At 34.0% G+C, this 63502-nt stretch overlaps 11 protein-coding genes across 11 annotated transcripts; 5 read left to right on the forward strand and 6 right to left on the reverse strand.

Moving 5' to 3' along the window:
- Window positions 1-602: 602 nt before the first annotated feature.
- On the forward strand, window positions 603-1454 carry LOC133668801 (uncharacterized). The gene has a single exon (XM_062088809.1). The coding sequence runs from the start codon at window positions 694-696 to the stop codon at window positions 1192-1194; it is 501 nt and encodes a 166-aa protein (XP_061944793.1). The 5' UTR covers window positions 603-693; the 3' UTR covers window positions 1195-1454.
- Window positions 1455-3829: 2375 nt separating this feature from the next.
- Window positions 3830-4961, reverse strand: LOC133667833 (cation/H(+) antiporter 15-like). Its single transcript, XM_062087508.1, has one exon. The coding sequence runs from the start codon at window positions 4928-4930 to the stop codon at window positions 3983-3985; it is 948 nt and encodes a 315-aa protein (XP_061943492.1). The 5' UTR covers window positions 4931-4961; the 3' UTR covers window positions 3830-3982.
- A 146-nt stretch (window positions 4962-5107) lies between these two features.
- Window positions 5108-6514, reverse strand: LOC133668627 (cation/H(+) antiporter 18-like). Its single transcript, XM_062088580.1, has 2 exons — window positions 6311-6514; window positions 5108-6205 (listed from the first exon to the last, which is right to left on the reverse strand). Exons 1-2 carry the CDS (start codon window positions 6512-6514, stop codon window positions 5108-5110), a joined length of 1302 nt encoding a protein of 433 aa, XP_061944564.1.
- Window positions 6515-11110: 4596 nt separating this feature from the next.
- On the reverse strand, window positions 11111-13992 carry LOC133668628 (cation/H(+) antiporter 15-like). The gene is made up of 3 exons (XM_062088581.1): window positions 13732-13992; window positions 12600-13615; window positions 11111-12376 (listed from the first exon to the last, which is right to left on the reverse strand). Exons 1-3 carry the CDS (start codon window positions 13990-13992, stop codon window positions 11176-11178), a joined length of 2478 nt encoding a protein of 825 aa, XP_061944565.1. The 3' UTR covers window positions 11111-11175.
- A 7968-nt stretch (window positions 13993-21960) lies between these two features.
- On the reverse strand, window positions 21961-24837 carry LOC133668722 (probable WRKY transcription factor 25). The gene is made up of 5 exons (XM_062088669.1): window positions 24316-24837; window positions 23948-24136; window positions 23207-23853; window positions 22922-23083; window positions 21961-22683 (listed from the first exon to the last, which is right to left on the reverse strand). The coding sequence occupies exons 1-5, from the start codon at window positions 24673-24675 to the stop codon at window positions 22242-22244; spliced, it is 1800 nt and encodes a 599-aa protein (XP_061944653.1). The 5' UTR covers window positions 24676-24837; the 3' UTR covers window positions 21961-22241.
- Window positions 24838-30625: 5788 nt separating this feature from the next.
- LOC133668030 (F-box/LRR-repeat protein 3-like) lies at window positions 30626-35477 on the reverse strand. Its single transcript, XM_062087767.1, has 9 exons — window positions 34665-35477; window positions 33637-33762; window positions 33281-33385; window positions 32803-33196; window positions 32598-32727; window positions 32094-32388; window positions 31764-32015; window positions 31303-31404; window positions 30626-31005 (listed from the first exon to the last, which is right to left on the reverse strand). The coding sequence occupies exons 1-8, from the start codon at window positions 35304-35306 to the stop codon at window positions 31345-31347; spliced, it is 2004 nt and encodes a 667-aa protein (XP_061943751.1). The 5' UTR covers window positions 35307-35477; the 3' UTR covers window positions 30626-31005; window positions 31303-31344.
- A 4371-nt stretch (window positions 35478-39848) lies between these two features.
- Window positions 39849-43190, reverse strand: LOC133668010 (U2 small nuclear ribonucleoprotein B'' 2-like). Its single transcript, XM_062087740.1, has 5 exons — window positions 43003-43190; window positions 42470-42642; window positions 41571-41667; window positions 40682-40761; window positions 39849-40334 (listed from the first exon to the last, which is right to left on the reverse strand). The coding sequence occupies exons 1-5, from the start codon at window positions 43073-43075 to the stop codon at window positions 40056-40058; spliced, it is 702 nt and encodes a 233-aa protein (XP_061943724.1). The 5' UTR covers window positions 43076-43190; the 3' UTR covers window positions 39849-40055.
- Window positions 43191-45415: 2225 nt separating this feature from the next.
- Window positions 45416-46449, forward strand: LOC133668827 (fasciclin-like arabinogalactan protein 12). The gene has a single exon (XM_062088842.1). The coding sequence runs from the start codon at window positions 45521-45523 to the stop codon at window positions 46310-46312; it is 792 nt and encodes a 263-aa protein (XP_061944826.1). The 5' UTR covers window positions 45416-45520; the 3' UTR covers window positions 46313-46449.
- Window positions 46450-49309: 2860 nt separating this feature from the next.
- Window positions 49310-50340, forward strand: LOC133668846 (fasciclin-like arabinogalactan protein 12). The gene has a single exon (XM_062088864.1). The coding sequence runs from the start codon at window positions 49380-49382 to the stop codon at window positions 50169-50171; it is 792 nt and encodes a 263-aa protein (XP_061944848.1). The 5' UTR covers window positions 49310-49379; the 3' UTR covers window positions 50172-50340.
- A 2592-nt stretch (window positions 50341-52932) lies between these two features.
- On the forward strand, window positions 52933-53941 carry LOC133668826 (fasciclin-like arabinogalactan protein 12). Its single transcript, XM_062088841.1, has one exon. It carries the CDS (start codon window positions 53039-53041, stop codon window positions 53828-53830), a length of 792 nt encoding a protein of 263 aa, XP_061944825.1. The 5' UTR covers window positions 52933-53038; the 3' UTR covers window positions 53831-53941.
- A 1862-nt stretch (window positions 53942-55803) lies between these two features.
- Window positions 55804-59498, forward strand: LOC133668293 (probable leucine-rich repeat receptor-like protein kinase At1g35710). Its single transcript, XM_062088069.1, has 2 exons — window positions 55804-58895; window positions 59034-59498. The coding sequence occupies exons 1-2, from the start codon at window positions 55853-55855 to the stop codon at window positions 59408-59410; spliced, it is 3420 nt and encodes a 1139-aa protein (XP_061944053.1). The 5' UTR covers window positions 55804-55852; the 3' UTR covers window positions 59411-59498.
- Window positions 59499-63502: the final 4004 nt, after the last annotated feature.

A 63502-nucleotide genomic window follows, 5' to 3' on the forward strand; every position in this document is an offset into this window, starting at 1 on the left:
TCAATGACCCAATTAGTTTGGATCTATGAAGCAGGGAAATAAATAAATAAAAAAGGTCAAGGAACATGGAAAATAGAGATTTTGATTTTGATGTGTATTAAATTAGGTATAATAATATCAAGAAAATATTTTAATAGATAGGTGAGATTTTAAAATATAATTTATATTATTATTTAATGATAATTTAACTCAAGTGAGCTCATTGTTTAAACTTATGTTCTCATTTTCGTTTGGTATTTAAAGGACAAAAAGATCGAGATTATAACTTTGAATGACCTTCAAATTGAATAATTATTTTCCTTATCACTTGAATCAATCTCGTAAAAACAACGAGAACAGATGCAATGTTCTTACGTGAAAGTGAGTTTAAAGATATAATTAAAACAAGTAATTAATGAAAACTTAACTAAACCCATATAGAAGAAAGGGCTATGACCATTGGAACTCTCAACTACTTAATTAGCAATATATATTAACTAAAAGATCACTCATTTTAGGTCACTTTCTTCATTGTCAATCCAAAATAAAATAATGCACATTCTACTTTGTTTTTTATGGGTAGTACGTACGGTTGTTCCTATAAAACCTTGTCCTCCCTTGATCACATTCTTGACAAAGAAAGAAGAAGAAAAATAGGCACAAAAAAGAGTTCCAAACTCCACACGCCACAAAAGAGAGTTCATTTCCATAGAAATGGGCAATAGCTTAAGGTGTTGTTTGGCTTGTGTTCTTCCTTGTGGAGCCCTAGACTTGATCCGTGTAGTTCATTTGAATGGCCACGTAGAAGAAATTACAGGTCCAATCACAGCTGCTGAGGTCCTTAAGGCAAACCCAAATCATGTTCTAAGCAAACCTTCTTCTCAAAGTGTTGTTCGAAAAATCTTGATTCTCTCCCCGGAATCCGAGCTCAAAAGAGGCAGCATATATTTCTTGATTCCGTCTTCTTCATTGCCTGGCGAGAAGAAAAAAGGTGGTAATACTTGTAGCCACAAGAGCAAGTCTTCATCAAAGAAAAGCAAAAAATATTGCAACATTAATAAGGATGTACAAGATTGTGATCGTCACCTAAACGACTTGGTCTCGGAAAAGAAACCCTCTCGTCGTGATCGCCGGACCAGTCGTGTCAGAGTATGGCGGCCTCATTTACAAAGCATCTCCGAGGACTATCAAGTTTTGTCCGGTTCTGGGATTTGACGTTCTCCAGAGGAGGCAAGAGGGTGCAATTATTTGCAACGGGGACGTTTTTTGATGAACGTGGTGGGGTTAATGGTTTTTTCTTTTTCCTCTTTTTTGTGTATAAATTTTATATTTTGATTTTAGTTTTCCTTCTTCGATCTGCGTATAATAATGGCAGATTGAGGATTTCAATATTCATCGGATCACGATCCGTTTGTTTTAATCTTCAAGTAAATTATTTGATGAAGAAAGAAAAAAAAATGTTTGTGATGATGAAATATTTCGCATTTACATCCACAATTCCCAAGTAAATACATCTTTTTATTCACAAAAAAATACATGTTTCTTAAATTTCTCAACTTTGTTTTTTTTTTAATATATGATCTGAAATAACTTGGTGGGATTTATTATCCTGACAAAGAGCTAGATTGATTAATTACTCTTTGATGATTCGTAGCTAGAAGAGATTGTTCCATAGTCTTTCATCGATTTGAGTTCCAAAACAAGAAACTAAACACAAGGGAAATGATTCAAACCCATTGATGGAGAGCAAGACAATTTTGGAGGAGTTAAAATCCATTGCTCAAATTGATTCTTATAGATCACAAATGACAAATCTAAGCAAGTTATGAATGATCCTTAATTTAGATATACTCCATCGATCATGTTATAATCAACTACTATATATATATGCTTGTCATGATTCTTTTCTTACAACTTAGGCATCCAAAACACCTTTAATTATGCATTAATCTCGTTTAACATGTTTAAGGTTATGGGCACTTCCTCAAAGATTAACATGAAATGTCACGGCCACTTCAATGATTAACATAAAGCTAGATGTTTAGTTTCAACTTAGTTTTTGTCCTATTGTACGTGTCATACAATTGACTTCAATAATCTTACAGCTAATAAAGCATTTATCAAGGAAGATTCAAGGGCCTTAATTGCATTGATGCACGCTGTAGTGGAGACCATCATCATATATATATATATATATATATATATATATATGAATAAACTATGATTTTGCTGGAGTCAAAATGTGTTGGCTAATGTAAGGCATTTAAGCCAGCCAATAGAGGGAATATTAGACAACAATTTCTAAAAAGCCAGTAGATTGCATCTCAAGCATAATGATTAATTACCAGCTCCTACGTGCACTTGTTTCTAAGTTACTGTACAATCGGGCATCCATTTGTAAAGCAGAAGACAAGTTTACTATATATGAATTTAATATTTATATTTCAAGTCGACAATTAATTTTTCAAAGAGTTATTGATTTAATCTTTCCCAAATAAATTCACAGAGTAATTGATTCCATTATTTTCAAACAAGTTCATAGAGAATCAATTTATTCATAGGGTGGAATATACTAAAGATTCCGTCGAACTTGTATAAGTAGCACTTTTTTCTAGGACATCTATGAGAAAATTCATGTTTGAATATATTGAAGTTTTAATTTTTATCACGAAGCTTGCTATTTGGGGTGCCCCTCTTCTTCTTAATTCTACAAATTAAGAGATAACTTAATTATATATATTTATCTATATAAAAATTTGAATGATTAGCTATTAAACCTGGCTGAGATTAGTGGATCAATTTGTCATCGCGTTGATCCAATTAAAACTTCAATAAGATGTAGTTTAATTTTTTTTAAAAAATTAATAATATTATTTTAATTTTTTTAAAAATATCTTTAAAAAATATTATTTTAAATTGATTAAGTTAATTTCCTTAACTTATAACCTAAGTTATTACCTATAAGGAGTTTTATAATAAATACTTAAATTACAAATTTCCATGAATCTTTTTCTTAAAAATATTGTAAGAAAGAGAAACAATATTAAGTTTGTTAGATAGAAGAACATAAACTCCAACTCCTAATAATAGTCATTGCGCACTGAGGGTCTTGGCCTGGCGGTGGGAGGGGCTTGTCTCCTCCTGCTGCTTCTGGGTTCGAGTTCTCATGTGCACGTCTGTCATCCCCACGGTGTCTTACATGTCCACTGGGTTTGCAGGGTGTTCAGTGGGCCGTGGGATTAGTCGTGGTGCGCGCAAACTGGCCCGGATACCCACGTAAATCAAAATAATAATAATAATAATAATAATAATAATAATAGTCATTGCATATGAATCCAGAAGAACTCAAACAGTGACAACTCCAAGCCACATAAAAATAAAGGGAAAAAAAGCTGGCAAATCCCCTAAGATGTTACATCGAATAACTCAATCCTCACATGGATTCCCTATTCCCACTCTCCATAAACATAAGACAAAACAATATATTATATATGTTTAGGCCTCCTAGCCTTAATTGATTTTTGTTCGATATATCATACACTGAATTATTCCACTCCCATTTTCATGAATCTTTTATTATCCAAAGTTATTTCTTGAGTTTGAATTTAATTGCTTAGTGCAACTCCAATCTTTTCAGTGAAATCATCAATAAACAAGAGTTAAGCAATGACACTCAATTTATTTCTTAATATTTAAATATTCCTGATTGCTAGCAAGAAGCAACATAACTCCTGAAAGAACAACTAACATTGAAAGGAAAATGAAAGAACCTAATATCAAATTTGATACTGAATATTAATTCCTAGTTCATATTTAGCAAATATACAACAACAATTAAATTTCTTTCCAAAACAAAATGTTCCTGTAGCTTGAAATATCAACTCATGTTCCTTCTTTATCTATATTTTCTAGCTATGGCATTCCACCATTTGTTAGAATCACCAATTAGTTATACAGTTTCTGCTGAACCTTCCAACAGGTTTTTTACACTATTAATCCTGTCTTAAGCTCTAGAAATTTGTTGTTGCACCACAAGCACAGAAACCTGACACTGGGAATCTGATGATGTTAGCATGTCTCCCATGAATCCCAGCTCTGGGAACTCACTCCATTCGGTAAGTCCCTCAAACAATGGTGAGCAGCTGCCATAGGATCTGCCCACCAAAATTAGATCAAATGAATTTTCGACAGATGTAACCAGCCTAATCAATTCTACGCAATCGTTTACGGATTCCTGTATGTACGAATGTTGCCTTTTTCCTGCGGATTGGATCTTGTATTCGGTGATAATATCATTGTCAAGCTCCATCTCATGAAAATCCTGGCTTGTTCTGGCTAGATCGATCAAATGGATCACGGTGAGAGCAACTTTAGAGTGTTTAGCCATTCGCAAACCGTATGCTAATGCTTCTCTATCATCACTTCCATGAGCAAAAAAGATTCCGATGTCGTATAAGTTATTGTTTTTGGAGGCACTTGAGGTGCCTCGATTGACCAAGATCCCTACGGAGCATGGAGCCTTCTCCAGAATGTGACGATTAACAGACCTGGCTTCTGCAATGTTTTCTATCCCGTGAAGTCTCCACTGCTTGTGAAATGGGATGATCACCAAGGATGTGCTCTTCTCTGCAGCAAGCCTACAAACTTCTTCGTGTATGGTGGAAAAGGGCGATATGGATGTGAATAAGTTGACAACAACATTACCATTGCACTCTTGCTCGTATAATCTGAAGGCATTGATGATATGACTAGAATCCTTAGCATGGAATTTCGCACTTTTTCCAGGCTCATGATGCACGAGGAGTGCGATTAAACTGCCCGTGAGCTGGAGCAGGTGGACTACATAACAGCACATGGGAGTCTTGGCTGTTGGATTGGTTACTTCAAGAAGTCTAATGACACAAGGGGTGGAATCTTGGTGATATATGCAGGCCAGAATGCGGAACTCCATGTGGAGACTAGTATGTTGGATCGTTCTTTTTTTGCAGGATGCATACTTTTTGGATGGATCGTAGAGTAATTTGATTATCGGTGTGAAGGTCCCTGACAAAAAAAGCATGTTGATGACCATGATACTATATATTTGAGTGTCAAGAAGCTGCAACAAGTAAATCAGAAACATGTTATTTTATGCACAATATGAGGCAGTCATTGATAAGAAGTAAGGGAATGCGCGCATATGCATAAAATTCAGTAGTAGAATAGGGTAAGATGAGAATAAGGTCATTACGGAGAGGAATTTGCCGTGCTGCATGAGCAGGACATCCGAAACGCCTTGACAACTCATTACAAGGCCTAATGAAAATGCTTCAACTGGAGGTATGTTGAAGTAGAGTGCAGGCAACATGCCACCTAAAAGTTTCCCAATGAAGCTGCTTACACCAAATATACTGACAACAGTAACTGTTTTCGAATGTATAGAAAGTATGTTAACACCAGCGACACTGAACACAAAATAGCTCGGCAGGAGAATGGAAGAAACAAATGATTCAATCTTGTTGACTAGTGCTGATCCTAATGGTGGACCATGTGGCACTGCCATGCCCAAAGCAACAGCCCCAAATAACACATGGTGCCCAAAAACTTCACTCAGGAATGCACATCCTAACAGCATGATAAAGATAGAGATAACATACGTCTCTTTGACCTGTTTTCCTTCTGATGTTTTCCCAGTCATCCAAGTCATTAAGGGCCTTAATAGAAAGAATATGATTATCACCAGCAATATTGCAAAGATTAAAATCAATGCAATCAAATCATGAGTTTCATCTCGATCTATGAGTAAGAAAAAAAAAGTCAGGGACCAACTACAAGTGCCACTGATCATTGATGAAGATATTGCTAACTGGCCGAGCTCCGAATTTATGAGCTTCAAATCAGCGACGAGGCAGACAATGACATGAAAGGTGGTAACAGATTGAAAAACTGCAATGTAAGGAACACAATCATGTAGATATGGTTCCATTTCCATATTTGTGGTTAAAATTTCAGCCACGATTAAGTTCAATGTTATCGGAAAAATGAAAGTAAAGAAGCCTATAACCACGGTTTTCCTTCCTGCTCTCTTTACCATTCCCAGGTCCAATTTTATTCCAAGCAAAAATAGATAAAGAATGCATCCAAAGAAGGCAAATGTTGAACTGACATTGATACTTTTCGCTGAATACACTTTTGACAAGAAGGAATTATTATCACCCCAGAGAGTTGGTCCCAGGGCGAATCCTACCTGATCATATCAAAGACATAAACTGAGTTATATACCTGAAGAAACCACATTACTAGAGGAAGGATTTTAGACTCTTTTTTGTAGGAAAAAAAAAAGAGACTTTACCAGCAGCATTGAAATGAAAGCACTTTCACCAAGTGGGGTGAGAATGTATTGTGTCAAGGCACTGAGTAAAGAAGATAAGCTGAGTTGTGCCAAAACCGTTGGAGTTGCATGGTCAAGTGGATTGTCACCATAAAATATCCCTCTTGATCTCTCACTAATAATTCCTTGGCACACTAACTTGAGATCAGTTTCTGATACATTCATTGTTATTCATACAATAAAAACAAGCTCTTGTTTTGTCCAGATAGCCTTGCCGGTAAAGAAGATAAGAGGGTGTGAAAGGATTGCAAGGAGCGAGGAAGATAGGCAAGCATACATGGTCCGCAGGGGTGTGAAGGGCTTGAAGAACTACATGGACAGGAGGATTGTGCGGATTCTTCTATATGCTTCTTGGTCAAAATGAATTTACAACTAGAGGAGGAAAAACAATTACCCTCCATTATATGGCCTACGTGCTAGTGACAAAAACGTGGCACAAAAAGATTTCTTGTTGATTAAATTCGTGTTGATTAACTTATCTGCATTTTTGGTTCAATACAGGGGAGTATGTATATCACAAGTTCAATAAATTTGATTTTTAGTAGGGCTTATATCTGATAAAATTGTATAGGTTTCTAAAGTTAGACCATAAGGTTCCTCGTATATAAAACACTATGAAGGTGTCTAAGGATCAATGGGAATTTATCAACAAATATGTCAAATTTCATGCATACCTATTGGTGGATTAGAGCAATCAAACGATTATTTCCATCATTAAAATAGATATTTATTGTTTAGATTAAATTATATATCACATTTAATTTCATATCCAGGTTGATCACTTCTCGCATTTAACTCATGGAATAAGAGACGAGCCAACCCGCTAAATTTATGATTTAAATCATGAGATTAGGATTCTTGATGGAAAAAAAATATAAAAATATCACAAAGCTAAAAAGAAAATAAGTAAAAAAAACACAATGTTAACCCGAGTTAACTTTTAAAATTTATTGCTCGGGGTACTAGATTGAATCTAGAAAAATTATGAAGCCCAAATCCTAACCAATTAACTGTTGAAGGATTAACTTGAAAAAAAAATATCAATTACACAAAATGATCCAAAACAACAACAAAAAAATCAATTAAAAGAATGAGATTCAAAATTAAAATACAAAATAAATTTTATTTTTGATTGAAGAATGAGATTGAAAAGAAAAAATTATTGAATAAAAAGATAAAAAAAATAATCAAAAGAATGAGGATAAAAAATGAAATAAATAAAAAATAATTAAAGGGTTAAATTGAAAAGATAAATCAATTCAACAAAAGATCAAAAAAATAATCAAAAGAATGAGGACCAAATTGAAAAAAAAATGGCAAATTAAGATTTAAAGATGGAATTAAAAGCAAATAAAACTTCTACAAAAAAACCAAAAACAAAAATTATGAATCAAAAGACTAAGTATTGGAGTTGAAATACCAACAATACAAAGAGCTTAGTTGTAATTTTATAGGAGGAGAAAGAAAATAAAGTGGAAAAAGGTGCACCAACGAGAAACCGGCCAATACCACCAACACACACTGTATCAGAAAATAAAAACAATGGCATTTCCAATGATATGGTGGAAAGATATTTTTGAATATTAGAAGGTGTTGCATATACCGCCCATAGGGTATGAACACTTTTCACACGTCGATAAGTGCACCATATACGCCCCAATTTTTTTTTTCTCTATTTATTTTTTATATTTGGTTAAATACCAAGTTTTCCCTCAATTGGCCTAATAATAACAAAAAAAAAACTATTGTAAAAAGATGAAAAAGCCCTTAAGGCCATTTTTAATTGTTTGGCTTCTAATGACATTTTGGTCATTTCACAGTGCTTTTATTTTTGTTTAATTTTATATATTTGGTCAAATATTAAATTTCCCCTCAGTTAACATGATAATAACTACAAAACTATTATGCAAAATATAAAAATACCCTTTGACGTCAGTTTTAATTTCTTTTTTACTTTTAAGGATATTTTGATCTTTTCACTATACAATTAAAATGGGAGAAAAAAAACTTGTTTGTCCCTATTCGATTTAGTGATTAACGGATCTTTTGAAAACAATTTAATGCCCTGGTAACTGATATTAAAGTTTTTGGTATGAGTGGTTGAATCATTAAAACATTGTTCCAATGAACAATGTTTTTACTCACATGCTACAATTAAAATTAGGGATGATGGTGGGCATCTATGGGTTAGGTTTTCTATATTAATACTCTACTCATTCCTCATCGAGTAAGAAATTTAAATTTTCATACCATATTCATTAAGTTTTGATTATCCATAGGAGTATTCATTATCCGACTATCATTTATTATTCAATCAAAAATAAAATAGAAAATATATATTTGAAGTGTGTGTGTATTGGATTCAAGAAAAAAAATATTCTACATGTATATCTATATAATACAAATATATATCCCATGTTAGGTTTGGATCGGGTGGGTTAGGTTTAGGTCGGGTTTTGAGTTTCAGGTCGAGTTTGAGATTATCTATATATTATTCATTATCCATTAGAAAAAATAACTATCCAAAAGAAACCACTCATTCGGGTAGTTTAAATTGGTATCCATTATATTCAAATGAAATTATCATCGCTATTATTAATCTACCTTTTATTCTTTAATCTTTTCAAATTAGTAACATTGGTGGCAGAAGTGAAAAGAAGTAGGTTGTTTAGTGCCAAAACTATCCCTCCTTTCTCTTCTATTCAATGGGTAACAAGATGGAGATCTTGTTGAGTGGTAGGAAAGTGAAAACAGAACTGGAAGTGAAAAGAAGAGTACGGTAAAGCTAGCAATATTGAAGCCTATATATACTTGGTACTAGTTGGATTATTGCAAAAGAGTAAAAGGATTAATGGTTTGTTTTTCAAAGGAAAACAAAGCAGGAGATTACTATCCCTGCTACAATGGCACACAAGAATTTAAGAATAGAAAAGAAACTAGAAAAGCTGTGCTTATAGGACATGCTGTTTGGCTGAGTCCCATCTTGAATTTCTTTCATTACATAGCTTGGCAAATTTCTAGCAAGATAAAGTTATGGTAAGAAAAGGGAAGGAAATGATTTTTTGGCAAAGAGCATTCATCCTCATCACCCTCTCGCAATTCATCAAGTTAAAGAACTACTTGCATAGTTTATCATAAATTCTTCATGTGAATCACAAGTTCAAACCATAAGTTCATAAAATTTGAACTTATCTCAACAAGAATTAACTAGTTTGGATGGCAAGGCCATTAGAGTCATTACATTGTTCATTTGGAAATAAAATTCCTATAAAGCTCCTGACCAAAGGTTTTTATTTTTAACTTTTTAAGGTTAATACAATAATTTTAATGTTATTAAGAAAATAAAAAAAATATTATTGCCACCAAACAAATAAAAAATAAGAAATTAAACTCATGAAAAAACCATTTTACCCCTCAATGCCAATTCATCTGATTTTCCAGTCAAGGATAAAAATCCACAATAATCCAAGGCGTACCTACAATACTTTTCCCGTAATAAATACTACAGTAATCTATCTGTATTTTGTTCTAATATAGGAGAAGGATTATAGTTCATGAGTTGTATCACAAGTTTAATAAATTTGATTCTAAGCAGAACTTGTATCAGATAAAATTGTCCAGGTTTCGGAAAACACTGTAAAGGTGTTCAAGGATCAATGGGGATTTATCAACAAATATGTCAAACTGCAAACAAGATTAGGATAAAAGAAAAGGAAAGAATGTTACGATTCTGATGACATTTTGTTATAACTGTATTTTTCACGATTGAAGTTCATTTCTTGTTTCCTTGATTCGCTTAAGTAAAATCTTCACTTTGTTAAATGAAAGATTGGTGGAAGCTGCTAATTTCTTGCATCTTATCAATTCAAAACAGAATCCTGAAGAGGTTAGCCGAGCTTTCGTTCGACAAAGGTGTGCTGTCACATTTCTCAGTTCATGATAATTGCGAACTCAGTTGTTGCTGCTGTACTGCTAAGATTGAAGCTTTAATGTTTATGTCACCTGATGCAAGAAAGTCACCAAATGGCCCTAGTTCTGGGAACTCAATCCACTCTGCTAGCCCTGAAGTCTGAAGAGAAGATATGCCGTGGCGTCTGCCAACTAAATAAGGTCATATTCACTCAGCACTGAAGTTACTATCGATGCTGCCTGGGATCCATCTTCAAAATCTTGTTGTCCAGTACCGTTATGATTAACATCCTACAACTCCTCAGAATCAAGTATTGTATCCCAATCTATATTTACTAATTGCTAGAAAATAATATATATTATATATTAAAATTTATTTTATTCAACAGTTTAAATTTTTAAATTGAATTAATTATTTTATATGATATCAGAGCCTTAATAACCAAATGGTTACGAGTTCGAATCCCATCATTATTCTTATTTATTTAATAAAAATTAAGCACAAATTAGTATGAATCTATACAAATTTCAAGTTTAAAAAACTTTTTGCTTGAAATAATATTAAAAAATAATATAAATTATATTTTAAAACTTTATGTAATCAATTAAATTTAAAAATTAGTTCATGTTATTTAGTTATTATCAACGAATGATCGGACAGGGCAATCCACGAATGATGAGACATATTGGATCAGCTGGTGGAGGAATATCCGCTATGGGACTTCACAAGCTCGTGCCATCAAAAGTCGGCTCTTTCGGAAACGAACCATGCACAGTCAAAACACAATGTTTTTTAGTCTTTTATTTTATAATGATTTCTGTTTTCCTAACTAGATACATTCATCTGTACTCTAAATCAGAGGGATTTAAAGCATAAAAAAAAAGGAAAAAAAGGAGGATATATTGCTAAAAAATAATCAAATCCTATAGACATTGCTATTAGGAACTCCTGCAACATCTTTTTCTTCTCTTCTTAGTAGTGATGAGTCCTCTGCGTCGCGCAAACCCCAAACTTTAGTCTGTTGTTGAACCACCAAAACAGAAGCTCTTAGCTTAGAATCTGTGACGGCTAGCATCTCTCCTATTGCCCCTAACTCTATATGTTCATTGCACTTCTCAAGGTTAGACATCAACTCTGACTCTCCATGTCGCTTCCCAACCATGACAAGGTCATAAGAATTCTCGATTGATTCAATCACAGCAAGAACACCTTCACTGTCCATAACTACCTTCTCTAGGTAAGAGACACGTTCATTCTCTTCGGCGTTTAACTCGTATTCATCTAATATTTCAGAGTCGAGCCTCTTGCTCCTTTCTGTACCACCAGCAATTTCGGCACCCTCAGAAGTTGATGTCGTAGTGAAATGTAAAAGTGTGACTGATACATGAGGATTCCCTGACATGCGCACAGCATAAGCTAGTGCTTCTCTGTCATCTGCACCACCGAAGAATAGCACAACAATTCGACAAGATAAAAGCTCCGCGAGAGATTTCCTAAAATTCCCACGATCGACGAGTACCCCAACTGAACAAGGAGCCTTGTCAAGCACATTCTTGTTCAGGTGCCTGAATACATGAAATGAGTTCACCATTTTCCCATTTATGCTCTGCTTGTAAAAAGGAATAATTATGAAAGATATTCTGTGCTCTAAGGCTACGGAGCACACATCATTGTGCATAGTTTCATAAGGCGAAATGCTTTTACAGCAATGCAGAGCAGCATGACTGCAATTTTCATGTTCGAATTTTTTAAATGCGTTGAAGATTCTTTCTGACTCAGTAGGGTTTTGAGAAGGTTTTTCGCGTGGAAGGTGTGTGATCAGTAGAGAGGAAGCACGTCCAACTAGCTTGATGAGGTGGAGGACATATATACCGATAGGGTTATCGTTGGTGTGGTTCGAGACATCAAGAAGGTTGATAATTGTCTGGACATTATCTTGGCTAAGAACACAAGCGAGAATCCGGAGTTCTTCGTTGCTTTGATGATGGCGTATAGTCCTTCTCCTGTAAGCCAGAAACCTCCTCGAAGGATCATAAAGAGCTTTCACAAGTGGTGAGATTACCCCTATTAAAACCACCACAGAGAGAATCATAATGGCGAAGCATTCATCGGTCATGCTGTCCTGCACATTAAGGCAACTATCTCTATTGATTAAGCAAATAGAAGTAACCCTCTTCTAGGTCTCCAGCAACAATATGCTTATAAGTTCTGTCAAACTAGTTTATCATATCATTTATGTTTTAACTATATCTCAGAAAAGTTCTGCCATCGGAAAGGGGAGATATGCAGTTAATTAGGAGTTCTAAAGCATTAAGACCAAGTCAAAAGGAAACATGTCACAGGTGGCTTACACTGTTTGTCTTCCAGTCATTCAACAGGACAAGTTCAACAATGCCTTTGGAGTTCATGAGAAGACCTAGAGCAAGGGCATCTCGAAATGGCATTCTGCAGAATAGAGGAGGTAGCATTGTGCCTATAATTTTTCCCAAGAAACCAACGAAAACAACCAATAGAATTACGACCACGGTCTTCCATTTCTGAACGGAAAAAACATTGGTCTTTAATCCACATAGGGTGAAAAAGATGGGCATAAGCAATGCGGATACAAAACAATCAAGCCTGTCCACTATTGCTGCTCCCAATGGTGGCCCATCTGGTATGACCAACCCCAGAAGGAAACTTGTTATAAGCGAATTTATTCCGATGACTTCACCAAGAAATCCGAAGCCCATTAATGCAACAAAAACCACATAGATATAAGCATCTTTCACAGGTTTACCTTCTGGAGTATTTCGAATTGCCCACAATGCTGCAGGACGGATTCCAAATAACAAAAGATAAACAAGGAATCCAACTGATAGAATAGAGCCAATTGCTGATTGCATTGATTTTTCTTTAGCTACATGTGCCACATAGAATATCGACATAAAGGACCAAAAGCACATGTCACATATCATTGATGAAGAACTAGCAAGTCTTCCAATATCAGAATTAAGTATCTTGAACTCAGCAAGAAAGATAGCAATAACTGGGAAGGCTGTAACAGACTGCATTAATACCACTAGCTGGAGCACATGGCACACAGTGTCATCCAGTGAGATAGAATGGCATAGGAGTAATCTGATAGATGAAGCCAAAGCAAATGGAATGAAGAAGCCTAGAATTCCTACGATCAGCGCTCGTTTACCTGATTTCCAAACGATGGAAGGATCTATCTTCACCCCAACCTGGAAGATAAACAGCATGATGCCAAACACTGACAAGGTCTCGAGTGTAATTCTTCCTTCTCGTGGGAAGATTTTGTTCATAAATGCCAAGTTGTGCCCGAGAATAGAAGGACCTAGAATTACCCCTCCCTGATGAATTCAAAACATCAAAAACATATGATCAGAGACAACCTCTCAAATCAGAGTGATATATCAAGAAATCATTAATTTGCATGAGAGGAGAACATGTAGAGAGAGGAACTTACAAGAATATGAGAAACAATGGAAGGCTGGCCAAGGGGCTTGAGAAAGATGTAAATGGAACGTGTGATGATAGAAATAAGAGAGAGTTGTAACAGCAAGAGAGGCAAAGTGTACTCTAAAGGGTCATCATGAAACCAGAGGCCTCTAGAGTTAATCATATCAACATGCTGACAGACAACATGAATCCCAACTCTAACTTCCTCATCGAAACGAAGTCTTGAAGGGTTCTGAAAATGCGTAGATGAATTATTTACCTGTGACATTGTTTTAATGGACAGAGAAGATGCCTAAGAGGCTGTTAGGCAAAGAAAATGTGAAGATGAAGCAGAATGAATAGAGGACATGGGAGATCTGAGAACCCATTTGACAGAAAAGAGAAATGGATGGTTGAGAGGGAGTCTTAGCATAAAGAAAGAAGAAATCAAGAATTTAGCTTTGGTGGTTCAGATTTCTTACTTCATTTACCTCCAACAAAAGTAAATGGGCAGTTGCCACTTGGTCTCTCCATGGCTCGTTGGTTCAATGCCAAATGGGAGCTAAAGAGATCAATGTGGATATTTGGTGAAGAAGAATTTAACAACCTGATCTGAGATCATGAAAACTTTGCTTCTTTCATACTGTTGATCATCAACAAAGTTTCTGCTGAAGATCTGGTGGTTTTCTTTGGTGCAGAAATTGTAGAAACCCTTGATAGCTATTAAACAAAGTTTCTCTACATGTAACTAGCACAAGGTAAATAACATTAATACGGCTACACCTAAAAACTCACCGTAGGTTTCAATTGGATCAATTATAACATCAAAAATAAAGAAGCTAAAAGATGCATTTAATAAGTGTATTCAAAGTATTTTGACCAAGGCTATATATTTAATAAATAACGATTAAATCTTAGTCAATTTAGTTTTATATATAAGAGGAGTCTCATTCATCTATTTTATGAGCTAATTAATTTTAGTAGTTAAAAGTTTATTTTTTCTAATACATATTTTTACTCTAACAAATATAATTTCTTATTCGATTATTGGATCGAGTTAAAATTTTACCAGAAGATTCTAAAGATCTGATTTTATGTTGGATTAAAATTTCAAGACAATCGAACATCGGTAAGGCCTTGTAATAAGATCTAGAAGCTGTTATACAGAAATTATATTAGTTTCCTAGTTAATTTAGATTTTTTTTCCTATTTTATTTAGTTAAGATATTTTTACCTAGTATAAATAGAGTATTTAGCTTGTAACGGATTTTAATTTCAGCAATTATTATTGTGTGTTATGAGAGATTTCTCTTACTTTGGTTCATAAAAGAACTTCTCTTCACTTATCAAAGAATTAATCAATCTTCGTGGTGTTTTTCTATACTTTTTGTTCACGTCTTTGTATTGGCATTGGGTGGGGATTTAATTATTATAGTTTTGGTGTCTCGGTACAGGTTATTGTTGTGTTAAACTTAATCACATGCTTGAATTTATTTATTTATTAAAAGGTTGATTTGACTGTGGGTTTCTAGATTTTTATATTCATGATGTTTACATCAAAAGTGTTTATTTATTATCTTAAGACAAAAGGAGATTAATTTAATGAGAAAATAGGAGATATGATTTATATATTCTCTTGAACCAAACACGCTTCTTTTTTTCTTTTATTTTTTTAATAAATTGAATGCTAATAAGAAGAAACAAAAATATTCAATTACAACCATCTAGGTGGTGGCCCAGTGGTAAGAGCTTGGGATCAAGATGTTTACTCTCTCTATGGTCTCAGGTTCGAACCCTGTAGTTGCTTATATGATGGCCACTGGAGGCTTACATGGTCATTAACTTCAGGGCCTGTGGGATTAGTCGAGGTGCGCCCAAACTGACCCGAACACCCACATTAAACTAAAAAAATTATTCAATTACACTATATCTGAAGCTCAATTTCCAAGCATTTCAATTCTAGGGTTATGCTTCATTCAAACAAAATTATAGGTTTATGGCAAAAACATTATTGAAATCTATTTATGCTAAGAACATATCACAATAACATTTCAAAATTGACACAACTTTAAATTGAATGTTGTATTCACAAGTATAACAATTCAAGAACACAGAAACTACGAATAAACTATCAGAACAGAGAACAAAATGCAGACTATTGCCCTACCAGTTACCACTACTGATGGACAAAACTCCACTTTCTCTGAGAGATCTAAAAAAGCTAGCTGCAAGCATCGATCTTAAATTTTCGGATACGTTTCCCCGGACAACATCTCTGCCATTGATTATAATGAAACTCATCAATAAAACAAATCGCACATGTCTCAACCAACTTCGAAATCAAATGAAATCCAGTCCCTTTAATAGAATCCCTCTCCTCCACCACATTTTCAACCACTCCGCGAAATCAAACCCTTCGGCCCTGTCCTGTCCAAATCTGCCATATAACTCCGATGACCACACCGGTTGAATCCTCACTGTTCCCCGACCTTTCTCTACTAATTTTCAATCAGCATCCCTACTAATCCCCAAAATCATTGTCTCTTTCCTCATCTGCACTGCACAAGGCCATAGTGTGATACCCTTTTTCAATCCATATTCATCGAAAAACACCTTATCAGCTTCAATCATATAGATTTTGAAACTCTTATTTTGTTTTTGATAACTACTTGGGAACCAACTATTTACACTCGAACCATTACTCGTAACACCAACGTCAACATAAACATGTTATCTTAAAACTAATATCAACATTCTCACTTAACATTCTTCATATTTCTCTTCAACGTAACCCATGGCTCCATCGGTCCTTTACCGACCAAAGCATCTGCGTTTTTTTTATAGTTCAGGTTCTAGCCTAGAATCCGAGCATTTGCTACCTATATTCCCTTTCCATGAGAAATTCCTTACTTTCATTAACACAACCTCTCTAATCATCATCATCAGCAACATTGAATCTACACTGTTGATTTTGCATGATTCGATTAATCATTAGTCCTTCACCGACAAAAGCCTCCGTATTTTTTGACAGTTCTGGTTTTAGCCCCGAAACCAAGTATTTACTACCTTCATTGCCACTCCATGAAAAGTTCTTTACTTTCATTAACACAGCCTCTCCAATCATCATCATCAACATTAAATTTACACCATTGATTTTGCATGATTCGATTAACCATAGATCGTTTACAGACCAAAGCCTCCGCATTTTTTGATTGTTCCCGTTTTAGCCTAAAAATGGAGCATTTACTACCTATATTGCCACTCCATGAAAATCCGCTACTTTTATTAACACAACCTCTCTAATCATCGTCATCAAGAAAAGAACAACATTGAATCTACACCGTTGATTTTGCGTGATTTGATTAACTTACAGATTTTAAGCAAATCAAACAGATATTGCAAGCTATACAAGTCTCTTGATTTTCTATGGATCACTGAAAACCCACCCGGATTCAAAGTCTGACAAAGCTCCAACCCGAATTCATCGGGTTGACCCGACCCATCCAGATTGTTACTGAGCTGGAAATCAAAAGTATCATCATCAAACGGTAGAGAATAATTCGATAAAATAAACGATGGAGATGATTTATTCATTTTTTTTAATTTTTTTTCAAATGATGATTTCTTCTCCAGTTACGGTTTTGATGTAGAAAGATGTTGAGAAAGGCGAGAAGTACGTAGACGTCGGCGATGAGGTGTTGAAAGACGGTACAACAGGAGGTGGCAGCAGCGGTGGCGGTGGATGGTGAAGTCCGGGTTTTGTGGAGGGCAAAAGCAAAAGTCATTAGAGATGCACGATGGGCCTTTGACTGCGAAAAAGCAAGCGAAACAGACGGGGAAGAAGATTATAATGGAGGCATGGTGAGATTTGAAGATATGAGAGGGTTTGAAGAGTAAACTGGGGACAAAGGGTGTTTTGGTGGGGTATAGAGGGACGGGTGGCAGTGTGTGAGTGGTAAAGTGGATGATGACGTGGTGTGACCGTTAAGGTGGTTAGTGGGAAACGTGGAGATTTTGATTTTTGATGGGCCTCATAGGACTTGGTTTGGTAATAGTTAGTGGGCCTGGATCTGTTTATATCGAGCTCTTATTTGAAGGTTTTTAAGCCTAAGTTATATATAATATCGGTATTATATTCTTATATATAATTTATCAATTTTTAATTATGTAATAGATATGTTGTTTGTTAGTAAAGAATTTTTATTTTAATACATGATTTCCACGGTTCAGTAACTAGAAAAATAATTTTTTTAGATTTTTTATCAATTAATACATCATGACGGGTTGATCTTGAACTAATTCAATTGGTCTGAATTAGCGGTTCAACCAATTGTTAACTAGTTTGGTCTAATTCAAATTAATTACGTAAATAATATGTACATTGGGTCCATAATGGTGTTTTTTTTTATATATAATAATAAATTTTCCTCAAGTGAACAATGATTGCGGTGTAAATGCATGTTAGAGGTGGGCAGCATATACGAGTCTTTTCACACGTAAACCAAGCGTGCATCATGGATTAATTGGAAAGTTGTTCTTACCATGCACGGAAAAGGACTTGAAAATACTCGAGACTTGTGGCGTACGATAAGTGATCGTGCACCACAGGCAGGGTGCCGTGATACATGTTATTATAAATTGACCAGAAGAAGGAAATGGATTGAGAAAGAGAGTCTTGGGTCAACCTCCATTGTGAAATTATGTAATGGATTTTACTCTGTACAAGATGGTCATGCATGCCAGCTAATCCAGGACTCTCCATGCTCTTCTTCCCTTTCCTCCTCTTTTCCTTCTCGTCAATGGGGGAGAAAGGAAGATACCAAGTTTATAAAAAATTAGAATTAAAGTCGAATAGATTCAAAAACCAACCTATAGAATCAATAGAAACCCTGAACGAAACAAATAAAATTACCAGTTTTAATATTTGATTTCCTAGACTAAATAAAAAAAAAATAAAAACACTATGAAAAGATAACTAGGAAAAATAAGCAAATACTATTCAATTTTTTTAAAGTAAAAACAGTATTATTTTGAGATAAAAAAATCAATAAATTTTTTTCAGTTCGCGGGATAATTTGAGTTTCTTTATCTTTAATTGACTATTTAGATCAACCGGTTCGAGGTAGACACATGATCAATCCGGATTTATATAATAGCTAAAATAAATTTCCAAATCCTTATCTTAAAAAGAGAAGAAAAAAGAGTAATTCTGAATGGTTTTATTTCAATTCAATTGCTACAAAAACTTGAGCAAGCAACCAAATCCAAAGCCCTTTTTGTTCGAGTTTCTATCAACTTTCCCATATAACAAAAAAAAAAAAAAACCCTACTCAATAAACTAGCAATTCTTTTTCAAGAAGCAAACTAGTAACATTTGTTTATTGTTTTCTTAAACTAGCACCCCTAACACAAACAAGTGTACCCATGTGTCTTCCTACTGGCAGCTACCTCTCCATATAATGTTGTTGGCGATCTTATCTAAGCAAATTTCCTTACAATTTCAAATGTGACAATTGAACAAGACTCGGGCTATCAAACAAAATATACAAAAGTACAAAACATAGGCAAACTTTAATAAAGAAAGAACCGAAGAGGACGGCTCGGAGATGGGAGCACAAGATAGATTTAGGCCTTGTTGTGTCGGTCGAGGAAAAGGCAGAGTAGACCATTGCCTATAGGCCATCCATTTTGTTTTAAATGTACCTTTTCCATCAAAGCTAAACGTCTCTCTCCCTCCCGAGCTCTCAAAACCATATAATATTTGATGAAGAAGATATCGGAGGAGTTGAGATGTCAGATGCTGATCTCGATAAGACAAACCACCGCAAATGATAGGGTGACAGTAGTGTAGATGATATTTTTCATATTCTTAAAGTAGTTTGATCATAACTTTAGCTCTGGATGTTAGAACGACACAAGTTATCACTTCAGGGTGCGTGTTGCCGGTGATCTTTCATGATTTGAGTAATTTTTATTTTTTCCTTTCTTTGAGAGAAAAAAACCTAAAAAGAGATTCATGGTCACTGGTTAAGGACTTTGTTATTTTAAAATATACTTGTGTTTGAAATAGTGTTAGTAAAAACTAGATATATTACTTAAAAAAAGGGGATTAATCTATGCTTGTTGGGTTGTTTCGAGCCTCAAATTCCTGTTGTTTTAGGTCTGTGTTTTCTTTTTTTTTTTATCCTAGAACATTTTTATAAATTTTTAGGAATTGAAAAACATTTTTATTTTATTGAATAATCAGGATTTATTATTTTTATAATTTTACTAATTACCTTAACCCAACTTGTGGGCTAATTCGGAAATTCAATAATAATTCAGACTTTCTATCATTTTATGAGACTATCTAGTGATGACCTTAAACCCTTGTGATTTTCAATTCCTTCCTAAATTCCTTTTCGAAATAGTTGTAGATGAGAGTTTAAGGGCTAAATTGAGTATTAAGTACAGGATTTAACTGAGTATGAGTATATTATAAGTTAAGGGCTAAATTGAGGTTTTCAAATAAAACGAATTCATGGAGGGTGGATAGGTGGCAAGTGGCACCACCGCAGATCAGTGGAGGTAAAATGGGTCCCACTAGGGAGCAACCAGGAAGGATCCAAGTGTGTACATAATGAATGTAAGAGCTGACTTTGACTGACGTGCTCACCAAGCAATCTCCAGGCTCTAGCCAGCCTCCATCTTTGACCCATTCAACCCTCCATAGCCAACGTGACCAGTGGTGTATGCATGCCTGGATTTCGGGACCCGCCAGAAAAGGTTCCCCTTCCACTGCAAGATTTGGTTCAAAAAAGCACTAGCAAGAAGGAATGTGGCAAAAACTTAGGGAATATTTGTTTTTTAAAAAGTAATTTTTAAAAAAAAAAATTTAAATTTTTTTTATTTATTTATTATTAAAAAAATGATCAATAAAAAATATTTTTTAGTCAACGAAAAATACTTTCCCGTTAAAAGAAAACACTTTCCGGTCAACAGAAAATATTTTCCAGTTAAAGAAAATTTTTATTTGGTTTCCAGCAAAGTGTTTTTCTTTTGGTTGTGTTTGTTTTCTGAAAAGTGATTTCCGGGAAACTACTTTCCAAACTTTCATGTGTTTGTTTGCCATTAGAAAAGTTAGTTAACGGAAAACACTTTCCAGTGAAAGGAAAATTTAGCTTGGTTTTCAGGAAAGTGTTTTCCTGAAAATATTGAGCTGAAAACACTTTCTGGAAATTGTGAAAATTTTAGAAATGTCATTATTTGCTAATTATATCAAATTTGATCCTCAAACTTTTGATTGCTATTAAAAAAATAATCAACAAAAAAATACTTTTTAGTCAATAGAAAATATTTTCCAGTTAAAAAAAATTTTACCTGGTTTCTAGAAAAGTGTTTTTCCTTTTGGCTGTCTTTGTTTTTCAAAAAGTGGTTTCCTTTCATGTGTTTGTTTGCCATTAGAAAAGTTGGTTAACGGAAAATACTTTCCAGTTAAAGAAAAATTTGACTTGGTTTTCAGGAAAGTGTTTTCCTGAAAAATTTCGGCGGAAAACACTTTCCGGAAATTGTGAAAAATTTAAAAATGTCATTATTTGTTGATTATATCAAATTTGATTCTCAAACTTTTAATTGCTAAATATATTTTGTTTTGAATATTTATTTTTTAATTTTATCTTTTAAAATTTAATTTTTACATTAACTTTGGTCTTTATTTTTATAATTGTTATTTGCTTTTTCCTTATCATTTTTTATTGAAATTTTTTATCTATCAAATTTAGTCCTCATTCTTTTAATTGTTACTTATTTTATTTGAAATAATTTATGAAATATTAATTATTATTATTTTAATTTCTTTATCTTTCAATTTTTTTATATTTTATTTGATCTAATATTATTTTGATTATTTTTTTTTATCTGAAATAATTTATAAAATTATATTTTTTTTAATTTTATTCTTATTTAATTTTTTAATTTGTAAAATTTATTCCTCATTATTTTAATAAATTTTTAAAAAATAAATTATTAATAAATTATTTTCCAGCTTATTTTCTCCAGAATATTTAGAATTTCCTTCTCAAAAAAAACTATTTTATTTTCCAGCAAACGGGCCTAGAGGGAAGTAGCATTTTTTACTTCTTTAGGGCGGGGACCCTTTTGGGTATTTTCAGTTTGCCCTAGAAGATATGAAATCCAAATTTTTGAGTTCAATTTTCCAAACCCAGTAAATTAAATTAAGAAAAAAAAATGCTATCATGTATTTGATGGGATACAAAAATTGATTTGAGGCTTGCATTGTAGTGTGTGTAGCTAAAAGCCTCGAAACAATAAAAAATATATATATGTTTATGTTAAGGACATGGATAGGCAACAAGAACTCCTATAAACTATGACAAATACAATTGGAATATACACGACCAAATCCCTTTTGTAGTAGTGGAAAAAATATACAACAAAGAAAATAACCAAACTTGAATGCAATTAATGAGAGATGAACTTTGATGACTTTCTTATTCTTTTGAGAGAATTTTTTTTCTTTTTAGTAGTAGTGGCTGTTTCCTACCAAAAATTTTCCACTTCCAATTCCCTTTTGGCCCTTGAAAAAACTTCATCTGTTGATGATTGATTCATGTAAGGCCCCATGAGGTTTCCAAATCCTGAGAATCCAAAACTTCCTGGACTTTGCAACATCTCTAGGGTAAAAGGCATGTTACCTTCGGATGTTGTTGTTGGTACCCTTTGATCCCTTACAGGGTTGTTGATGGAATTGTTAAACACATGGTTTACAGCTGATGGCATAATTGCCATTACCGCATGGTTGCTATTGTTGTTACCATTGTTGTTGTGGCCCGGCAATGACCTGCTGCCGGTGCCGCGAGCAGCAGGAACATCATGGTTGTGCTTCCCTTCATAGGTTGTGATCACTGCCCTAAGGTCATGGGATGCTCTCTCAACATGCTTTCTTACAGGGCATCCTTGATATGTGCACTTGTAGTAGCTCCTATAAACCAACGAAAATCAGAACCCAATTAGAAAAACAAGTTCAATATCAACATTACAAAGTACCACAATATACAGAAAGAAATAGGGCTCATGGTTTTGAGACCAAAAAGCTTAGCCTTTGAAGCTTGAAATTGAAACATGATACATTAATTAACACCAAGATTAGTTTCTTTTTCCCATATGAAGAAACTTTGTGCCTAACAGAGTGTATCCTTCGAGTTAAAGTGAGCTTTTACCTTGGATTTGGGTTTCCCTTGACCACTTTCTGCCCATATTTCCTCCACCTGTACCCATCATCTAGGATGTCTATGTCACTAGTGGTTTGAACCACAACTCTTGGCTCTCTCACTGCTTTGCTGCCAGGTGCTGAAATCCCTTCATTGTCACCCTCTCTTTTCCTGAAATAAGCAAGCACGATAAGATTAGTACTGCGACCAAACATTCCAGGACCTAATCTCTGATAAAGAAACCACGGAATAATATGCTTTAAAGTCTATATCCTTAGTTAATCAAGAACCTACCATCTTTTGGCCTCAGGTTCATCCTCATCAAAGTCATCACCACCTCCTGATCTACTCCTTTGAGAATCAAAATCATCATCCCCGATTGAAATTGAAGAATTCTCAGGTGTAGCAACTGAGGAGTCCATTTGTCCACTACCATGAGTAACATATGACTGTTCTTGAATCTCATTAGGGTTACTATTAGGCGCCGGTATCATTCCAAGATTAGAAGCTGTTGTTGATGATGATGATCTCCTAGTAGACTGAGGTTTAGGATGGTTATGACTACCCTTATAAACTATCTCGGTTACTTGTCCATCCAAAGACCTCTCAAGTATCTTCTTTGTTGGACAATTGGGGTATGTGCACTTGTAATAACTCCTTGGATTTTCACTTCCTTTAACTTGTTTTTGACCATACTTTCTCCAATTATACCCATCATCTGATCTTCTCTGCTCCCTAACAGATTGATACTGCTGTTGTTGATTACCATAATCAGATTGGAACCCATTGTTGCTTTGAGGGTTTGTTTGAATTGCAGCAATCTCAGGGGAGAAACTCTGCATAGAATTAGAGTTGTATTCCATTTTTACCATACTATTCTTCCCTGAAACAAACGCATCTTGCTTCGCAGATTCTTGAAACCCCCATGTTTGTTGCTGTTCCTGAAAATTACCAATCAACCAAATTCAAGAAAAGTTAAAACAACACAATCATATATCTAAAACAGAGAATCTCACCAAAAAAATTGATTCTTACAGGCTGAATTGTGGCGTTCGAAGACTGAAACATGGCTGTTGAAGTTGTGGGTGGCCTTGCTGGTTGCTGGAAAGAGAAATCAGAGAAAGTCCTGTCTTCTTTCTTGACATTTTGCAGGCTATTACCATAACTACTCTTCCAATTAAAAGCCTGAGCTGGAAACGTTCCAGTTGTTGGAGATGGCAAAATCTACACGATAAAAAACAAACAAAAATCATCATTCAAAAATCCCATCGAAGTTACCAAAACCAATATTTAGCTTCAGTCCCACAAAAAAACAAACAAGAAAGCCCGAAACTTTAGCACCAAGCAATTATCTTTAGATGCAATCATCAGACCAAAACATCAAAAGTATCACAAAACCTTACATTAGAAGGGTTTAACAAGACAGGAGAGTCCAAGAGCTCCGCAGGGCTTAAACCAGCAGGAATAGCAAAGTAAGAAGAAGGAGAAACAGGAGGAGGAGATAAAGGCAAAGAAGGAGGAGGAATTGACTTAAACTTAGGCACACCAGAGCCAGTTCTCTCAGCTATCCTATCAGACAACTTACTATTATTTGTGATATGATTATTGGGTTCTTCATCACTTGAAGCAAGAAGATCGGTGAGAGAAGAAGAAGTCATGAAAGGGTAGCGAGAAGAACTGTTAGTATTGAAAGAAAAATAGCTGCTACTGCCTTCTGAGTGTGAATTTGCAGAAGTGTCTAAGCTCCCTGGAGAAGAGGCCATGAAAAAAAAATGAAAAGCAGGAGGGAGGGCTCAAGATTTTGGAAGATAGAGAGGGAGGTTGGTGATGATATAAGGGAGCTTGTGGTGTTGAAGAGGAGAAAATGGTAGCGTCTTGAACAAGAAGAGGAACTCTGTTGTGAGGTGAGTTTCTTGGAACTAAGAAGATACAGGGAGGATTTTAGTAGAAAGATGTATAAAAATGATTTTATTTGGTCCCTAGAATTTTTACATTTGGTAAGTTTAGTCCCTTTAATTGATATTTGGTGATTGCTTTTGAATTCCGTAGCGATTGGTTTTTAAAATATTTTTCACTTGAAAATATAATATTTTTTATTTTTTAAAATTTATTTTTAACATCAACACATTAAAACAATATGAAAATACAAAAAAAATCAATTTAAAGTAAAAAAATAAAATAAAAAATTTTCAATTATATGAAAGGTGGTTTGAGTTTTCAATTCCATCTAATTAACAGCAGATTGCATTCATCTTGACATTTTGTTAGTAATTGTGTGTTTTTATGATGCATTATAGTTTTTATTTTAATTTTTATAAAAATAAAGTTTCAGTTGAAAAGACATTAATTTTAGTTTTTTATTTTTTTTATAGTTATGATATATTCTAATAAACTCATTCAAAAATATTAATTTTATTTTTTTAGTCCAAACATATTTGAAAAACACTCTTAAAATCAAAATAAATTTTATATATATCAAAGTGATGAAACATAATCTGGCCGCTAAGATTACGAATTGAATGTGTTAATTCAAGTAAATTTAAAATGAATTTATTTTTAAAAAAAAATTATAAAACGATATCATTTTGAATTTTCCCTCAAAAAATTAAACAGGATTTTAATTAAATTGATTGGATTAACTTTCATTTGATTTAATTTAAAACTCGATTCAAATCAAGTTCTAGATAATTTATTCATGAAATTAACCTCCAGACTAGACCGAGTTTAATATCTATGAACTATACATGCTGCAATGGGGCTCGTTAAAAGGGTTTGGATAACCTCTAATAGGGAGTAGAAGGGTAAACATGATAGAAATTAAAGTTAAGAACTTTGATTTGACCAAATGAGAAAAGTAAAAGGATCAAACATGACTTTTAGCCATGTCCTTGTGTGTAAAGGGGGGCTTTTGGTAAAAAAATAAAAAATAAAAAAAAAAAAAAATCGTGGGTTTGACTGGATGGCGGCTGACACAGAGATATTTGTGAATTTATCTTGTGTTAATGGGTAGGAACCTTTTATGCTGCTGTTTCTGGTAGCATTAGGCTTGTTCTTTGACTAATCCAATTTAATTTTTCAATCCTCCATGTGACCTTTTCTCATTAACATAGTGTGTTGAGAGTCTTTTTTTTTTTAATGTTTTTTAATGCTTTTTTTTAGTTGTTCTCAACTTTAAAAGAAATTAAATTAATATTGTTTTTTAATAATTTTTATGATTTTTGTGTGCGTTATCAAAAATAAAATAATTTTTTTAAAAAATATATTTTCAAACAAATAATTTAAAAATACATTTGAAACTGTATCTAAGTACAATTTAAAAGTATATTTTTTAATATTTTCTAATTATTTTGATATTTTATGAAAGAATATAAAAAATATTTTAGTTAAATTACAAATAAAAAAATATTAAAAAAAAACTTTGCATCCAACTAATAATCATAAACCCATCATTACCTTCCCTTTACTAGCAAACAGTGCTAATTTATTCCTTTCCTGGGAACTGAAATTTGCTTTGATAATTAATAATTACCGAAGTTGCAAGAGAATCAATGGATATCAGAATTGTTGATGCCATTGCAACAAGAAATTGAATCTAGTTTTGAATATTCCTTCTTCATTGAGATTGAAATAATTTAATCTTGATATTCAAAGTTATTTTATTATTAAAATCAATATATATATATATATACTTACAACACGCAAGCACACACGCACAATACAGGTGATAAACCAGTTAGTCTATGGAGATTGATACAAGAAGAATATTGTGTACCTTAAGAAAAGAGAAGCCATCAAATTACACAAGCAGCAGCAACCCTTTTTTTATGCTTTGATTAGGAGAAAATCCCTGCATTAAAGTTGTTTTCTCAGCTATAAATGTTCCATATATTAATTAATGCAACAATTTAATCTTCATAATTATAGATTAAAAAGGCATTTGGAAAGTGATAGCAGTTACTTTTTAAAGTATTTTTTGTTTGAAAAAAATATCAAAATAATTTTTTTATTTTTAAAATTTATTTTTGATATCAAAACAATTCAAAAATATTAAAAAATAATAATTCAAAACAAAAAAAAAATCAAAATTTTTGAAAACTCCAGTTGAAATGTTGTCCCAAATAAACATTAATTGTGTGTTTAATAATGAAATATATTAAACCCTGAGGAGCAGCTCAATTGGTCAGATCTTGAGTTTGCTCCTCAATAGTCACGAGTTCAAGTTTTCTTATGGCTATTAGAGGCTTACATGGTACGTATAAACTAATCCGAACACCTATATTATTTTAAAAAAAGAATTACATTATACTTTTAAAATTAATTTTTAATTAAAATATATTGAAATGATATTATTATTTTTATTTTTATTTTTTTTATATCCTCGTATCCAAACTATTTAAAAATATCTAAAATAATTAATTTAATATTATTCTAGAAAAATAATAATTTACTACTAGAATCATACAGTCCCGATCATCCTTTCCAAGTTCATTGCATGACGACTCCATATCTGGCTTGCCTCGTTTCTTTATGGGATTTGCCCCTCCCATGTGTAACTTAAAAACTTTAGTGGGCCCCTGAAAGATATATCGCTCTAATGTTTGCCCACGTTTGGAGATATATATATATATATATATATATTAATGAGCAAGGGACAGGCCCACTGGATCGTGAAATATATATATTTTTTTGAATGATATGGAGAATGCACCTGTAATTTCAATCTAATAAATTTCTGTTAATGTTATCTAAATTTTAAATCCAAAAATAAAGAAATAAATATTTAAATTGTGTTTAATTAGTAATAGCTACGTGACAAGTGCTCCGTCATGGGTTAAATATTTTTATTTTTATAAAAAAATTATATAAATAGGTTTTTTCAATGCAATTTTGTAGTTCAAAAAATGTAATAAATCAAAAAGTTTATGTATACATGTAATTAAATAAATTAAGAATTTTATGGGCTAATAAATAAATAAAAAATAATTAATAACATTTAAAAATAAAACTTGAAAAATCAAGAGACAAATATAGATCAAGATATTTAACCTTGAAAATAGAATATTAAATTGATTGAATAAAATAAAAAAGAAAAAAAAATAACATGTAAAGCTACATGTATTAAAAATATCATCTGAAAATAAATATTTTTTATTTTTAAAAATATAATTTATTTATATAAAAGATAAAACAAAACCTTACATGAATCAGAAAAACCTCTCCGAAAATTAAACGCATAACAAAAAAAATCAATACTATTTAAAAGAGACATTCTAAACAAAATAAAAGAGAGGAAGTTTTGTCTATTTTTTTAGTTTTTAGTTTTTTAATAGATCAAGTCACTTTATTTATTTTTAATTGTATTTTTTTAAGATATATTTTTATCGTAATCATGTCGCATTCAAGACGTTTGAGTTTGACAATCACATCATACCCACCCAAGGAATGTTTTCTCAGACGCTAATCAAGGTGTAAACTCTTGGGGATTATTGCGGGTGTGCATAGTGATAGGAAGGGATCTATCACACGATCTAATGCAAGCCATTATTAACTCACTCCTGTTTGTTGTGTTTTGGTGGAGTCAATTAAGGGCATTTCTAGAAGATGTGTGCTTTACTCTTCTCTACAGAACGTGTTCTTTGGGGCAGCTACAGCTTCGTTCTTCTTTCTATATTTTGTATTTATCCTCCAATTTATAGGGGAAAAGTGACCCTTGTGGTGGGGTCCTTTTGAGGTCTCCCAGTGAGCCAGGGGAATATGCAAGACTTGGAATTTTGAATGCATTTTTCAGCATGCCTCGTATCACCCATTCGTCGTCCTCTACTGCTCTTGGTTCACTTGGTTTGGATTGGGAGAGAATTTCTCTATCTGCGTTTAAATGTATTTTAAAAATATATTTACCATTTAAAAATATTAAATTGATATTTTTTTATATGCTAATATCAAAATAAAAAAATATTTTAATATATTTATAAATAAAAATTAATTTTAAAAATCATCATGCATCACAAAATCAAACATACATTATAATTATAATTGATACAAAAAAATCCAAATTGATTATCTTGGATTCAATTTACCAAAAAAATAGTAAATTACAATAATCTTTCTTGGGTGTTACAATAAATATGTAAAATTAGGAGAAATTTTGTTGTGTTAATGAAACTAGCGCAAAAAAAATATTGTTTACATAGTTTTGTTATGCTAATTTGGGTTAGCTTTACTAACTTGCTATCGGAATAACCAAATAGTAAAAAAAGTGAAAATTGACAAAGCACAAGAGAAAATAATTTTATGCAAAATGATAAATTGAAAAAAAAAATCATAAAAAATCAAGTGAAAAAAATTTGAGTTAACTTGAGTTTTTGTTATTTTACTGTTTTAAAAGGAAAAAAACAAAGAAACCCCTTTACGCATGTATATTTTTCTTCTCTTTAAAGAGCATGATTGTAACTTTATTGTTCATTTTTTATGCTTTTAAGAGAAAAATAATCATTATATCATAAAATATTTAGACCATTTTGTTCCAAATCAATTTTGCAAAATAATTATTACCTTTGTTTTTTCGAATCACAAGGTCTATCATTTTATTTTTTTAAAAGGAAAAGATGGAGAAATCTTTCTATTTTTTTTTCTTTCAAAGACATCAGAGTAACTTTATTGTTCATTAAAAAAGACAAAAAAATCCCTTTTCCAAAAATTTTTTTAAAAGTAAAATAGTCATTACATTGGAAAAAAAAACATGTCTGGACAATTTTATCCCCAATTAATTTTACAATGACAAATGTATTCCATATACAAATAAATTCTACCCCCCATTACATGTTTAATTAGTGTTTTTTTGGCAATAACAAAATTATATTTACACTTTTTCAATTTATAGTTTTTTATATCTAAAATCACATTAAAAGAATGAGCTAATTTGTTTTTAATAATATAATAATCTGGTATGTTAATGATTTCAGCTCTGAAACTAACAAGAACAGTGGACTTTGAATTCTCAAAATATTTTTAGTCACCTTCACTAAAATATAGAGATTCACCAAAGGAATAAAAGGTACGAAGGGGAAGAAAGTGTTCAAATCAAAGTTATTAAATCCCATTCTACCTATGATTTGATTTGATTTGATTTAAAATCCCATTCGCACAATTATTATTTTGTCAACCTGGTTGGTCTTCTAGGGCAACTAAAATTTATTGTTTCACAAGCATTGGATGCAACGCACCACTCTCATTGTATTCAAGTAGGACACCAAACATTTGTATTGTTATTATACAATAATTTACTAAATAATCAAATTGAATGAAAACGAGAGTTATCTTCGTGCCATGCCTTCTAAATCAAAGTTCTTAAATTTGATTTGGTAAATAACTCGGCTTGAATTACAGATTAGATGGATTAACTTCCTACTTTTACTTGCTGTAACTATGTTGACATGAATTAATTTAAAATAATATTATTTTAAAATATTTTTAAAATAAAATTAAAACAATATTATTTTAAAATTTTTTAAAAACAAGGTTTTGAATGGATCGATCACGTCAAACTATATTAACTTCCATATCGTTTAATTGGAGACTCGGCCCCATCTGAACCAAAATTAAAAGCACTACTATGAATTGGATGTATTTTGATCATAGTCAAATTTTATAAAAATGAGAGTCATCTTTGTGTCATGCCCTCTGAATTGGATGTATTTTGGTCAAAGTAAGAAATTCAGGGTCCTCTAAAAGGCCAATCATTGGGCATATGTAAGCTTAATGACTATACAGTGGGGGTTTATGCTGACGCCAAAACAGGAATATCATTTGCAAACAATGCAATAAAATTCTCGAGATAATTCTCTATATTCGTTACTTCGCTAGCATTAAATGGCTGTAGGGAGTTGTGGAGTGTCATATGACATGACTTGTATAGCTTGAACAAGGCAATAAAATTCTTCTCCAAAATTTACAACTCCTTGAGAAGACTGCTGGGTGTTTGAAATGATATCATTTGACTAAGCTTGAAGCCAGCAATGAATTCCTTCACAAACCAAAAGGAGCCAAGCTTGATTGTATCTTCTTGTCAAGGTGGCTAGGGAGGAGAGCATTGCCTGGCCAAAAATGTCACGAAATTAGCCTAAATGAAGAAGTCATAAATACATTGAGATACTTGGGAAGCAAAATTGAATAATTTCTAGCATATTTATTAAACCCGGCATGATTGAACAATATTTCACAAAAAAAAAAAAAAATAGACACAAGTGTGAACATATTGGGTTACTCTAGACACAAGTGTGAACATCTTGGGTTCGGTGTCCCCATCAGAAAAGGAAAAAAAAATGTGAACCCTTTCTGCTAAAGACTCCATTCTTCTATAAAAGCAAAGAGACACAACTTGATGAATATACCTTTTCCATTCACAAAAAGAACAGTATAATCTCGTCCACAGTCTATGGAGCTTCAGCACTTTTCCCAAAATGTAACTTCCATCCCTTTGTATCCATCTCCACCTGCCAGGTGTCAACCATATTAAAAAATGGGATTAAAAAAAAAAAAGGAGTCATGAGCACTATAATTCAGCATATTGGGGTTGACATTTTGTCAGCTTTGTTGTAAAAGGATTGCCCAGGGTAAAAAATTCATAGGCCAACTGATCATTATCGATGTGGGGATCATTTTCTCTAGAAGCTAGCAGGAAGTCAGCAATCAACATAAGATTAATGGCAATGAGATTCCAGGACCAAGTAGGACCAAGTCTTAGCAAGCATGTTAGTGGAGTTACATAAATCATTTGGAAAGGTATAAATTATTTCTTGAATTTCATATTGTGTATGCAATGATGACTAGCAAGAAAGGAGGGTACTCAGACCTGGAATGCTTTATCTCTCCAATGAAATACACAGCCATGGGCTTCGATGTAACCGAGAAGGGATTTAGGAATTAATGGTTTGAAGGAAGCATGTAGCTTCACTTTAGTTATTCCTCTACAAGCTAATAGAGCAGCTGCCAGGCCATTTGGAGTTAATCCTCCCAAGTGTAACACAGTTATGTTCTGAAGGCGATTCACGCTGGCTAGTGCCAAAAGGCCAACATCTGTTACTGAACAATACGACAAGTTTATCTGCAACATATGGAATGAACAGCTATCATTAGCCTAAGATTGATTTTAAAGTTTTCAGAGACCGGACAAGTGTATTACCTGTTTGAGGTTTTGGGAAAACTGAGCAAGTGAGAGCATTGCATTATCATTGATATTGAAGCACTTCTTAATGTCCAGTACCATAAGTTGCCTACATCCGACAGCAATAGCTGATAGACCTTTTGATGAGACATGAGGACATCCTCTGATCTCAAGCACTCTTAACCTTGAACATCTTGATAATGATATTAATGAAGCATCTGTAACTTTATCATTGTAAGCTATGTTAATGACCTCCAGATCAGGACATCCAAAAGTAACTGCTGCAATGCCCTCATCAGTTATTCCCAATGACCTACGGGAAAAAAAAATCAAAACACAATCAATAATACTGAAGAGAGTCAAAGGTATAAGGTAAGCTGAAATCTAAAATACAATGAACTCAGGTTAAAGTTATGGTGGAATTTGATCGTCATGGATTCTGTTCTGAGTATCGACAAGGTTCTCAAGACATTCTTATGGTTTAACCATGGTAGAATAATGCAGACATTGAAAGTCACGAACCTATACAAATCAAGCTCTTTGAGCTTTGAACATCTGCTTCCAATATGTTTTAGTCCATTGTCGGTTATGTTCATGCAAATGCCTAACTTTAAACTTGAAAGTTTGGTACATCTTGAGATGGACTTCAAACCTGCACAATAGTAGCATAATCAATTACTCCAATATAAAATTTGTTCAAAGGGCATAAGGAGAACAAAGCTGAAACCTTCGTCATCGATTTTGGTATCTGTGACATCTAATTCCTCCATAAGTTGACAACGCTGTCCAAACAAGACAAATGCTTCTTTGGGAACCAGGCTACAGGACTCCATTCTGAGGGAATTGAGAGAACGGCATGAACTTGTTATGCTGTCTACAGAGTCGTACATTATCATGCGACAGCATGTGATATCTAATTTCCTCAATTCTTTGTGTCCTTGCACTAAGAAGGATAGACTGTCATCTGCGACCCCTGAGCACTTACTGAAGCTCAATTCCTTGAGTGAGTTAGGCCAATTTCCAATGGCTCTAATACCGGAACATTTAACCAAACAGCCATCAAACTTAACCGAATGCAACCCTGAAAAGTTATGCAAACATTTTGCCAGATCTGCAGTTACCTGAACCATCATCAAGTATTAATGATCAATCTATATGTATCAGAGTTTCCAGGAATTTTTTGTGCTTAAAGATATCAGACTTACAGAAGGGCCATAAGCTAAAGTAAGTTCTCGTAGATTTTCAGCACCATTTATCAGAGACGACAAACCCACCTGACTGTGATTATGACAGTTGGACATATTAAGTGTCTGCAAAATTAGAGAAATTGTCAATTGAATATGAAATACCATACACGTTATGTGCAGCAAAATGCAGTATAGTAAGAATTTTGTGCATCAGTTGCGTAAACAAAAGAATTCCAATTATCCATTCAATCTGGAATTCACACGTTATGCTCTCATATGAATTCAAAACAAAATCTATGTAAAGAAGCCAACAAACAACATCAAAGTTCGCAACTCTGCCAACAGTGTAGCAATAATTTATTATGTAGGGGTACCTTGAGTGACTTGCAACTCTGTTGGAGAGTAGAGAGGCCATCATCATTAATACCAAGGCATCCCTCAAGAACTAGATCTTCAAGATGCTGCAATTGCAAAATAGATGGCAGACATTTCTCTGTAATCTGCAACAAGAGTCAAAATTTCTTAGAGTTCTCAGAATTTCCTGCATTACATTTTATCTACTATCAGAAAGAAAACTATTGTAAGCTAATTAATTAGAACATAGGAAATTAATAAGGCATTAATCCAACATATAACACTGAACAATCAACTGTACAGTGGAGGGGCAAATTTTACCAAGAAATACTCACTTTCTTGCTACATTTTCTTGGATTTTATATCTCATGCAACTTTATTAACTAAGTTTTGGTCATCAACCATTAAGCCTCTCTACAAGTAATTATCCACCACATAGCATAGCTGAAGAAACAAATGGAAGACTTCAGACAAACTATCATGGGGTATAAACTAATCCTGAAAAAAGTACATATATCAAACCTTAACGAATCTTAAAATCCATGAATCACTTGAGTAAACTTTTCAGGAACACTGCCTGTCCAACGTAGTTCTTAACAAAGAATCTAGGACAATAAAGTGAAATCCTAATCCCACTAACATTGGAATTTGCCCAATAATGGAGTGGATTAGTGCTCTAACACAGAAACAACGCATCTAGATGCAGCAGCAGGGTACAAAAAAATTAAAAAAGCCAAACTTCAAATTTCAATCTCAAGTAGCAATAAAGCACATAGCTAAAGTTGAATTCTAATTCAATACCTAAATCCAAGAAAAATTAAACATGGTGACATCATATTGGAAATAAAACAACCACAATTACACAACAGAACAACATCAAAGCATGTCATGTCCTAATAATTACTTCAATAAAGCTAAATTATTCAAGAAATTAGAAACAAACAACAATTCACCAAGAAGCTATTGATAAATTTCTCTTTCCTTAATGTTTCTTAGAAAACAAACAGAGAACAGAAACTAAAATAGACAAATAAAAAACATGAATTACCTGTAAGTAAGAGAGATCCAAACTCCTAATCCCCTTACATTTCAAAGCAAGCAACTGCACACCAAGATCACTAATCTTCAAACACCATTTCAAGCAAATCAACCTCAACTTTCTACAGCCAACAGCAACACACCCAATCCCCAGATCAGTAATCAACTTACACCTGGCCAGCCACAACTTCTCCAAATTCTTAGCCTCAGCAATTGCAGCAGCAGCCAAGTCATTCAACTCTACCCCATTTGACAAATCAATCTCAACCAAATTGAAACAACTTGAAACCAAACTTGACAACCCAATATTAGTAAAAAACCTTGATCTTGACAGGTTTATGGAACACAAAGCATCCTTACATGCCAATGAAACAACATTCAACATGCTGTCTTCAATGCGAGGGCAAACAGTTAGATCAAGATGTTCAATATGAGGGTACCTATGAAGGGTTCTTGATAAAATCTCAGCTCTAAGTGGCTTAAGGGTCTTTCTATGGTGAGATTCAATGGAGTGAAACGCTTTGCAGGTTAAAGAAAACGACTTTTTAGCAAGGGGGTCATCGTTAAGATAGTCAAGGATTGTAAAGATGATCTCTTCAGTGAGAAAATCAAAGGGGTTGCAATTGCAAGTGGTTTTCTTGTTGGTTCTCATGGATTTGAGAGTGGAAAATTGGTGGAAAGGAATGTGAGAAGATTTTGAGAGGAATGGGTTTTTTTTGGTGGAGTTTAAGGAAAGATTCTATGATGGGTAACGGTTAACAGAAAACAGTGGTTGAGCTGGGGGAGTTTCTGTTGTACTTGGGCTTGGAGAAGAAGACTTGTGAAGGTGAAATGACTACATTAGGTTTTATGGTGTTATTTTGATCTTTGATTTTTATGCGATTAAATTAAATTCCTTTTATTGTTGAATTTCCTATTCAACCCGTTTTCCTTCAATCAATTTTTTATTATTATTTATAATACTATATATATATATAGTATTTTTAAAAAAATTATTTTATTTTTAACATCAATACATCAAAATCAATTAAAAACACAAAAAAATAATCAATTTTATACTTTTTTCTAAGATAAACATACTTTTAAAAAACATTCAAAAACAATTATCACACTTTCAAACAATATCTAAAATCATATTTAACAATGTTTTTAAAATTATTTTTTTTAAAAAATCAACATCTATAATATAACTTGCATCATCATATCAAAATTATACACCAATCTTAGAATGTGTCTAGAATAAAATATCAACATTAATGTTAAATCATTAGATTTAAATGAAATAATAAAACAAGTTAATAAAATTTAAATCTAATAATATAAATTACAATATCATCATCATATAAACTTTTATTTTAATAATTCATGATCAAATTAAAATTCATTAAAACCTATAAAATAAATTCTTTATGTGATGAATTATGATATACGGGTACTTTTACCCTTCCCACTACAACCACAGCAATATGGTTGTAAAGAGAATAGTAAAAAATGATTTAATATTGTGGTAAATTTTATGTTTATAGTTTAAAAATATAAATTTAAAAAAAATTATAAATTATAATTTTTTTAACAGGATTTCAAGGGAAAAAAATTAGTAAAATTCATATAAAACTATATTATATAATGATTAATAAAAAAACTTTCAAAACGTTTTAACTTACAATACATTATACACTAAAACATATCCTTAAAAAAAAAAAAAAAAAAGAGGGCAAAGTGAAGTGGCAAAATGGGAAATGAGAAAAAATAAATGCTATGGTTAAGTGGGTGGGTCATGTACTTTCTAATTATGGAAGGGATAGAAAATGATATAAAAGAGGACGGACTAGGGGAAGTTTGCATGTGAGGAAGGCAAGCAAGCCAGCCAAGGACATTTTCAACCTTCTCACATGGTACGGCCTTTTTTAATCCCTGCCCTCCACCTCATCAATCAACGTACCATTTTATTTGTACGTTCTTCTTCCCTACTCGCTATTCTCGAGCGTGGGCATTACCTCCCAAATAGTATGATGTCGTTTAAGTTTTGTAATTTGTATTTTTTTTTTAGTATTTTAGATATATGAAATCTTCTCCCTTATTATTTTTTTAATAAAAGAGATTTACAGTTGTATTTTTTTTATAACAAAAAAAACATTACTAAAAAATATGTGTTGAATACTTAAAATATGATATATATATTTATATAAATATTTTAATTATAAAACCTAAACTGGTTTAATAGGTTAACTTAAAACTTGAATGTGTATAAATTAAAAAAATAGCTTAAAAAATTAATTTGATCTAATATGATCAAAAACCAACCTTGATCAATACTATATCCTTAACTTATTGATTTTTTATTGCCAAAATAATATTATTTTGATTATTTTTAAAAAATTAACTTTGATTAACCTTTCTAACATGTGACTGAAGTCATGAATACTATATATCTGAAGTCATGAATACTATATATCAAATCTTTTATAGCCTTTCCTTCTCAATTAGATCTCCCTCTTAGTTTTGTTTTTTTAAAACTAATGTTGTTTAAATTGAATATTTACAGAGAGATTATGTTTGATTTATTAAAATCTATTTCTGAATTTTTTAGTAAAAAAAATTATAATCTTACACTAAAAAATTTACACAAATTAAATCAGACATCTTCAAAATAATTTTTTTCGTTTAATTAGCTTCTAAACGAGCTTCCTTGGTACTATGAACCAAAATCCAATTAGAACTAATGCTCAGCTAAAATTCAATAATTGAATATTGATTTTTTACTTCGATCCCATGAATTTTTTTGTTTCTACATATATAAATAAAATAAATAAAGAAAAACTATATAGAATAGAGAAATTGAAGACAAACTTGTATAAAATAAAAAATAAAGATACAATAAAAATTATATAAAAACCAAGCCCATCAGTAACCATGTTGGACTGCAATTGATTCACCTTAAAAGCAATGAAAAAAAAATTGCAATAAGATACTCAAGAAGAAAGAAGAGAAATTAGAGAAAGAAAAAAAAAAGGCATTGATAAAAAGAGCTCTCTACCAAATAAACAAATCAAAATCGCTTATAGAAAATAAATTTGATGTGCATACATATTCATAACTTATAGGAAGGAATTTTAAAATAGATATTGATAAGAAAGATGGCGATTTAAATTCTAATAAACAATCTATTTTTTTATTCATGTTTTCTTTTCTACCTTGGGAAGTTTGCATCTGAGGAAGGCCAGCCACGACAAGGACATTTTCAGCCTCCTCACATGGTACGGCCTTTTTAAATCCCTGCCCTCCACCTCGTCAATCGACGTACCATTTCATCTGTACCTTCTTCTTCCCTGCGCGCTGCTCTAGAGCGTGGGCATGACTTTCCAAATAGGATGAGTGTTCTTCTTCCCTACGCGCTATTTTAGGGCGTGGGCATGACTTTCCAAATAGGATGAATGCAGTTCAAGTTCTATAATTTGTAATTTGTTTTAGTATTTTAGATGTATGAAGTCTTCTCTCTCTCTCTCTCTCTCTTTCTCTTTTTTTTTTATAAAGATATTTAAGGTTGTATTTTTAATTTTATAATAAAAAATATTACTAAAAATTACATATTAAACCTTTTAAATTTAGTTATAAAACTCAAATTAGTTTAACAGGTCGATCAGGACCTTAGATATCCTAGGATCTAGACCAGTTTAGTTTATAAAAATAAATTAAAGTATTGACTCGATCTAATATGATCAAAAACTTATATCAACTCATGATCTGGTCAATATCAAATTTTTAATTTGTTAATTTTTATTGATTTTTTTTTATCAAAACATCATTTTAATTATTTTAAAAAATAAATTAATTTTTATTAACCCTTCTAATATATGACTCAAACCTTGCACTACATGTTTAAAACTATGTATTATACTTGCATGATTTGATTCGTCAAATGAATATTTTAATTTAATTTAATTATATTAAATGTATAGCCAAATTATATATTTGTAAAGTAATTTTTTTTTTATAGAAAATGAACAATGATAAGCAATAGCAATCAACCCAAAAAATGTATATTTTTTTAATATTTGACGAAAGATAGAATTCTTTGAGTCATTAACAACAAATATCAAATCTTAGCCGCTGAGTTGTTCTCATGAGACAGAATTTTCTTCGAATTCAATATATATAAATCATGAAACTAACTTTGGGGATTTCACGCGTCTAGAGGCAAGTATGAGTTCCTTTTTCTCCTACTTCTTGTAGGCATCACCAGCCTATGATGATTAACTTTACACAAGCCCAAAAAATTAGAGGAGGACACCTAGCATGGAACATGCCTCCATAGTCAAAAGGGGTTGGAAAAGGGTAAAAGACAAAACTCTCCTCCATCAGAAACGGCTGCAAATGAGGAGCAAATCAAGCCTGTCTCAGCCATGTAGCATGGCTCTGTGCAAATTTCTTCCTTCCCCTGTAGTAAAAAGCCCTAAAGAGGAACTGTAGATGACTGGATTCAATTCCATATCCTAAGTTAGCTAAGATGGAAGAGCAAACATGACCTATCTACTGTACTCCAAATCCAACTCAATACAATCTTCCTAGAATTAGAGGCCACATCTTACATGTGCAATGAATCCCCCCAACTAAATCATGGACTTGTTACACGAGGCCATTCGTCTCTTATCTGCTAGGGCCACACATAAAATATATAAAATGCATAGAATGATTAATGAGACATGGATGAAGGATTAGTGAAACCAAAATTGTTCATTCCAGATCGATTTCAACTACAAAAAGTTCATAGGGCTCCCATTTCGTTTCCTATTTTGCAAGTTTGAACAGAATCCAAAGGCACAACAGCTTTTAACCATGCAGAGGAGGTTGCCTTTTGTCAGCACATAAAGCCATACATCCTTGTTTTAATAAAAAAAAAACACGAGAGTTGAATGGCTTTGAAGCCTCACCGATTGGAAACATCGACAGATTGGCATAAACAATGAATGGAGCGGATAAAAATATACCAGACAGCAGCCCTCGCCACTTGGCAACATCACTGGATATGGTCTAAACAATGAGTTGTGAAACATCACCAGAAACAGAAAATCCGTGACAGTTGCGCTGCTGGTGCAAACCGGCCAGCAATGAACAACTAAATAGATTGTAGAAAATAATGGAAAACTTAACTTGCCAATTATATGAGATCTAATTCAAAATACTTCCAAGGAGATTCGCTTGGAAAAGCATATTCAGATCTTCTCATTTCATTACTTCAAATTGTGAAATTGAACATCAAACAAATTGGAAATGAAATTCTACAATTAGTTATCGAGAATCTACATGGTTACCGTATGCATAGAACTCTTCAATCATCATATCCAAGGGAAACATTTGAGGCAAGAAGTGAAAAAGGAACTAGCTTTAAAACAAGGGTTGGCTACTTCTTGGCGTAAGTAATAGCCATAGGGTTCTGGGGAGTAATTTTGAAACCTTGAAGGGCCTGCATGGCCATGGAGGATTGCACATCATCTTCAAATTCCACAAATGCGATACCTGGCTTCGCCTCAATCATACGGACTTCCCTAAATCCTGGGTATTGCTGGAAGAGCACTTGCAACATCATGCTAGTGGTTTCATGGGGCAAGTTTTGAATAAACAATATATTATTTGGTGGAACGGTTTCCTGTGCACTCTGGTTTCCTTGGCGGAAAGAAGTCTACACATCACAGACACAGACAGGATATAATAAGCAAGCATTGATTAGATAAAACATAGGAATTCAAAAGAAGTAGTTGAAGTACACAGATGAAATACACAGGAAAGGTTTGAGTGTGAAATGTGATGCATTAATGCCAGCAATAAAATCAATACATACATCAATGACACATTGAATGCTTCAAAAATTATCATGCAACCATCTTCAACACTCTTCATCTTTATAAAAATGAAACACATGAAACTGCATATGAGCCTAAGCTTATTTGCTCAACTCATAAGAACATCAAAACATGCATGCAAGGGTTCAAGGCACATTGGAGGACAGAAGCATAAAATGTGACTTACTGGGCCCCCGTTACTTTCAGCAGGTTTCCCATTAGCTGGAGCTGATTGCTGAGCTTCTTCAGCACGTTTCTTTCTCTCAGCTGAAGAGGAAAACATGTATCCAGTTATTAGTGCATAATAGAACATCAGGAGCATCAATGAACAAAAATTAAGATGTTTTTCCACTTCATAGTAAGTCAAAACAAAACATTAGTCTAGTGTAAGAATTTAAATCCCATCCCAGTTAAGACATGGCACTGCCCCAAAATTGCTCTATTTTTATTCTTTTATAAGTTGTCAAAAGTTATTAGAAAAAGATACATATTGAGAACATGTTCCACACACACAACTTGTTTCCCATCTGATTTTAGTACATTTTAACTATAAACCTGGAAGGCAAAATCAACTTAAGTTACACAGGAGCATCGACTGAAACATAAATCAGGTATCAGCATCAAATTTGTAAGGGAAGCACTTGCTTCTATATGGTATTTGGTTTCACTTTTACAATAATACAATCATGTACAAATCATAGGTCAACAGTAAATATTTCCTTAAGAAAAGTCATATGCTTGAATCAGGAACTAGATAACTAAATCAACCATATTAAATGGTGTAGTTCCTGCTAACATAGCGAATAGTGGAGCCTCTTACACAGCATTTGCTCAAGAAATGGTTCCTCGAACCTTTTGAGCAGTTTAAAGAAAAGACCAAGAAGAGTTTTTACTTCCTGGTCAATACAGCACTTACAAAGAAGAATTCAAGCATATTTCTCTGCTATAACTTCCTAATGCAATTTTCTTTAATTCAATGAATGAGTTCCATTTGAGCACTCGAATTTTTAAGTATGGGATAAACATACCAGTTGTAAAGCTCAATAAAGTAGAAATTGCTACTCAATTGCACTCACCTTTTTCCTCTTGCTTCTTCTTCTTCTTTGCATTTGGATCATAGACTCCTTCTGCTTCTGCAATGCAATCAGACTTTGTTTTTGCGTATTGAATCCGCTGCACCACAGTAATGAGATACATTGCACAATGAAAATTTACTCGGCACAAAGATATTCTACAGAAATAAGAATGTTCTTAAGATTCTAAATAAACAAACAAATACACAAATAATAACTGTCCTCAGGGAATGCATGCTTTAAAGAGTCCACCAGTCCATGTTTTTGACAGAATTGTAGTTAATTAGGCACACATTTCTCCCTTCTTTAGTACACTAACATAAATTATACCACACAACTATGACCTTTCTATCAGGTCAAAACACAATATAACTCCATGATTGGCATAATTGAAACTTCATGTAAGACATTGAGAATCTTTCCCCTTTTTCTTCTTATGTCAATCACAAAGTGAATTATTAATTTAAGAGTCACAATGAGCCCCCATTATTAACCATGAAAATCTATGACTTCTTGTTCACATCATTCTCAACAAGAACTATCCATTTCGCAACTGTGTTATAGAGGAGCTGGTGAAAAAATACCATCCCACTGTTATGCTTGTCCATAACAAGCAAACAAAGGCTCAAGGGTAAAACCAAAAGAAAAACTGAACAGGACAAACCACAAAGGCTATAGTTAATGGTCACAAAATCACACCCAAAACTAGTTGATAATCCATTAATAGTATAGACAAATTGAAACCCATCAAAATTGTGGCTTTGAAAGCTGACAGATAATAAAATTAAAAGCTCTTTACACTCAGGAAACTTAAGAAAAAGACATCAAAGAAACATACCCTAATTGATGCATTAACAAATACAAAGAGCGAAGACTTACTGACCAAGCATCGCAAGACGTACCATAGGTTTATCATAAAACGGAAAACCCTGCATCTGTCGCACAGCATTACTCGCAGCCGTAACTTCACTAAACACTACCCATGCTTGCCCTCGAAGCCTCGCTGTCTTCAAAGCAACAACATCCAAAATCCTCCCATATTGAGAGAACAGACAATAAAGTGACCTCTTCAACTCTACCCACACACCAAAAAAAAAGACACCCCATAAAAAATCTCACATAATTAAGTTAAAATACATAAATATCACTACAAATCACATTAGTTTCACTTCTCATTGATCAAATAACTTTCTTTAACAACTAATTTAAGCTACTTCCACACTAAAATTCTAAGCTTGATTTCACTAGCAGTAACCCTAAGAAGAAATCTCCTCGAAAGATCAACCAAGAGTGCTTTTAGCTTCTATATTGCTTAAGAAGCAAAAACAATCGTAAAGTTCAGATTCTTTTTAGGGTTTTAGTCGCTCAAACTTAGCTTATTTTTCTGGGCAAGAAAAACAGGAAGAACGTTAGATGGAAGTAAGCAACAACATACCTTCTTTCTTGACCTTCTCGTTGAGGTTCTTAATGTAAATTGTCTGGTTCGGTGGTATGTCCCCTGTTAGCATCTTCGCTGAAAACCCAAGAGAGAATCTGAGACAGAATTTGGAGGGTTTTTGAGAGAGAGAAGAGGGAGAGGGGAGGGGCTGAGGAGAGGGAGTCCGTTTTAGGACAGACTGAGCCCTAGCTATATATTTGGGCCTCTTAGAGTGGTTGCTGTTATCTGGGCTGAAATTAAAAAAATTAACTATAAGTGATTAATCTATATTTAAGTTTAAGTTCTTAGGCCAACATCTAGACAAAAAAAATTATTAAATTTTTTTGAATGTATTAAATTATGAGAAGTGCACTTTAAAATTATTAGCAAAGAAGAGTTAATCTTAGTAATTAAAAAACATCCTTTACCTTTTAAAAAAATTAAGCAAGATCATGAATTTATCTAGAGTCCTGCTTTATCCGCCATTTAAATTGTGTTAAAGGAAAAGATCCCACAAAATACCTTACATGTTTTGCCAAGAACCATGGACTAGAATGATCAGTCTAGCCCAATAGCTTCTACGGCCTATCTTGGATAGATCGGAACAAGCTCCGGTGGGAATCTATTCCCTGATACCTGAAGATGATAGGAAAATTGTTCATCAAGAGACAAAGATGATAACAGTTAGTCCACCTATATATGGAAGAAGTACATTACGATGAAAAATGGGCAATGGTACAAGTTTTTGTCTTGTGAAATATGGATAGGCCCTCCTGGTTCTTAAACAGAAGGGAAAGGAGAAGCATTTTAGTCAAGCATTCTTCCGAGGGATAATATACTTGAATAGCCTACATTTTGAATTTGATTTTGAGTCTTTTTAGTTTCAAGTTTTCTGTGAGATAATATAACAACAATATTGAGACTTCTATTATATATATATATATATATATATATATATATATATATATATATATATATATATATATATATATATGGATATCAGATCTGGTTTATATGCACTTCGATTAATTACACGGGTCTTGAAATTAATGATTATGTAAACCTCCAATAATTTTGAGATTTGTGAGACTCGAACCAATAATTTCTATGCAGCAAACATAAAAGCTGATCAACTAAGCTCCACTCTTTAATGTTAACCTTTTAATGAGTTATAAGGATACTATTGATGTTTTTATAGTAATAATAAATTTTTATTTATTTATTTGTTTTTGAAAAGTATATTTTTATCATTCTTGATGCAATGATTTTTGACATTTGATTTGTTTGTCTAAGCAAATTGTTCGACCTTTCTCAAGGCAGGCCAATTGGATCACCATTTGCATCTATACTAACTCATCAAGAAAACGTATCCTCCACTGTTTCTCTATTCATCTTCTCCACCGTAAAAGTTTTACTTCCATCATGGTTCTAGCAACCATCATGGTTCTAGCAACCATCATGGTTCTAGCTTAATGCTATTGAGCACCATGTGAAAGAACTTGAACTCATGTTTCCACGTATTGGTTTGACGATGGCGAAAATTGACAGTACAAATAACGTCATAATTATGGCTCGCAAATTCTAAGGTTATAATATGGAGATATAGGCAGAGAAAACTTCATATTTTCTGTAAAGTTTATTATTCAATAATAAGATGAAAAAAATACCATCCGTTTTTATAGAGATTAAAATCAATCTAATCAAAAGAATTCAAATCTTAGCGAGAAAAGTTATTAAAATTCAATATTAATTAGAAAAATAATAAAAAAAAACAAAAATTTAAGAGATTTTCACTTACATTACTTACAAAATTGAGCTTGTAGAATTATCTTATGGCGATCAAATAATTAAATCTAAAATTATAATTATTTTTGTCATTTATAAATATATGAGCAACATGTTCCATGTCAAAAACTCAAGGCTCCCTTCATCAGGCGCCTTGTATACTGCAAAATCGTTGTGAATGGCACACAAGGTCGTGTTACGTAATGGTGATCAGTGATTTGAATTCTATGGGAATTCGGAAAGGTTGTCATGGATTGAAGGGTGGAAAGATCTATTCATCAGAATTATTTACTGAAATGCAAGTGAATAGTGAATGTTGCCCTTTCTTCAGCAAACAAGCCACTGAAGGCTCTATCATTGATGAAGCTATTCTTCCTTTTTGATTCAGACAATTATAATTCTGACAATCATTGACATCCTTTTTTGCTGTCACACCCACTTGAAATCTACTCAAGTTTTAGGAACTTTTTCCCTTCTTTTCCAAGCAAACTAGTTGCTGCAGCATTTGTCAAAGTTCCCTCTCCTTTGATACCTCAACCTTTTTGAAGTAAGATAAGGTACTTGATATAAACCTAGTTTGTAACTAAAACTGGACATTACACCTAAGTTCATCCTCTTCCCACCACTATAAAAACCTCACTCTATCTCTTCTTTACACATCAAGTACTTCCAAGCACAATTCTAGCTCAACTTGCATTGGCATTTCTGATCTATTGTTTCTAGCATTATAATTAATCCCAAAAACATAAAGATGAAGCAGCAGTTAATCTCCTCATTTTCAATATTCCTTTTATTCCTCCATTGTGCCAATACCTTTGCCCAGATACCAGCTGCAGCCCCAGCGCAGGCACCGGCAGTAGTCGTAGCACCACCTCCAGCTGCAACCCCAACACAGGCAGCTGCACCGCATGGCATCACCAACGTCACCAAAATCCTCGAGAAGGCTGGCCACTTCACGATCTTTATCAGTCTTTTGAGATCCACTCAAGAGGAAAGCCACTTATTCTCCGCACTAAATGATTCAAGCACTGGTTTAACCATCTTTGCACCAACAGATAGCGCATTTTCGGAACTCAAATCAGGAACTCTGAACACTCTAAGGGATGGAGACAAGTCTGAGTTAGTGAAGTTTCACGTAGTTCCAACATTCCTATCTACTTCCCAGTTCCAGACCGTAAGCAATCCTCTCGGAACATGGGCCGGAACAGGTAGTAGGTTACCGCTTAATGTCACAAGTTATCCAAACTCGGTGAACATAACCACAGGACTTACCAATACAAGTTTATCTGGAACCGTATACACAGACAACCAGCTAGCCATTTATAAGATTGAAAAGGTACTCCTCCCTAAGGACATTTTTGCTTCTAATGCTCCAGCTCCAGCACCAGTGGCACCTGCACCAGAAAAGCCAACAAAGGCAGTTCCTGCAGTAACTGTAGAGAGTCCTGCAGCTTCTGTGGATATATCTAGTGCATTTATCTTTACTAATAATATTCTGGTGGGATCATTTGGTTTACTTGCTTCTGCAATATTTTCTCTGTAATGTAGAAGGATTTGGAATCTTGATATGATATATGTAGGGGTTGTGTCCGATTTGGTGCTTTATTTTGGTGCGCCGGCCGATTGTGTGTTGAATAATTCTGCTTTTACCTTGAATCCAGTTTCTATGATTTGAGTTCATGATTGAGTTGAGTTTTGAGATTCTATCTAATTAACTTGATTAGTCATCAAATTTCATTTTTTTTTCACTATCATCCTGGTGTCATCTATCATTTCCTAGCTTTTGGCTAGATAATGGTGGTTTGATTGGCGGATCAAGAATTCTTTGATTATGAGCATTGGAGGAAGCATCAATTCCTACCCTTGAACAATGATTATCTTTGATTTCTCTATTAAGCATACATTCATACTTGCTGGACAAATTTTCCATATCGAAAAAATCCCCCCAGCATTTCATGCTACATTTGCTTGAGAACTTGCAGTTTCTACATTATAATTCACTTAAAATTGATTTCTTAGAAGATCAACCTTGATGCTCTTAAGCTTTTCCAATTTCTAAATTATTAGGTGTGATTTTGGTATCTTTACATTTTGCTTAGAGACATGACCATGCTTGATCTTTTCTAACTAGCTACTGGTGAACCCAAATTCTTGTCTATAAGTCTCTATTAATGCTATGATGACCACTCCTGCTTCTCTTGCTGCACCTTCCGAACCCTCATCCTTAAGGAAAGTCATTACTCTTCCACAAAATACTCATCCAACAGAATCAGCTCTTCCATAAAATCCTCATCCAACAGAATCAACTGATCCTTCAAGTTTAATTTGAATGTTTGAATCATGTACAACTCACAATTCATAGCTTGTAGTCGGTTATAGAATAGTAGAATTTCAGGTTTAACTCAAGCCTTTCAATCTTGTATTTATACCTGCTAATGTAAATGGAAAAGTGCGTGGAGTCATTACGTTTTTATCTGCTTCTTAATTTTCTCTTTCCATCGCTCACTTTCCTCTTCTCCTTGCAAATTTTACCTCCATCTTTGAACATCTTGAGTGGATTGCTAATGCCATTAAGTACAATGTACAAGAAATTCACTTCGGTTTCTCTCCGGTTCCTGGGCGACCTCTCTTTCTTTATGCTCAGAATTGGACGTGTTAAATTTTTGTGGCTTAAATGTTATTTTTGGTATAAAATACAGTATGAGCAATGCCTTCGCGGGGCTTAAGTCCGAGGTCAGTGTTCGTTGAACATTGGCTTCTACCAGATGACTTTGAGGGTGACTTGATTTCTGGATATGAATTTGGAGATCATATCTCTTGACGGTTGTAGGGAATGAAAAACATAAAATATTGTTCGTTAAAGCTTAACGAGTGCTAAAACTAATTTCCTTCACTCACAAGAACGCATTGCCTGCTGATATTACTTCTCCAAATCTTGGCTCACTAGAGATTATTCAATTTAAGGTGAGGAGGTATTATTTCCAACTTCAAGGACTTGTGAGGTTTCATTGGAGCAAATATTTCAGTCTTGGACAGAAAAACTATATTAAGCATTGCAGACCAGTTCTTAGGTCACCTGCTCATGCCAAGCGTCTTGCTATACTATTTTGTGGGATTAATTTGATTCTCTTTTCCTCCTTAATCTTGCTAAGATAATTTCTTTGCTATATGAATCTTTCTCGAGTTCAAGCCCATATCAGATTCAGGCTTCTTCTCCAGTTCAAAACTGTTCGTGTTGATAATTAGCGGGAAAAGGTGTGTGAGAGAGAACATGCATCTTCTTTTGTTTTACTTCAAAATGTTCATATAAAATTTCTAGGCTTGTGTTTGCATAAGGTAAGAAATCATTGTAAGCAGCAACATGGCCTGTTCTTGGCTCACGTACGTTAGAAAGTGTTTCTTGATTATGTTAAGTGATGGCCTGGTGTGAGATCTAATTTATGTTTCTAAATTTGGGAAGTTAGCCTATCAATTTCTCTTGAGGATTAAAAGGATGTAAAAATTTTTTTAGAAACAAAATAATATTTTTTTAATAAAAAAATTGGAGAAAGAAAAATGAAAACTGTAACTTCCTATGGAAAACTAAATTTTTTAGTTTTTTAAATTTGTATTGAGATTGAAAAACATATTTTAAAAATTCTCTGTATTTTTCTAATATAAGTTTTTTATTATTTTTCAAATGAAAAAAATATGAATAATATTTTTTTATTTTATATCCAAGCCATTTTAAGCAATGTGTAAAAACTTATTTTTTTTATATTTAGTTAGTATCAATGTATCATAAATTTACCTTTTATTATAAATTTAATATAAATATTTTTTAAAGGTTAGCAATATAGTCTTTACATGATAGTTTTTTTTAAAGAAATAAAATTATAATTTCATCATTAAATTATCACGAATATAAAATGTTAAGATGCTTATTATAAATTATGGTTTATATTTTTATAAAAAAATAGTTATAATCTTAAAGTATTTTTTTAGATGGAAAAATTTATCATGATTTTGTAACAAATAAAACACGTTTTCTGATTTTTTATTGAAAAACTAAAACTAGAAAAGGAAAATAAAACTGAAAAAAAAAGTTTTATAATGTTACTCAACACATCCAAAGCTTCTTTCTTTTTAGCTCAAGGAGCTAAGTCTTTAGCTGTTTTGGATACAAAGATGGGGTCAGCTGAGATTAATTCCTTGTCCAAATCTTCTATCATTAAAGATGATTTTGTTATAATGTGTGGAAGTATGCTCAAATGTTCTGCCACTGATGAGTGGGAAATGCACATCTTCATTTGCTGTCACACCCACTTGAAATCTACTTCTGAGATTCTTGTTTCCTTTTCCTCCTACTTTCCATGCAAAGTAGCTGCCGCAGCATTGTCAAATTTCCATCTCCATTGATGACCCTCCACCTTTTGGAGTAAGATAAGGTACTTGCAACCTAGTTGTGTAAACTAAATTGTATATTGCACCTAACTTGATCCTCTCTGCCCACAACTATATAACCTCAAACTGTCCCCTCTATACACATCAAGCACTTCTAACAAAAATCAAGCTCAGTTTACGTTAGCATTTTTGCATTGTTTCTAGCATTTTATCTTAACAACATAAAGATGAAGCCACAGTACTTACTCTCTTCATTTTCAATTTTTCTTCTCTTCCTCCGTTGTACCAATACCTTTGCCCAGTCACCAGCTGCAGCCCCGGCTCAGGCACCAGCAGTGGTTGCGTCACCTCCAGCTGCAACCCCAACACAGGCAGCTGCACCACATGGCATCACCAACGTCACCAAAATCCTTGAGAAGGCTGGACACTTCACGATCTTTATCCGCCTTTTGAGATCCACCCAAGAGGAAAACCACTTATTCTCCGCGCTAAATGACTCAAGCACTGGTTTAACCATCTTTGCACCAACGGATAGCGCATTTTCGGAACTCAAATCAGGAACTCTCAACACTCTAAGTGATGGAGACAAGTCCGAGTTAGTGAAGTTTCACTTAGTTCCAACATTCCTATCTACTTCCCAGTTCCAGACCGTAAGCAATCCTCTCGGAACATGGGCCGGAACAGGTAGTAGGTTACCACTTAACGTCACAAGTTATCCAAACTCGGTGAACATAACCACAGGACTTACCAATACAAGTTTATCTGGCACCGTATACACAGACAACCAGCTTGCCATTTATAAGATTGAAAAGGTTCTCCTCCCTAAGGACATTTTTGCTTCTAATGCTCCAGCTCCAGCACCAGTGGCACCTGCACCAGAGAAGCCAACAAAGGCAGTTCCTGCAGTAACTGTAGAGAGTCCTGCAGCTTCTGTGGATATATCTAGTGCACTTATCTTTACTCATAATCTTTTGGTGGGATCAGTTGGGTTACTTGCTTCTGCAATGTTTTCTCTGTAATGTAGAAGGATTTCGAATCTTGATATGATATATGTAGGGGTTGTGTCCGGTTTGGTGCTTTATTTTGCTGCGCCGGCTGATTGTGTATTGAATAATTCTGATTTTACCTTGAATCCAGTTTGTATGATTTGAGTTTGTGATCAAGGTTGAATTCTGAGCTGTTGATTAATTTCTTGGTCAAATTGGAACACACACACACACACACACACACTCATACATATAAGTAGTCAATCTTGTTTTTTCATTTCATTTCCTATCACCTTGGCGCCATGTGCTTATTCCCTAGCTTTTGGTTAAATAAGACCATTGCCTCCATGAGGCTCCAGTCTCTGAGGTCATTGTTTCCTTTGCTTTCTTCTCCAATAGCATGACTATGTAGATGATTTCTGGGTACGCGCGTCTTTTGAGAGCTTATCTGTTGAAATTTGTAAGGAATGAAGAAAGTAAGAGTTTGGTTCTTTAAAGCTAAAGGGCCTAAAGCTTAGTTCCTTTACTGTCAACAGTGCTTCACGTGGGGTTACTTGACCAGATCTTGGGTTGCAAGAGATGATTCAATTTAAGGTAGGTAGGTAGCATTTCAAGGACTTATCGGGTTTGATTTAAGCAAACATTCCATTCCTGGACATAAAAGAGCATTGGGGACTGGTGTGTGAGGTCACTTGCTCATTCGCAGCGCCTTAGTGTGCTGCACAGCAGGATTAATGCAACCCATCTGTGTTTTTCCTTCATCTTGCAGTATTGACGTTTTGAAGCTAGTGATAAGTTAGAGCTACACATTAATTTATACAAGTATGTTTCATTGTGATTTTGGAATTCACACAAGTATGTTTCGAACTGAAATGTAGTTTTCTTTAAACTATAAGGTTAGAAGACAATTGACAATTCAATTATTCAAAAGAGAAGAAAATGCTAACTGTCAAAAAACAAGGCTTCTGAAACAGAACAACCTTTACTAGAGTGCTATATTATCTCCTACTTTGGGCAGGCAAACTTCTGGTGCAAAAAGAATTTCCTTGCTATATTACCTGTCAGGACTCAGGAAACAATATAACTGGTAAGCTCTTGTCTTATTAGTGTATGCAGATGGTTCCTTGTGCAAGTGTTGGATAATATTCTAGTTTCAACTTGCTTCATGTTAGTGTCTTTCGCGACTTGTATTTTCTGCATAGGCTTCTTCTATTCTTCTTAATGACAACTTTTCATAAAAGTTTGTTATTACATGCAGATGCTTGCACTGAAGGTAAGGATGCATATTTGTGGAAGCTCTAGCTGCAATATATCTGCAAGTTGCTTTTCTGCGTAACAACAGCTAAAGGTTACCGCATTAGCTTTCTCTACTTCATGAGCTCTGGAACTTCATTTTGATATGCTTGGTTTTTCCTTGACTAACTGAATATTTTGCTATTGCAATTGCAATGGCCGACTTGTTATCAACTTGAATTCTAGTTGCTACATGCTGTTGCTGCCCCATATCTTGGACAATTTTCCTTAACCATATGGCTGGATTCAAAGTTGCTGCTGAAGTTATGCGCTCTGCTTCTCCAGTGGATTGTGCCACGGTTCTTGCTTCTTGGTCATCGAAGAAAGTGCACCTGAACCGATATCGAACACAACCTGTTGTGCTCTTCATATCATCGACTGAAACAGCCCAGTCACTATCTGAGTAGTCAATTTTCTATAGCCAGTAGCTTCAAACAACACCCCAAAATCAGTCATTCCCCTCACAGATTTAAAGCAGGTGGTTCTGATCAGTTGGGCCTACCACAACTGGGCCACATGGATAGTCTTGAAGGAGTGTCTATGGACTGATGGTAAAGAACAAAGCCCAAAACAATATTTGGGATGGGCAGAGTGATTGACTTGACAAACAGACCCATAGTTACAGCCTTCAATTTCACAGCTGAATCATGCCCAAATTTTGGTATATAGGCCTATATATTAATGGTCAGCAGGTCTGGAAGACATCTAGACCCAAAAGGTGCTATTCAGGTTAGATTTGTAATTTTTCTTTTTTCTTTTTAAATTTTCTAGTTTGTTTAATATTTTTATTGCAATTTTTTTTTATTTTCAGGTTTTCTAGTTTAGAAAGGTAACAAAATTTGAAATTTGCGTGGTGATCCTATGCAGTTGCTGTCTTTTGTTGTTTATGTCTGCGTCGATATCTTAGGACTCTCTTAGTTTCCCTAAAAAGTCAGCTTACTCGAAGATTGCATAAACCTTGGAAGAAGGCTTGCCACAAACATCAAATAACGTACACAATAAGGTAAGTGTATCTTGATCATGTTATGTGAAGTGTTGGTATGGGTGAGATTTGATTTCTGGATGTGTGAATTTGGAAAGTTAGTCTATCGAAATCTGTCATGGATTCAAGGATGTGACTCTTTTAAGCTCAAGGAGCTAGATCAAAGCTATTAAAGATGATTCAGTTGAGATTTCATGTCAAACTCCTCTGCCATTACAGATGATTTGTTTTGATGTTCAGAAGTATACGCTCAAATGTTCTGCCAGTGATGATTCAGAAATATAATTTTGACAATCATAGATATCTTCATTTGCTGTCACACCCACTTGAAATCCACTTTTTATAATCTATTTTTTCCCCTGCATTTCCAAGAAAATTAGTTGTTGCAGCATTGTTGAACTTGCCTCTCCATTGATACCCTCCACCTTTCGGAAAAAGATGAGATACTAGCTACCTAATTGTATAACTAAAATTGTACATTGCACCTAGCTTGATCCTCTGCCAACAACTATAAAACCTGACTCTGTCCCTTCTTTACACATCAAACACTTTTCTAACAAAGATCAAGCTCAATTTACATCAACATTTTTGTATCATTTCTAGCATATAGCCCAAAAACATAAACATGAAGCAACAGTCAATCTCCTCATTTTTTATTTTCCTTCTTTTCCTCCATTGCACCTATACCTTTGCCCAGTCACCAGCTGCAGCCCCAGCGCAGGCACCAGCAGTGGTTGTGGCACAACCTCCAGCAGCAACCCCAACACAGGCAGCAGCACCACATGGCATCACCAACGTCACCAAAATCCTCGAGAAGGCTGGCCACTTCACGATCTTTATCCGCCTTTTGAGATCCACCCAAGAGGAAAACCACTTATTCTCCGCGCTAAATGATTCAAGCAGTGGTTTAACCATCTTTGCACCAACGGATAGCGCATTTTCGGAACTCAAATCAGGAACTCTCAACACTCTAAGTGATGGAGACAAGTCTGAGTTAGTGAAGTTCCACGTAGTTCCAACATTCCTCTCTACTTCCCAGTTTCAGACTGTAAGTAACCCTCTAGGTACATGGGCTGGAACAGGCAGTAGGTTACCACTTAATGTGACAAGTTATCCAACCTCAGTGAACATAACCACAGGACTTACCAATACAAGTTTATCTGGCACCGTATACACAGACAACCAGCTTGCCATTTATAAGATTGAAAAGGTTCTCCTCCCTAAGGACATTTTTGCTTCTAATGCTCCAGCTCCAGCACCAGTGGCACCTGCACCAGAAAAACCTGCAAAGGCGGTTCCTGCGGCTAATGTTGAGAGTCCTGTGGCTCCTGTGGATATATCCAGTGCAGTTTGGTTTATGCATAATAATGTGGTGGGATCAGTTGGTATAGTTGCTGCTGCAGTGTTTGCTTTGTAATGTCGAGAGTCCTGTGTCTCCTCTTTATGGTTTTTCTGAATTGGGTTGGACTCATGATGGAGTCTGTTGAATAATTATGAATTTATTTTTAATCCAGTTTTTATTATTTAATTTTTGACGTTGTGATTAAGATTGAATTTGAGTTTTTATTTATTTTCTTGGTCAAATTGGAACAAATTTATGTATGTGGAAGCATTTGATTATGGATAATTATTCATTAATCTTCTTTATTAGGTACTAATCACTGCCCATTAATCTTGATTTAGTAAATTTCATTTTTTACTCTCATCTAATCATTTTCCTAGCTTTTGGTTAGTAAATGTTGGCTGGATTTCTGGGAAATGTAGTTGTTCAGGGCTGTAATTTTTGCTTGCAAGATGTTGGCATCTGTTTCTTGAGCATAGCTGGTTCTGGAGGATGTTTTTAGGATTAGTTCCTCTGAGGATAGTTCTTCTGATGGAGAGCAAAGGGGAGGTCAGCTAAGAGGGGTGAGCACGGGGCAAAATATCATGATAGTAGAGGAGAGAAAACACGCAGGAAAGCTGAAGAAAAGAAGCAAGCAAGGTTAGAAGAAAGAGAGAAAGCAAAGAAACGAGAATGCAGGAGTCTTGAGGGTAAAAGCAATGAGAGGAGCAGAGAAACAGAGAAGAGGAAATATGCCACACTTCTTCTCATTAGATTAACTGATATAAATACAAGGGATTGTAACAGACTAGAAGCTTATCCCTGAGGATAAGTGTGCAGCTTAAAATACAAATTCAAAATTTAAACAAACTGAACCTGTTACAAAAATGCATGATAAGGAATCGGGAGACTTCTCTAATAGAGGGAACGTAGGAAGCTGAGGGATGAGATAATGTCAGAGATAATTTCAGATAATAATCCATTGAGAATTGTTTACCAAAACTCTCAACCTATTTAAAGCTCTTAAGTTATAGGAAAAGAGATGTTCTGTTTAAGCCATTTTGTGACAGTTTTCTTGGTAACCTTACATTCTGGGTAGAGCCATGATCATGCTCTATCTTTTATAACTATTTTCTGGCGCACCCAAATTTTGTTTAGTAGCGTCTTTTAGTACATTTTCAATGCTATTCTCTCCCTCTGGAGCCTAGTAGCATTCTGTGTAGTCATTTTGAGTACGTTAATTTTTGTGGTCAAAACTGTGTGTTTAGGTGAGTTTTAAAAATATATTTGGTATGAAAAAACATTAAATTAATGCTTTTTAGTGCTGTCAAAAATAAAAAAAAAATCAGATTGAATTACTCTTAACAACAAACTAAGTCTGTCTCAGATCCAACAGAACTTCAGAAAAATGGATTGATAGGAACTTGACCAGGCTCATTGAAGGACCATACTTGTTTGACTTGTTCGCGTGGTTGTTATGGGTACTGATCCATAGTCTTCTCATCTCTTCGTCAAAGTTGGCCCTCCATTATGGAAATTTGGTGAGTCTCTCACATACGCTTTTCAGTTGTCTTTTCAGTGGAAAATATGGCAAGGGAGAAGAAATTATTGATGAACTGGAAATTACAAAGCGATACACCCACAAGTGTGTCCCACGTCAATTACAATATCTCCCATTGAATTTATTGATGAACTCTCAAATTGTTAAAAAAAACTTTCGAGATTAAAGTTTATTTCATAAAACTCTTTGCTTTTTATTGCCCTTTATTTACTTTCATAGTCAATTGACATTCTAGAGACCTTTATCCCTTCATAGTATACACAAGGCAGTGAGCATGTGAACGTAGGACTTTCCAGTTAATGTCGCAAACTATATATGATATGGAAAGGGGAAAGAAAGTTCAATTGGAATTTTATCAGAAATTAGACTACCGTGTCAAGCACGAGAGCCATCATAGTCTAGTTAATTTCAACTTAATTAGAGAAGAGATGTAATATTCAATGAATATTTTTTATATAAAAAAATTCAAATCATGTTTTCCTTCCTATAAATACCTCTCCATGGAAGAGCCTAATCTACCATAGCAAACCATATCCTATATCTCTTGAAAACACACCATGACGACGTCCTTGCTAAACAAACCATTCTTCTCGTTCTTTCTCCACATCCTGTTTTTGCTCCTTCACATATTCAACTTTTCTTCTTACTTTACTTTAGCTGAACACACTCCCTCCACAACTTCACTGTTTGGTAATAATACAGAAGCTGGGGCTCTTCTCGAATGGAAAGCCAGTCTTGACAACCAAAGTCAATCTCTCCTTTCTTCCTGGGTCGGCATTAGCCCATGCATTAACTGGATTGGAATCACTTGTGACAATTCTGGAAGCGTCACCAATTTGAGCCTTGCAGACTTTGGCTTGAGAGGTACGCTTTATGATTTCAACTTCTCCTCCTTCCGTAATCTTTTTGTTCTTGACCTTCAGAACAATTCTCTTTCTGGAACCATCCCACATGAAATTGGAAAGTTGACGTCTCTTTTCGTTATTTCATTAGCTAAAAATAATCTCACTGGTTTCATCCCATTCTCAATTGGAAACTTGACAAGTCTATCCATACTCTATTTTTGGGGTAACAAACTCTCCGGTTCCATTCCTCAAGAAATTGGATTGCTAGAGTCTCTCAATCAACTTGACTTATCAAGTAATGTTTTAACCGGTAGAATCCCTTATTCCATTGGAAATTTGAGAAACTTATCTTACCTTCACCTTCTTGACAACCAACTCTCTGGTCCCATCCCTTCTTCTATTGGGAATATGACCATGCTCATTGATGTATCACTATATCAAAATAATCTCACTGGCTTGATACCATCCTCTATTGGAAACTTGAGAAACCTATTCATACTCTATCTTTGGGGCAATAAACTCTCCGGTCCTATTCCTCAAGAAATTGGGTTGTTAGAGTCTCTCAATGAACTTAGCTTGTCCAGTAATCTTTTAACCGGTAAAATCCCTTATTCCATTGGAAACTTGAGAAACTTATATTCCCTTGAGCTTTCTCTTAACCAACTCTCTGGTCCAATTCCTTTTTCTATTGGAAACATGACCATGCTCATTGTTTTAGAACTAGATCAAAATAATCTCACTGGTTTCATCCCCTCCTCCATTGGAAACTTGAGAAATCTATCCAAACTCTATCTTTGTTGTAACAAACTCTCTGGTTCTATTCCTCATGAAATTGGATTGCTAGAGTTTCTTAGTGAACTTACCCTGCAAAGTAATGTTTTAACCGGTGGAATCCCTAATTCAATTGGAAACATGACAATGCTTACTGAACTTATTCTAAGTCAAAATAATTTATCTGGACGTGTTCCTTCAGAAATAGGACAACTTAGATCCCTTGTGGACTTGAGATTACTTGAGAACAAACTTCATGGCCCATTGCCCTTAGAGATGAACAATCTCACCCATTTGAATACTTTGTCTTTGGCTATCAACGAATTCACGGGTCATTTGCCACAAGAGTTATTCCATGGAGGAGTATTGGAAAACTTTTCTGTTGCCTACAACTATTTCTCAGGTCCAATCCCGAAAAGTTTGAAAAACTGTACTAGTTTACACCGAGTAAGACTTGAATCGAATCAATTAACAGGAAATGTTTATGAGGTTTTTGGTGTCTATCAACATCTGGATTATATTGATTTGAGTTACAATAATTTTTATGGTGAGCTTTCTTCAAAATGGGGAGATTGTCGTAGCATGACAAGCCTTAAAATCTCAAACAATAATGTTTCTGGTGAGATACCACCAGAGCTTGGGAAGGCTACTCAATTACGCTTGATTGATCTGTCATCAAATCAGTTAAAAGGAACCATCCCAAAAGATTTAGGGGGGTTGAAGTTGTTGTACAAGCTTATTCTTAACAACAACCATCTTTCAGGTGCCATTCCCTTGGATATTAAGATGCTTTCCAATCTTCAAACCCTTAATTTAGCATCTAATAATCTGAGTGGATTGATTCCAAAACAACTTGGGGAATGCTCAAATTTATTGTTGCTGACCCTCAGCGGTAATAAATTTAGAGAAAGCATTCCAGGTGAGATAGGCTTTCTACTTTCTCTTCAAGTTCTTGATCTTAGCTGCAACTTCCTGACTCGAGAGATACCGAGGCAACTTGAGCAACTGCAAAAGTTGGAAACTCTGAATGTCTCTCACAACATGCTTTCTGGACGGATTCCGAGCACTTTCAAAGAAATGTTAAGCTTAACAACTGTGGATATATCATCCAATAAGCTACAAGGCCCCATTCCCGATATCAAAGCTTTCCACAACGCTTCATTTGAGGCATTAAGGGATAATATGGGTATATGTGGCAACGCCAGTGGTCTAAAGCCATGCAATCTTCCAAAAAACAGCAAAACGGTTAAGAGAAAGAGCAACAAACTTGTGATTTTGATTGTACTCCCTCTTTTAGGAAGCTTGCTTTTAGTGTTTGTTGTGATTGGAGCTTTATTCATTCTCCGCCAAAGAGCTAGGAAGAGAAAAGATGAGCCGGAAAATGAGCAAGATCGAAACATATTCACGATATTGGGCCATGATGGGAAGAAGTTGTATGAGAATATCGTTGAAGCTACAGAGGAATTCAACTCCAACTACTGCATCGGCGAAGGAGGATATGGAACTGTTTATAAAGCCGTGATGCCAACAGAACAGGTGGTTGCTGTGAAGAAACTTCACCGGTCACAAACAGAAAAGTTGTCCGATTTTAAAGCTTTTGAAAAGGAAGTTTGTGTGTTGGCAAATATTCGACATCGAAATATTGTGAAAATGTATGGATTTTGCTCACATGCAAAGCATTCTTTTTTGGTTTATGAGTTCATTGAAAGAGGAAGCTTGAGAAAGATTATAACCAGTGAGGAACAAGCAATTGAGTTCGATTGGATGAAAAGGCTAAATGTTGTGAAAGGGGTGGTCGGAGCTTTATCCTACCTGCACCATTCTTCCTGTCCTCCAATCATTCATCGAGACATTACCAGCAATAATATCCTTCTGGACTTGGAATATGAAGCACACGTATCCGACTTTGGCACAGCTAGAATGTTGATGCCTGACTCATCCAATTGGACCTCATTTGCAGGTACTTTTGGATATACTGCTCCAGGTGCGTAGCTTTATTTCAACATCAAGTTACTAATGTGTTATAGTGAAAATAATAGTGCTTTTTTAGCTTTTATTATAAAGTCTTTTCTTTCAACTATTTGATTAAAACTAAGCATAATCAATTTTTTTAATTTGGCAGAGCTAGCTTACACAATGAAAGTGACTGAAAAATGTGATGTCTATAGCTTCGGAGTGGTAACAATGGAGGTGATGACAGGAAGGCACCCAGGCGACCTCATTTCAGCACTCTTATCACCAGGATCTTCGTCGTCATCATCGATGCCACCGATTACTCAACATGCACTATTGAAGGATGTGTTAGACCAACGCATCTCACTTCCTAAAAAAGGAGCAGCAGAGGGCGTTGTCCACATGATGAAAATTGCACTTGCATGCTTGCATCCCAATCCCCAATCTCGGCCTACAATGGAAAAAATTTATTTGGATCTTACAGCTAAGTGGCCTCCACTGCCGAAGGCATTTTGCACAATAAGTTTGGGAGATCTCTTCTCATAGTGTTTAGCTACTTCTTTACAATTGTCAATTGGAACAATAAATTTTTGTAATATGAATTTCATCATCAAACTTTATTTCTTTCAAATTATGTTGGCACTGTTTTATACATTAGAATTTATTTTTCTTTGCATGATGTCACATATATGAAGGGTTTGAGAATTTTCTGACTTTAAATTGAAAATCAATACTATGGAATAAAATTTTAAGTTATCGCTAAAAAAATTAAAAGAGCAATAACTAAAATAAAATAAAAACTATTCATTGTGAAAAAGGTATAGACAAGTTTTTTTTTTTTCTTTTTGAGAATTGATGATAGATTTTGCCGAAGTCTTATCAAACACTCGCTATCAAATTCAAGAAACAAGAACTTCCGTAGGCAAAATAATCAACCGTAAGAAGCTAGCAACAAGACCCACCCAAAGAATTTCCAACCCAAAGAACACGATAACAGTCTATTGGTTGGTGAAACTTTCATTGTGGAATCTTGTAGATCCATGTACTCCTTCAATGTGCCTGTCTGTGACTTTTTTTGGACGGAAAGTAGAATCAACAAATGAAAAACATAGAGACAGCTAATTGCTCCACCCATTAATATTCACAGCTAATTGTGATATATATTTGCCCTCATTCCCAATACTATCGATAAAGGCTACCATTCAACCATGATTGAAGCTTCAATAATATCGTTTTGTGACATCTGCTTCAATAATATCGTTTATTAACAATCTCTTCCAAAAAAAAAAAGAGAGATTGTTAACAAACTAAAAAAAAATAAGAAGAAAAATGAAAAAAGACAACATACCTGAGGATAAGAAGAGAAGATGATCCTTGATTTCGGCTAAAAATGAGAGAGAGAAGAAGATCAAGTCTCGTTTGTTCTGATTCTGGTCTTATAATTTAGTATTACTAACGAAATTACAGACAAAACATTAAATATTAATATTTTTAATATTTTCATCGGTGATGTCGTTTGTAAAGTCAAATTAAAATTTAATGGTCTTGGTATCTGGATGCTTTTTGCCATTGGAATCACAAACGTAACATTATATATTAATATTTCCACCGGATTCTGTTGATATGGTCAAATGAAAATTTTCAACTTGCACAATTTTTTTTAGAAAACTCTCTAAATATTATCAACAACTTTTCATTCCATCGGTGATTTCATTTGGAAACAAAAGTGAACAGTCAAAAAAAAAATAATTATCAGCGCATTGAGAAGTGAACAGTTTCATAGCTCTCGGGAAAATACCGACAGACATACTATGTCGGTATACACGTTGTGTCGGTATACCCATGTGTAGTGAACAATAATTATCAACGCATTGAGAAGTAAACAGTCTCATAGCTCTCGGGAAAATATTGATGAAAATATTCCATCAGTATACCTGTGTGTAATGTACATTCCATCGATGTAAAACATTATATGATGCCAAATTGTATTTGTATTTCCTATATCTTCATCGTGCAAGTACTTAAATTCACAACTACACACACAACACAATAAAATCATTTCACATCACCATAATAAAATAAATATTTCCTTGTCATTTGGTAATAAATTAACATCATTGTCATTATATTAAAGTGAATTTCGTCCATGAAAATTACATTATAGTTTATGGCACTACACATTTGTGTTGTGTAAATTAATCGAAATTGTTTTCTTCTTCGTCAATTGACTTATCCTCATCTCCATCGCAATCTTCTACATTGATTTCATCGCTATCATCATCTTCATTGACTTGCGTATGTCATCTGAAGCTTAAAACATCATTCAATTTCTCAACGTAACATCAACATCAACATCAACAAAAATATTATCGGTGATGCGAAAATTTAAGTTTTCTTCCAAGTCATTAGATGGAGCAACTCGATATGAATCAACTAATTCACTAAGTTGAAAGACATAATCTCCCACTGTTAATTCATCGTTGTTATCCTAAACAACCTTGAAATGACCATTGGGTTTGATTTTCACTACAGATAACAAATCAACTCTTGAACGACCCTTTCTAAAGGAAAGGGATATATGTGTAATAAACTTGTTAACATTGCTTGGTGAAAACAAAAACATCGTTGACATTGCGGAGTCTAGCATTTCAATTAATTTCAACTAAACCATGATGAGAATCTACTATGACTTCTCTGTTAGTGGTGTCATACTAATAGCACTTGAATAAAAATATTTTATTTTGCTTGCTATAATATTGCAATTCAATGATCTTTTCTAACTTTCCGTAGTAGTCAATTTCAAATTTATTAAAAGTCGATCTCTTAATACAAACCTCATTATTATATGTCTTTCTAATCTGCACATATTCCTCAGTATAAAACACTTGTCTAATGATGAAATACCAGTTGTAACACTTCACCTTTCTTTCAGGACCCGAACTTAGTAAAAATGAAATATTACTAGCATTATCTCCCAGTTGATAAACCTGGTACATGAAGTACAACCATGAATAGTTAATGAGTAATTGAAAGATTTAGGATTCAGTCAACTGTGAGTTTTGGAATAGTAAAAATTAACGATGTTGCCCATAAAAAAGTCAACAATGTATCAGTTTATGATATTATAAGAGATAAATTATTCAAAAATAATGACATGTTAAGTAGTATACTTACTGAATAAAAAGTTTCAATTCATCGCAGTTAAATATCACATAATTATGTGTTTGTCTGAATTTAATTTCTGACAAATATCTTCCTTCACAATATTTTTTGGCACGGGTCGTCCAAGATGAGAGAATATTGACAAGTTCCTACTCGAAGTCATTTCCTCACCATCGTTATGCCTTGAAACGCGGTTGATTTTTGTTCTCAATTGAGGCTCGGAATAGTACAAGAAAAATATTGAGATCTCTTCAACAATATAAGCCTTGCATATCGAAGCCTCAATATGTGCATTGTTTTTAACTCTTCTTTTAAGGTGGAACAAGTACCTGTATTGAATTAAATGAATTTTTTAATTATGCAAGAAAAAAGAATAAAATTTTACTTATGATGCATGTATAATCCCTAACCTCTCGAATGAAAACATCCATCTATATTGGACTGAGCCTCCAACTTTTGCTTCAGATGCTCTATGGAGTCGAAAAACAATAAAGAAAATATCATCTTAAGTTTGTATATTGTCTGAACAATATTTGTTTCAAGCCTCTCCATATGTTGTGTTTGCAACTTGTTGGAGCATATATCTCTAAAAAAATAAATGATCTTTGTGAGTGCATCCCATATTCTATTTGGCAATAAATCCCAGTAAGCTAATGGAATGGGTGTTTGCATAAACACGTGACAGTCATGACTGTTTATTCCATACAATTTATAATCCTTCAAATTCACCAACCTTGATATGTTCAAGGTATATCCATCAGGAAAACAAAGACTTTTAAGCCATTGGTAGACAAGTAACTATGCATTCTTTTCTAAGCGAAGATGGTTTTATGCTTTGCCACCCGTGGCCCAACATAAACTAACTTCATTCTTTCACAAAACAAAGTTATATCCATTCTAGCCTTAATGTTATCTTTTATCTTTCCTTTTATATTCATAACCATATTGAAAATGTTCTCAAACATGTTATTTTCTATGTGCATGACATTAAGGTTATGACGAAAGAGATTGATCTTCCAATAAGGAAGCTTCTAGAAAATACTTCGCTTTACCCAATTATGGGTCAAACCAAATCCAGAAAACTTCTGCTTATTAGATTGAAAACCAAACATAATATCACTATACTTTGACACCACGTCATATAATTCTTCACCAGAAAGAAGAAATGGTGCAACCTCCCTTTTAACTTTGATAAAAAAGAAGTCATTTCTGTTTTTTCTGTACTTATGATTTATTGGTAAGAATTGTCAGTGGCAGTAAAAAAAAGATATTTTACTGTAGTTTGTCAGCGTGAATACCTTGTTATTTTTCATACAATATTAACATGCTAGTTTTCCATGCGTGCTCCAATCATAAACCATTCCATAAGCTGGAAAATTATTGACAGTCCACTTAAAAGCTACATTCATCAGAAAATTTTGTTTCCTCGATTCATCATAAGTCCAAGCCTTGGATGACCACAACTGTTTCAACTCA

Source organism: Populus nigra, chromosome 11, assembly GCF_951802175.1.
Source record: "Populus nigra chromosome 11, ddPopNigr1.1, whole genome shotgun sequence".
NCBI classification, from domain to species: Eukaryota; Viridiplantae; Streptophyta; class Magnoliopsida; order Malpighiales; family Salicaceae; genus Populus; species Populus nigra.

What these genes read in the sequence shown, in the direction of transcription:
- LOC133668801 (XM_062088809.1), top strand. Translation starts at nt 694, where the DNA reads ATGGGCAATAGCTTAAGGTGTTGTTTGGCTTGTGTTCTTCCTTGTGGA.
- LOC133667833 (XM_062087508.1), bottom strand. Translation starts at nt 4,930, where the DNA reads ATGGAGTTCCGCATTCTGGCCTGCATATATCACCAAGATTCCACCCCT.
- LOC133668627 (XM_062088580.1), bottom strand. Translation starts at nt 6,514, where the DNA reads ATGAATGTATCAGAAACTGATCTCAAGTTAGTGTGCCAAGGAATTATT. An exon ending in CTTTCATTTCAATGCTGCTG is followed by an intron (nt 6,206 to 6,310) that starts GTAAAGTCTCTT and finishes TGATATGATCAG; the next exon opens with GTAGGATTCGCCCTGGGACC.
- LOC133668628 (XM_062088581.1), bottom strand. Translation starts at nt 13,992, where the DNA reads ATGTCACAGGTAAATAATTCATCTACGCATTTTCAGAACCCTTCAAGA. An exon ending in CCATTGTTTCTCATATTCTT is followed by an intron (nt 13,616 to 13,731) that starts GTAAGTTCCTCT and finishes TGAATTCATCAG; the next exon opens with GGAGGGGTAATTCTAGGTCC. An exon ending in ACAAACAGTGTAAGCCACCT is followed by an intron (nt 12,377 to 12,599) that starts GTGACATGTTTC and finishes TGTGCAGGACAG; the next exon opens with CATGACCGATGAATGCTTCG.
- LOC133668722 (XM_062088669.1), bottom strand. Translation starts at nt 24,675, where the DNA reads ATGGCCTCTTCTCCAGGGAGCTTAGACACTTCTGCAAATTCACACTCA. An exon ending in GAACCTGAGGCCAAAAGATG is followed by an intron (nt 23,084 to 23,206) that starts GTAGGTTCTTGA and finishes TGCTTATTTCAG; the next exon opens with GAAAAGAGAGGGTGACAATG. An exon ending in AAGGGAAACCCAAATCCAAG is followed by an intron (nt 22,684 to 22,921) that starts GTAAAAGCTCAC and finishes GTTGGTTTATAG; the next exon opens with GAGCTACTACAAGTGCACAT.
- LOC133668030 (XM_062087767.1), bottom strand. Translation starts at nt 35,306, where the DNA reads ATGAGAACCAACAAGAAAACCACTTGCAATTGCAACCCCTTTGATTTT. An exon ending in CTTTAGCTTATGGCCCTTCT is followed by an intron (nt 33,197 to 33,280) that starts GTAAGTCTGATA and finishes ATGATGGTTCAG; the next exon opens with GTAACTGCAGATCTGGCAAA. An exon ending in AAAGAGCTTGATTTGTATAG is followed by an intron (nt 32,389 to 32,597) that starts GTTCGTGACTTT and finishes TTTTTCCCGTAG; the next exon opens with GTCATTGGGAATAACTGATG.
- LOC133668010 (XM_062087740.1), bottom strand. Translation starts at nt 43,075, where the DNA reads ATGCTAACAGGGGACATACCACCGAACCAGACAATTTACATTAAGAAC. An exon ending in CGTTTTATGATAAACCTATG is followed by an intron (nt 41,668 to 42,469) that starts GTACGTCTTGCG and finishes ACTGTGGTGCAG; the next exon opens with CGGATTCAATACGCAAAAAC. An exon ending in CTGAAAGTAACGGGGGCCCA is followed by an intron (nt 40,335 to 40,681) that starts GTAAGTCACATT and finishes TGTGATGTGTAG; the next exon opens with ACTTCTTTCCGCCAAGGAAA.
- LOC133668827 (XM_062088842.1), top strand. Translation starts at nt 45,521, where the DNA reads ATGAAGCAGCAGTTAATCTCCTCATTTTCAATATTCCTTTTATTCCTC.
- LOC133668846 (XM_062088864.1), top strand. Translation starts at nt 49,380, where the DNA reads ATGAAGCCACAGTACTTACTCTCTTCATTTTCAATTTTTCTTCTCTTC.
- LOC133668826 (XM_062088841.1), top strand. Translation starts at nt 53,039, where the DNA reads ATGAAGCAACAGTCAATCTCCTCATTTTTTATTTTCCTTCTTTTCCTC.
- LOC133668293 (XM_062088069.1), top strand. Translation starts at nt 55,853, where the DNA reads ATGACGACGTCCTTGCTAAACAAACCATTCTTCTCGTTCTTTCTCCAC. An exon ending in TTTTGGATATACTGCTCCAG is followed by an intron (nt 58,896 to 59,033) that starts GTGCGTAGCTTT and finishes TTAATTTGGCAG; the next exon opens with AGCTAGCTTACACAATGAAA.